Source organism: Lygodium microphyllum, chromosome 8 (assembly GCF_053477565.2).
Source record: "Lygodium microphyllum isolate KBCC chromosome 8, Lygodium_microphyllum_v1.1.10, whole genome shotgun sequence".
NCBI lineage: Eukaryota > Viridiplantae > Streptophyta > Polypodiopsida > Schizaeales > Lygodiaceae > Lygodium > Lygodium microphyllum.
Genome location: NC_141142.1, coordinates 51,699,699 through 51,771,787, shown reverse-complemented (window position 1 = coordinate 51,771,787; position 72,089 = coordinate 51,699,699). Strand labels below are relative to the sequence as shown.

Here is a 72,089-nt window from a genome sequence, read left to right as displayed (position 1 = left end):
CAACCGTCACAGTGATGGATTCTTGTAGAGGCTGCATAGAACTGTATAGATCTTTCTTGTTGGTCATGTGACGGGAGGCTCCACTATCCAACACCCAAGAGTCAGTGGTAGATTCTTCTTGCGCCGAGGAGCACACTTCCTCAATGGTCGCCATGAATAATTCCAACTCTGCTTCAGTCGTATTGGCTGTCTCTTTCCCTTTACTTTTAAGGGTACCATTCTTTTCATTTGCCTTCTTGACACGACAATCTGCAATTGCATGTCCTTTCTTCTTACAATAGAAGCACTCTCCTTGAAACTTCTTCTTGCCGCCCTTCTTCTTTTTGTCACCATCATTTTTGGTGGAGGAAACACCTTTGCCTTTTGCAGTGGCAAAGAATGCAGCATCTCCATTGTTGCTTCCTTCTCGGGCTTTCAGCCTCAACTCCTCCTCCATTAATAATGCACAAAACTCCTCAAAAGTCAAAGCTTGAGGTCTCACCTGAGTATTAAGGGCAGTTACTAGTCCATCAAACTTTTGTGGACAAATCCGAAGACACCTCCGAGCTAGCTCTTCGCTAGTCTTTTGTATCCCAGCACCAGCCATCTGGTCGCGCAGATTCTTAATCCGAGTGATGAATGCTTCAACCGTGTCTCCTTCAGCAAACTTCTCCGCTGCTAGTTGATTCTCTAAGTTTTGAATCCTTGTTTGGTTTCATGTTTCATACTGACTCCTTAGTACATTCCAAGCATCTGATGCTTTGGTTGTATGCTGAATCAGAGTCAAAACACTGTCAGAACAGCTTGTAACTAAGGCACACAATGCATCTGCATTCCTTCGTTTCCAAGCTCGTAGAAGATCTGCATTCGGAGGAATCATCACACTAGGATTTGATGGGTCGGGGGTAGGCTGTGGTTCTGCGTCAGTCTCCAGAAGCTCATAAGAATCAAGGATAGTTGTAATTTTGAACTTCCACAAGGTGTAGTTTGTACCATCTAACTTGCCTTCACTGAAGGTTGGTGGACGAATCCTCAGTGTTTGAATAGCCGGTACCGCAGCACCACCTCCTGCACTGCTTCCTGATGCGCCAGAACTGCTTCCCGGAGTCGACATAGTTTCTCTTTGCTGTTGAAGCCTTTGCCTCTTGCACGCTCTCTGATCTCTAGAGCCCCTTGGGCTCTGATACCATGTAAAATATTACACGGCGCATCGAACAGAATCTGAGAAAGAGATAGAGAGTACACAATAGATAAGAGGAGAATCAGTAAATTCTTTAACCCCAAACAACTGATACAAAGATGGCTCTGTCCACCCGCACGCTTCCACTATGTTGAGTGTTGAAATGACTTGTTTTTTGACTGATTTTTGTTTTTTTTGAGAGCTGAATGGTTGATTTTATGAGATGATTGATTGATTTGGAAGTGGTTTGAGAGTGTTTTGGATGATATTGATTGTGTTTTGGAAGTTCATGATGTTTGTTGGTGGTTCTGTGATGTTTTGATAGGTTCTGAATGGTTCTGTATACCTTCTGTTTTGCTTTGTTTTGGTCTGTTTTGTTCTGATTGTCTTCTGTAAAGAGGGATGGAGTATTGATTGATGAAGAATGAGATATTGTGAAAGCTTATTGAATGGTTTGTGAGAGTTTGGAATGGTTTGAGAGTGAGTTATGTGGTTTTGATAACCTTCTGTAACCTTCTGTAGGTCTTCTGTAGAGCTTCTGCTTCTGTTCTGTTTCTGTTCTGTTCTGTACTGTAGCTGTTCTGGTACTGTTCTGTAGACTGTTCTGTATGCTTCTGTAAGTGTTCTGTGGAATGTATGTGTGACTTTGGGAAAGTTTTCTAGCCTTGGAAAGAGGTGAATACAAGTGCAAAAGAGCTGAAAGAAGTGGAAGAAGTAGCTGCTGAAGACTCAAGTGAAGACTAGAGTGAGGTGACAATAGAGAGCTATGAAAGGACACTGTAGTGGCTCTGGTGACTCTTCATATCAGACATACCTCTTGGGAGGGGTATCCACGACCTAAGAAGGATTATTGAGAATGATTTTGAGAGATTGTAGTGAGGACATGATGTATTATTGATAGAGTGAGAGAGAGAGAGTCAGAGATAGCCAATTCTACTCAAACAGAGTGATTGTATATGAGAGATTGAGAGAGAAGACTATGAAGATATTGAAGATGAATACTATGTGATGTATTTCCATTCAAAGATGGTGTATTTCTTTGCTTTCTTTGTTCTATTGATGGATTTTGTGAAGATGTTGAAGAATATGGTTGATTCTATTAAAAACCGTGGGAGATTTACATGATGCTGCATGAAGATTTGTTGTGCCTGGTGTTCTTTTCTTCATTGTGATCATATGAAACATGATAAACAAGCTTGTTGATGTTAGAAGATAGATTTTCTTGCAAGAGAATTCCCTTTTCCTTGGTGTTCCTCTCGGGGCTCCATGTTTTTGGTGTGCAGCCGGGGAATCTTGCCATCAAACAAGCACCAGAAGAGGCTGAAAATGAAGGAAATGCATTGCATTGCCAAGAAGAGAAGAATTCAATGGATGTTTGTAAAGTTCCTTCTTTCACTGAAGAGTTGGAATTTCTCATAATCAAAGCCACTTTCCACAAGAAGTTCATCCCACAATGGCGGAAACACATCACCATCATGATGCATGCTCTATGTGGTGGACAGTTTCCTCTTCCTGTTGAAGCAGCAGCAACTTGCATCTTGGTGGCCAACTGTTTGGGAATAAACTGAAGAGTAGAAACAGAGAGAATGACCATCCATGGAAGATTTGGCATTCATTGAAAAGTTTCCAGACAACATCAAGTGGGAGATTGTGAAGAAGCTTCAGGAGTCTTGGTCTGTAGAGGTTCACAAAGACAAGAAGGAAAAGAGTTGGAATTTGTTCGTGGACGCTCAACAGCAAGATACATGGGATGCTTGGTGTACTGATAATCTTCTGTTTGTTCAATTAGCAACCCACTGGAAGTTGGTAGATAGAGTGTTTTTCACAACATACACTATTGAAACCATCAGAAGCTGGCATTACTATGATGATGGCACCACCACAATGCTCAGACGTATGCATTTTGACACCTTCCGAACCGAATACCTTCCTTTGTGCAGTGGTATGAAAGCAGAATTCAGGGACGTTGAAAAGAAAGAAGTAGAAGAAATATTGGCAAGAGAGTCCTCCAGAGACTGAAGCCTTCTGTTAACCCTCTGCGGAGCACTAATAATATAGTGGAGCCACACCCCTGATGAATGACGCAATAAAGAGGCAAGCGTTAGAACGAGTCCAGAGGTACGTGAGAAGAGAGAAAGTAAAACTCAAGGCTGAGAACGAGCTAGCAGCAGAAGCCGCCTTTGATGCCCTTGCGGAACTCTTTACAGAAGTCCCAATGGCACATCAAGCCCTTCCTCCTCCTACTGGAGGTCCACTTCCAAGCCAGATCCGTCCTGGAAATATTGATGACAGGCCAGCGAATGTAGTCCCATTGCCAGTTTTTAAGGGAGAGTACAATGAAGACCCCGATCTTCATGTAGCAGAATTTATGGTAGCATGTGTGGCTAACAATGCCAGAACCCCTGAGCATTGGTTAGCAATATTCCCCGCCACTTTCAAGGGCGCGGCGTTTCAGTGGTATGAGAGATAAGCAGCAGGAACTTTTGGCACATGGGACGACCTGAAGTTGGCCTTCCTCACTAAATTCAGGCGTGAAGGTTTTGAAGAGCGGATGCGAGAGGAATTTATGAACATAAGTCAATCCTCTAGAGAAAGAGTGGAAGCTTATGTCTCAAGAATGGAATCTATCCTGAAGAGATGGACTAACCATAATCTAGATGATGGCATTCATAAGGGGGTGTTTCTCAGAGGATTACAACCAGAAGTCCATAAGTTTGTGGAGCTACAAAGACCAGCCACCCTACAAGCTGCAACAGAAGGTGCAAGACTGTATGATGAAGTGGAAGCTAGACTAGCAATGAATACAGGAAGAGGAGTCCTACCCCCTCTGATGCCAGGAATGATGTACCCACAAAATGCAGTTCCAGGGACTGTTTCCTATCCCTACCAACAGATGCCCCCAGTATCACAGTACAGTGCACCAAATCCACAGTGGCCACAATCCATGCCTCAAATGGTGGTTCAACCACAACAACAATGGTCCCAACCAATTTCCTCAATGCCAAATCAGCAGCAACAGTGGAACCCTACCAACTGGAGTCAACAGCCAACAGTTCAAACAGGAGCTCTGAATCAGAACCAGAACAGAGACCCCTCTGTACCAGCCCAACCAGTTTATGCAGTGATTACAGAAACTCCTCAAAACCCTCCTGCCAGTACGTCCGGAGGAGAAAGCTTGAAGGATTATTTATCCAACTCAGTTGCAAACATAAAAAAGGAGTTGATGGATGTGATTACAGAACAACTACAGACGTTGAAAGTGAACACAGCGAGCATATCCAACGTTGCAGAAGCAGGAAGAGATGTGATGCGGTCAAACACTTGGTGTGGTAAGTGTCATCAAGCAGGCCATTTAGCCACTGAATGTACACGAAAACCAACCATCCCTGGAGCCTTCTATTCCTACTGTTTGCGGAAGAACCATACAGAGGACATTTGCTCTCTGAAGGAGATGCATGATAGGAGAAGAAAGGAAGAGGACGCAAGATTTAACTTGCTAGAATCCAAAATGACAACACAAGATATTGGACCCAAGCCTAGAGAGTTTGGTCCTAATTTCGGACCCAGAAGATTTCCCTCCCAAAGTTACAGAGGAAGACAGTCTGGCGGTGGTCAGAGATCAGAAGTGGAGTGTTACAGATGCGGAGAAAAGGGACACATCTCACCAAATTGTCCAAATCCTCGAAGGTCAGTGGATTACAAGCCCTTATGCAATCGATGTAAAGGAGAAGGCCACACTGCAAAAGACTGTCCAAGCCCAGCCCTAGTGAAAAACAGTGCTACTGATAGTCCAGCCAAGGCCCAAGAGCCTACCTCCAATTTGGTGGAATTGGAAGTTGCTGCCATCACGCGTGCAAAGCAGAAGGAACCACCTATCCAGAAAGAAAATAATTCTCCTGCCAGAACAGTGAAGTTCAGTCTTCCACCAGAAGAACAGAACAGAACAGAGCCTAACAGTGCTGTACAGAGCACTACAGTGCCACAGAGAGTTACAGAGACAGTTACAGAGACATGACCAGAGGTCCAGGAGACAGAAGAGGAGGAAGTGCCACGAGTGGCAGAAGAAGTTCGTGTAATTCCACTGTTGGAAGAAAGAGGGAAAATGAAAATAGGTGTTGCCCCATTCCCTAACCGGTTAGAGAAGCCAGTGGATCCTATTAAGGAATACGATCTAGTCAGAGATCTAGATACCTTTAAACCAAACCTCACATTCCGACAATTATTGATGTTGTCTCCCAGTTGCCGGAAAAGGTTCAAAAGTATACTGACAAGAAGAAGTGGTTTAAAGATTGCTCCCTCAACAGCAACAAAATCCAACAAGGCTCCAGAGCCTGTAAAAGAAGTAGATGTGGCTAACGCTTTCCTAGATCCAGGTACTCCAGAGACTGGCATATGGATAGAAGGTTGCTTCATCGCAAATGCACTGATTGATGGTGGTTCATCAGTGAACATTATGACGGATGTGACAATGAAGGATCTAGGCCTACAAGGTGTGCAACCCACCCAATGGCTCATCAGACTGGCGGATCAGAGTAGAATCAAGCCTTTGGGCATTCTCCCATATGTGAAGACTACAGTGGCTGGAAAAGATTATTGGCTAACCTATCTGGTGGTGAAGCCAAACTCTTATGGTACATCCTATCCTCTGTTACTGGGCAGACCATGGCTTTTTGAAACCCGAGCAAGGACGGATTGGTTCAAAGGGACATTGACCTTGGGTAGAGGACCCAACAAAGTGGTGCTGAAACTGTATGGTTCTCAAAAAGGACATGGATCCACCTCCTTGGAATTATCTTCTGACTCCCCTAATGAGGTTACGGATGGAACATCAGCAGACGAAGATGCTGTCAAGCAGGTCCTTCCCAAGAAAACAGTGGCACATTCCTTAACAGTGGATACTCTAAGCCGACTTCCAAAAGATGCAAAGCCGTTATCAATGGGTGAATACTTCTTGCCTGAACCAGGAATGACTTCTGAAATCACTTCTGACAGTGAGATCGAAGCATGGATGTACTGCTCTCCCTGTTACATGGCCATAGCAGAAACAGAGACAGAGACAGGAGAGGAAACAGAGAATCTATTCTTCTGTTACAGAGCTCCTACAAAAGCAGAAGCAGAAGCAGGCGTAGAGACACAAGCGAAGACAGAGACAGAAGCAGAAGCAGAAGCAGAGACAGAGACAAAAGAGGATGGATATGATATGGACGAAGAAGGTTATGAAAGTGAAACAGAAGAATCTATCCCACTTGAAGAGGATACATTTGAAGAAGAAGTTTCAGAAGCACCAGAAGCCGATGAGCTCATGCTATGGAACAGAATGGTGATGGTACCATGTGGTCTAGTAAATGGATCTTCTCATATGCAAAACCTTTATAAGAAATGGATTAAGAAGAACAAGCCGTCTTTCAACAGTGGCTCCTGCCATCCTCACCCATCCTTGCCAAAGAAAGATGATGATGATGCACCGTGCCAACAAGCACCGGTCCGACAAACCCAACCGGCATCAGAGGGTCCCTGTTATGTGACGTTCCTGGATGTATCATCAGAAGATGAGTCGTCAAGCCAAGAGGTAATTACTCTTGAAACCAAACCCGAAACAGCTCTTATCCCATTTCAACGTCTTAAAGAGCAACCTAAGTCTCCACCAAAAGAAGAAATTGGTTCTAGTGGGACATCAGAAGAGGATATCACTCCCTTGAAGGAGTCGGATCTGTATCCAGAAGCGGTCCACGGGACCTTCATCCGTGAAGTAGAAGGTGAACGGCAGTTAACCTTTGTGGATGCAGAAGGCACTGAACGCCACTTGAAGGTGGGTAGCAGTCTCCCAGAAGAGGAGTTGTCAACCTTGTACAACTTGTTGAAAGAAAATTTGGACGTGTTTGCGTGGTCCTACAAAGACCTAAAGGGGATTGATCCCACAATATGTCAACATCATATTGACTTGGAGCCTGATGCCAAGCCAGTACGGCAACGACAGAGACGAATGAACCCGAATTATTCCACATTGGTGAAAGCGGAGCTGCTGAAGCTTCTGGAAGCCGAGTTCATCTATCCAGTGGCAAATAGTGAATGGGTTTCACCCATCGTGGTTGTACCCAAGAAAAATGGCAAATTGCGAATATGTGTGGATTTCCGAAAGCTTAATTCCAAAACAAAGAAAGATCACTTTCCTATCCCTTTCACAGATCAACTGTTGGACACAGTGGCAGGACATGAACTTTATTCTCTTTTGGATGGATTTAGCGGATACAACCAAGTCTAAATCGCAGAAGAAGACCAATCCAAAACAACCTTCACCACAGAATGGGGGACCTACGCTTACCGAGTGATGCCATTTGGGCTCTGCAATGCCCCTGCTACTTTCCAACGAGTCATGATGGCCGCATTTCAAAATCATCTGCACGACTTTATTGAGGTATATTTGGATGACTTCTGTGTCTATAGTTTCATCAGTGAACACTGGGGACATTTGGAGCAATGCTTTGATCAGTGCCGGGAGTATGGGATTTCCCTCAACCCCGACAAATGCATCTTTGGGGTCTCTTCTGGAGTTTTATTGGGCCACATTGTCTCTGCACAAGGGATATCAACAGACCCTGCAAAGATTGAAAAGATCGCAGCTCTGGCAGCACCCACCAACCTCAAACAGTTGAGGGGATTCCTAGGCCATGTGGGTTACTACAGAAGGTTTATAGCCCATTTTGCGACAAAGACAACTTCCTTGCACAAGCTTCTGAGGAAAGATGCAGAGTTTACTTGGACGAAAGAATGTGACAAAGCCTTCCACACTCTGAAGTAGTGTCTGATAGAGGCACCCATTCTGCAACCTCCTGATTGGACAAAAGAGTTCCATGTACACACTGATGCATCAATTGAAGGTTTAGGTGCTATCCTCTGCCAGAAGGGCTCCTCGAAGCTGGATCAACCGATCTATTATGCAAGCCGAAAAGTCACTGATAGAGAACGGAACTATACAGTGACAGAGCTGGAGTGCTTGGCAATGGTGTTTGCCCTAGAGAAGTTTCGCCATTACCTCCTATCTACCCACTTTAAATTTTATGTGGATCATGAGGCCCTGTCCTTCCTGATGAACAAAGCGGATGTGAAAGGATGAATGATGAGATGGCTCCTTTTATTCCAAGAGTTCGACTTTGAGGTGATTACTAAGCCTGGTCGTTCCCATGTTCTGGCTGATCATCTGTCGCATATCCCACAAACTGCAGACGAGGAGCAAGATGATCCAGACCTCCCTGATGCTTCCCTATTCTTGGTAGAAACTGTAACTCCCTGGTATGCAGACATTGCCAATCTGCTAGCAACCCAACAGTATCCTCCTGGCATTTCTAGTCGGGAAAGGAAGAAGCTTATGCTTGAATCAGCCCCCTACACCCTGCTAGGCGGTGCACTGTATAAGAAAGGCAAAGATGAAGTGCTCAGAAGATGTGTTGCAAAAAATGAGATTGGGATTGTTCTGAAGGCTTGCCATGACGAGCCATGTGGAGGTCACTTTGCAGGAGAAGCTACAGCCAGGAAGGCTCTGCTAGCAGGATATTGGTGGCCTACCATTCATAAGGATGCCTATGATTACTGTAAAAGATGTGATGCTTGTCAAAGAATGGGGAAACCCACGAAGACAAGTGCCATGCCACTGCAACCTATCCTTCCTCTGAAGCCGTTTGAGAAGTGGGGCATTGACTTCGTCGGTCCCATCGATCCTCCTACTAGAAGGAAACAGAACAGATACATCCTCGTATGTACGGATTATGTCACAAAGTGGTGTGAAGCTAAAGCCCTAAAGCGGGACGATGGTAACAGCATGGCCCTATTCATGTACGAGAATATCATCACCCATTTTGGCAGTCCCTTAGAGCTGGTAAGTGATAGAGGCACTCATTTCCTCAACAAAGTCATGGAAGAGTTGACAGAGTTGTATAAGATCCGCCATCGCAAGTCCACTCCTTATTACCCCAGAGCCAACGGCCAAGTCGAAGTCACCAATCGCATCCTCTGCTCGATTCTGACAAGAACAATTGCCGCACATCGTCGTGATTGGGACGATCGACTTACAGAGGCCCTCTGGGCATACCGAACCTCCCATAAAGCCGCAACAGGACAGACACCCTTCCAGCTGGTGTATGGTACAGAAGCTGTTTTTCCTGTTGAATTGGAACTACCCTCTTTGAGAGTGGCTATCAAAGAGCGTTTGGGGGAGGATGATTCACTGCAATGCCGATTCACTGCAACGCCGTCTCCTGCACCTGGAATGTTTGGATGAAATTCGTAGGATGGCTCTACAGTGCATGAAAGCCACGCAAGCCCGACGTAAGGCTTACCATGACAGTTTCATCAAGCACAAGGAGTTCACAGAAGGTGATTTGGTCCTAGCCTATGATTCACGCTTTGGCAAGTTGTCTGGCAAGCTCCAACAGCGGTGGATGGGCCCCTATAAGGTACTTGCCGTCAACCCTAATGGTTCTGTCCAAGTGCAGACCGTTGATGCCTCTGATGATCCCTTTCTGATCAATGGATATCGCCTGAAGAAGTACTTCCCTCCTTGGGGATCTTGACAATTACGGACACTTGATCTTTTTCCTCGTTGGCGCGGCACTGTACTTGTTATGATGCTATTTTTGATAGCCATTCTTCAGTCAGTCCTGATGAAGTGGACGCAACCCTTTGTCCCCTCAAAACCCCCTTTCAGCCTTGATCTCTTATCCTCTATTTTCCACCAGCATCAGTGGCGAGGTTGGTTCTGACACATGGTTTTTCTACCATTCCCTTGCTCAATTTGCAGAGAGAAAAAAAAAACCAAACATATCGGTCATGGGAGAAAAGGACTTAGGTCCTTGTCATGCCGACCTATTCTTCGAGAAAAGGTGGAAACACCCTCGGGAATAGGGGAAAACAAGAAAAAGAAAAAGAAAAAAAAAAAACAAATCTGCTATGAGAGAAAAGGAAGAAATTCCCTGTCATAATAGGCCTCATTCCAAGAAAAGGTGGTAAACACCCTTGGACGGGAAGCTGGCTGTGGAAAAGGTGGTAACACCCAGCAGTCCAGAAAGTGGATTCATTAATTGATATTCCCTAGGATCCAATTCCGAAGCTACCTCCCTTGATACGTTGTGTCCTGGGTCTCTCTGTAAAGTGACTACCTGTCCTCTAGCAGACGACATGTTCCTATCCAATACAACGTTCGATTTGATGGCTACCTCCCTGGGTACTCCTCTTCAACAACTGACGATGCGATCTTCATCGACAACCCCTTGAGTGACGTGAGCTTTCATCCTAACCGGATGGGGAAGTGCGTATGGGTTGTCCTCTGTATCTATCAACAGAGAGTGAGACAAAGGGTGGGTCGAGAGACCAGTCTTTTCCCTTCAAATCAAATGAGAAGTGAGAAGTGTGAATGAAGTGTTGCACGCACGAGATGGGCCTCTCAATGCACAAAGCACAATTTGTTTCCGTGCACTGCACCATAAGGCTCCCTGGCCTTCCTTCTTGCACCGTATGCCGGTACAGGGCGGGATGCACAGTTGCAACATCAAATGCGCACAAGGCATACAATCTTTGCACAAGTGACTGTGAGGATTACATCAATGGGTTTCAGGAAAAGGCTGCCCTCCTGTATCTATCAACAGAGAGTGAGACAGAGGGTGGGCTGAGTGTGACTGGAGTTTCTTCAATCAATTACCGAGAGGTGAGATTGAGGGACGTTACGACACTTGGAGTTAGGTATGTTCCCGTTTCCCTATGCACCCACGGGATGGGTCTTTGCCGTCATCACAAGACACTTCACCCTGTTCTGTACACTGCACCATAAGGCTCCCTTGCCTTCCTCCTTACACTTATGCCAGACGGGTTGGACGCACTAATGCACCATCAACTGTGCACCCTGGCATACTCCTTCTGCGCCATTCCCCCCTTGTATTCCGGTGAACGGTTTGTCTAATATTAATTTCCGATCCCATTTTCGGGTTTGTTTTTTGGGTTTTTCCCATGTGAGCACGTCTTATCTCCGTCGAAATTATGTTTTAAGGTGATAGGATTGTCGGGCATATCTTTCTGCACAGTTTTCCTTTTTTCTGCACCTCGTTCCGATGCACGGATCTTTCGATATTAATTTTTAATTGCATTTTTTGGTTCGTTTTTTGGGTTTTTTGCACGTGACCGCCCTTTACCCCCCCCCCCCCCCCCCCGGAACCTCCGTCATATATTTTTCTTGTTTTCCCCCTGCCGTTCTGCCCACTTTTTGTTTTTACACTATGTTGTTTTGACGTCCGGATTGGGAGTTATTAATTTTTCTTTATTTGTACGTGTATTCGCACGCTCGTTTTGCGCGTGAACACGCCCTTTTTCGATTTTACGCGTCTCCACGCGCCCCGGTCGTGTCCGCATGACCCGTCCCGTCATCCCAGCGCCATTTCAATCCCGTCACGGCAAATTTTTTTACCCCGCCCCGCGCACGTGTGCGGGACGGGGGTATGCGCCCTTGGGCCCTGCCTAACCCCCTTGGCCCTCCCTCTACCCCTCCTTGGCCCTGCCCACCCCCTTTGGGCCCTGATCACCTACCCTGCCCACCCCTTCCCCCCAACTGCCCGACCCCTTCCCTCCAACCCCCTCCCTCTCCCTCTTCTCCCTGCGTACTCCTCCTACCCTCCTCTTCCATCTCCTCCTACCCTCCTCCTCCATCTCCCTCCTCCATTCCCTCCTTCCTCTTCTCCTTCCCTCCCCCCTCCTCCTTTCTCCTCCTTCCCCCCTTCTCCTCATTCCCCTCTCTCTTCCTCTTCGCCCTCCTGCCCGCTGCCGCCTGCACAGGCGGCCGAAGCCGCAGGCGCTGCCCCAGATCGCCGCAGGCGCCGCCCCAGGAGTCGCCGCCACGCCGCCTGGATCGCGAGCCGCCGCGCCGGACTGCCGCCCTCCCGCCTCCAGTCGACGCCCGCGCCCGCCCTCCAGCCTCTGGTCGCCGCCAACGCCACCTCCTCCTCCTCTAACCGCCACCTCCTCCTCCACCTCCACCTCCCCGCCAGGTTGCCACTAACCTACCTGAAGTTAACACTAACCTAAGCTTAGTTAATCACTAACCTAAGTTAAGTTAACACTACCCTAGGTTAGGTTAACGATTAACTTCACATTAGTTAACCTCTAACTAACCCTAGTTCACTAGGATAACCTAACCCTAACTGGACCACTAACCCTAGTTACCACCCCACTAACCCTAAACTAACCCTCATGTAGTTAGTCTAACCCCCCCCTTAGGTTAGTCCCTATAGACCTAACTTAGTCTACTAACCTAACTTAGCCTACCCCAAACTAACGTGACTTGCCTTGCCTTAGTCTACCTACCTGACTTTGACTAACCTAGACTAACCTAATCAACCCTGACTAATCTGACTTGATTTACTGTGACTAACATGACTTACCTTGACTAACCAGACTTAACTGACTTATTCCTGCCTGACTTATCTGATTAACATGATTTATGTGATTTAATTTATTTTTAAATTAATTTTTCCATTAAAAAAATTCTGAAATTTTTCTAAAACTTCCTTTTGCTTTTTGCCAATTTTTGGGAGTTTGTCCACTGGCGATTACCTACCCTACAATTTCTGAAAATTACATATTTCCTAATTAATCCCCTAAATTGCCTATAAATGTAGAAAATTCATTTAAAAATCGTAAAAATTCAAAAAAAATTCTTAAAAAATTCTCAAAAGTTTCCCTCACCTCCCTTGATCATTTTCCCTCTATTCAACCATAAATAATCACAACTTTAAAAAAAATAAAAATAAACATAAAAATAAAAATCAAAATAAAAAACCAACAAAACCCAAATTAACCCATTCGCTAAGGTGTTGTCTTTGTTGTTTTATCAGTGATATTTACTTTTCCTTTACTGGATTCACTTCTTTTGGGAGACTCTTCCGTGCGCATTCATGCATTACATACACACCCCTTCCAGGTATTTATTTTATGTGCTTTATTTATTTTCATTTCCCCCTTACTCACAAATTAATTATTAAAATGAACGCTTTAATTCACCCACAGTTCCACGCACATTCGCGCTCAACATACACATTCTTTTTAATTAAAATAAACCAGCCGTTCACTTAGCACGCGCTACGTGCGCTACAGAGGCACTTTTAAATTTTAATTAAAATAAACCAGCCGTCACATGAGCACGCGCTGGCAAAAAAACGCTCCACATCACCTTAATTTGTAATCAATGAATTGCATTTAGAGACCCCGTCGGGTATCGCAGTCCGGGAATCGAATAACTGCACCGCTTCACCTAATAATTGGTAATTTAATTTATCAAAAGGAACCACCGTTTTCTTGCTAAGGTTTATCACCTAATAATAATTCACCCATTTTTAATAATTGATTAAAATCAACCCTTCATTAAATTCTTTCCCCTTCAATGCACTTAATTCCCCTTTTTAATGAACCGTTTCGTGGGATGGGTATGCGCGGTCATTAGAGTTATTTTCTTGGTCCAGTCTTGGTTTATCACCGATGTAGTCTTGATATGTGTCGGATGTGATATTGTTTTGGTTTCCTGTTTTTGTTCCGGTTAAGGGTACGGTATGCAGTTTTTTTTTTTCTTTTGTTGCCTGATACGGGGTTATGGGTGTTTGTCTGATGCATCGCATGAAGCTTTCAGTCGCATTTGTCTCAAGGTCATGTCGAATTTTTTCTAGGATGTGGTTTGCTTGGGGTTAGTTGGTTGTGTCACGTTTTATTGGTTATTCTCTTATCCTTGGTTTTTGTCTGTTGCTTTGCAGGCATTCTCCTTGATTGTCTGTGTTTGTGGTGTGTGTGTAACCATCTGAATGGCGCCTTCTCATGCTCCTCCCCCTATCCAGTACGTCCCATTAATTAGTAGGGATTACTCTTCCCTACTTACTTTTGAGCCTCTCACGAAGGCGGGACTTGCTGCTTTTGTGGCCACTCCTTTTCCATTGCTTCCAGAGGATCCGTCGTTATGTGATGAGTTTCTGGCCTCTTACAGCAAGAAGACAGGATTAGTCCAGGGCATGTCTATGACTTTGACATCTCGAGGCCTAGGGAAGGCTCTGTCTCTACCCTTCAAAGGTGAACCTTTTGTGACCACTCGTCAGCTTTTCTCTAATGAAGAGATTCTAAAGCTGTTGCAGAAGCAAACAAGGGAAATCCTCGATGTTAAGAAGGTGATAAACTCTTTAGGAGTTTCCTTTTTTATGATCACTGATCCCGTATGGAAGACGATCTGTCAGTTCCTTCAGGACAGGTTTATGCCTGCCAAAACGCCATCCCACTATTTGTCCAAAGAGCTTTTTACAGCTTCTAGGATGGTGCTGAAAGGAGTTGCTATTGATTGGAGCACTTACCTCCTCACTAAAATGGATCAGCATTTTGTTAAAGTCACCAGGGGTAATGTTACCAATGTTACGTATGGATCATATTTGTCTGCCTTCTTGACCTATTCAGGTTTATAGAAGACTGTGCCTCCACCTCCTCCATCAGATCCAGTACCTCCTCCTCCACCTTCAGAAGAGTCAGAACCCATTGACATAGAGGATGATGATTCTCCGCCTCCCCTGGTCATACAGCGCAAACGCTTGAAGAGGGTAGCGGATAAAGCTCCTTCTGTACTTCCTTCAGTGCCCATTCCTGCTACCTCTGGCAGTGAACTCCCTGGGTATCTCACTTGTACTAACCTGTTCAGAGCACATCGAGGAGGATCATTGGAGATCTCAGTTCCTTCCCTGAATAGTCTCGTCTCAGGAGATGCCATTCCTTTCCTCTGCAAGGATATTCAAAGTTCCATTGAGTTGTCAATGACAGCCTGTGTTCAACAGCTGTACGCATCTTTCTATAAAGAACTCATGCAGTCTACGGACCAGTTGCATAAGGCAACATCTGAGTTAGCTTCTGCTAAGGATACCCTAGCATATTTATTTAAGCAAATGGAACAGCAAACCCAACTGGTTGCCACCCAAAGCGATGAGATTTCTTCTTTGAAGACCCAGTTATTCGAAGCTCAATCCCAGGTTACTAGCCTTTCAGAAGAGAACGAGAGGATATCCAGAGAAGCACAGGAATTCCAAGCTATCTTAGATGACAAACTTTCAGCTTTACAGATTGCTAATGACACAGTGGCATCCCAAGCCTCCCAAATCCAGTAGTTGCAAGATCAGCTTGCAAAGTCCCGCTCTGTTCCTCCCAGCCCTAATGTTCCATTGATTCCTTCTCTTTCACAGCAGGACTTGGCTGCTCTTCAAAGACAGGCTACTTTGTGCCCTCTATTCCAAGATAAAGTGGAAAGGTTGTAGTCCAGAATGGATTTGTTATGGTCTACCTTTGAGCAGTTTCAAGAATATGTCTTACCAGACCATTCTTTCTTTGTCCACTACCACTTACAGAAGTTGGTCTTCTACATGAAGCTTTCCACGATGGATTTACCTTTTCCAGAGGATGGCTGGAGTGGGGCTTGGTCTACTGAGTTGTTGACAGAGGTAGTCAGAATGGTCTTTGAAGATTCTGTCACACCAGATACTATGTTGATGTCCTACATGTATCTACGAGGAGATTTGTTAATTCCAGATGAGGTAGATATGGCATGGTATGTGGGGGATGTGGTCTTACAGGCTGTTTTATATGTCAATCATTTGGAGTTGCGCATAGCTAACATGTTCCAGAGTTATTCCTCCAAAGTAGCTGATTGTCATGATAATTCGTGGCATCCCATGATTGATTCGATGGTCCTCAATCAAAGACAAAACACAGCTCCTACCTTTGCCCAGAGTACTAATCAATTGAGGATGGATCTCTTAACCTTTCTTTCCAAACATAATCCATTTGATGCTACCTTCTTTGATGCCTATCATCGACGATCTCTCTTAGGACCTTCTGTTCCTACCCTCCTCTATTACCAACGAATGGCTCACCGCTATGCTATATATCTTTCCCTTTGTCAATCTAATTCCACAATAATTTTACCCCTTCTTTTCCAACCTTCATCTTTCCCTTAAATTCCTATTTTCACTTATTCTTCCTTTATTGAGGATAGGGTATTTTCCCCTTCTCCGCCCTGTTCTTCTCCCTCCATTAATGTACCCTCCACATTTCCTATTTATCAGTTAACACCGTTCCTTAGTGATTCCTTACAAATTTCTGCCACTCCTTCTTTAACATTTTCTTCCTTTTATGATTTTTCCTATCCTTCCCTTCATCCACTTTCCCTTATTCCACTACCCTCTCCTAACACTTCCATATCTCAACCACCTCAGTTGGTTAGTGACTGTGACGGGTTTGATAATCAGATTTCCAGAAGAAGGGGATGGAGTTCAGACGATTGCCTTACAAGACCGCATATTAATTGGCTAGTAATTCCAGGAGAATAGACAGCTTCTAGTCAAGCTTATCAGAACTATGTTCATTTTGCTCAGCAGTATTCACAATCTGCAGATCCCTCAGTGCGATTAACTGCTCACTTTGCTTGGTACCTGGCGTATATGCATAGACACTCTCATACTGATTCCAAGCCTATTCCAAAGTTATGCATGAATGTCAATGTTAGCATTGATTCCCAACAGCTGGACATATTGTATTTTCATGCCCTCTGTTTGCCTAGCAGATACTTGGTCCTGTTGGAAAGGATGTGCTGTCTCCAATTTTTTCAAAATCCTCCCAAAAACTTTGTAGATGAATCCTTATCTATGGATCGATTCCGACAACATCAATCTTTTAAGAGGGAACATCTTCATTGATACCTTTCCAATGTATGGTGGAAGCTTTTAATGAAAAACTCTCTTTTTGAGGAGTCATTCAGATGGTTGTGTTGTGTATTAGTGTTTGTGTTGTGAGTTCATTTATGTAATACGAACGTGGTGGTTTCCTATTGGATTTCGTGTACGAGCTACGTTTTGGAGATTTGTGGTGTTGGGGTCGTGGTTGGAGAATTGAAGCAGATGCAGATGAAGAAGAAGCAAACTCTTATATCCTTTACAAATTTGTTGTGATTTTTAGTTTGATAAGGGGTGTTAATGTATAAAGGGTTTTCCTTTCTTTGTATTTTTATATCAGAAACAGGTTATAAGTTGAGGTCGTGGTGGATGGATTCTTTGTGAAAAGCTATTGAAGATCAAAGTTGAGATTTTAAATGAACTTGTATTCCCTTTTCGCGAGGACACTTCCTTATTAAGTGTGGGGATATATTGAGTGTTGAAATGACTTGTTTTTTGGCTGATTTTTGTTGTTTTTGAGAGCTGAATGGTTGATTTTATGAGATGATTGATTGATTTGGAAGTGGTTTGAGAGTGTTTTGGATTATATTGATTGTGTTTTGGAAGTTCATGATGTTTGTTGGTGGTTCTGTGATGTTTTGATAGGTTCTGAATGGTTCTGTATACCTTCTGTTTTGCTCTGTTTTGCTCTGTTTTGTTCTGATTGTCTTCTGTAAAGAGGGATGGAGTATTAATTGATGAAGAATGAGATATTGTGAAAGCTTATTGAATGGTTTGTGAGAGTTTGGAATGGTTTGAGAGTGAGTTATGTGGTTTTGATAACCTTCTGTAGGTCTTCTGTAGAGCTTCTACTTCTGTTCTGTTTCTGTTCTGTTCTGTACTGTAGCTGTTCTGGTATTGTTCTGTAGACTGTTCTGTATGCTTCTGTAAGTGTTCTGTGGAATGTATGTGTGACTTTGGGAAAGTTTTCTAGCCTTGGAAAGAGGTGAATACAAGTGCAAAAGAGCTGAAAGAAGTGGAAGAAGTAGCTGCTGAAGACTCAAGTGAAGACTAGAGTGAGGTGACAGTAGAGAGCTATGAAAGGACAGTGTAGTGGCTCTGGTGACTCTTCATATCAGACATACCTCTTGGGAGGGATATCCACGACCTAAGAAGGATTATTGAGAATGATTTTGAGAGATTGTAGTGAGGACATGATGTATTATTGATAGAGTGAGAGAGAGAGAGTCAGAGATAGCCAATTCTACTCAAACAGAGTGATTGTATATGAGAGATTGAGAGAGAAGACTATGAAGATATTGAAGATGAATAATATGTGATGTATTTCCATTCAAAGATGGTGTATTTCTTTGCTTTCTTTGTTCTATTGATGGATTTTGTGAAGATGTTGAAGAATATGGTTGATTCTATTAAAAACCGTGGGAGATTTACATGATGCTGCATGAAGATTTGTTGTGCCTGGTGTTCTTTTCTTCATTGTGATCATATGAAACATGATAAACAAGCTTGTTGATGTTACAAGATAGATTTTCTTGCAAGAGAATTCCCTTTTCCTTGGTGTTCCTCTCGGGGCTCCACACTGTGTGAAGCTTAGATGGCGATCTAGACAGAAGATAGGTGAAGAGCTTAAGGCTAGCTGGAACAACAACTCTGACTGGGTGAAAGATGAGTGTAAGATGGCTGCGAAAGGGTTTAGCTTTTATAGCCCACGAAGGTCGTTAGGTCGGCCTACTGACCGACTTACCATATGAGCCTCCACTAGTCGGCCAGGGAATATTCTAGGGAATATTCTCTTTACCATCGGGCCGGGGATGCTGCCCCCAGACCCCCGCCAGGGGGGCCGCTGGCCCCCCTGGGACCCCCCAGCCAGGGGCCGCTTCCGCGGCCCCCGGACCCCACAATAGGGGCCCCTTTTAACTCCCTTACACCGCAACTCGATGCAATGCGCCTCGAGTTGCTACCAGCTTAACCACTCTGTCTAACCCAAAGATTAGACCCACAATGGTCACCTTTTTGCCATCCGGTCACATAGACCTCATCTAATATACAAGTCAGGACTCCACCAATGTCCGGGTTCACACTTGGCTTCTCCTCATAATGGGGGCCTTACAACTTTGAGTACCATGGATCATTGGTAGCACCTAATGAGGGTGGGGCATTGATCATATCTAACACATACAAGATAATTGTTCTTATTAAGCTTTTCACTGAAAATACAATTGAAGTTGTCAGACATTTTGACAAAACAAACAACCTTGCAAAAACTGTAATCTGCAAGCAAGGTAATACCAAGTGCACTGCAACTAAACATGTAGCCTTTTGCACTAACTACACAATAATAACCACAATCTACAATCTATATGTAGATGCCTTTTGTGTCTACTATCCAACAAACACTTGAAACCTTATAGATTCAAAAACGGTAACCTCTACACTTGTAAACAAGTGATACAACTGAAACTATAGTATATCCAAAAACTGTTATTGAAAATTGTTATCAAGTTAGAATGGAGGCTAAAATGACCTCATATGCCATGCACTTTTCTATTGTGTTGAAAGTAAGAAAATTTTGTTTTATTTGATTCCTTAGAAAATAACTTTGGGTACACCATTTTCATTGATTCTAGTCATCCATGTAGTCTAATCAAACTGCTTGCAAAATGTCTGATAAGAAAAAAATGTCATTTTCTCCATCATTACACATGCATCATTTTATCTAGACTTGTGACATGAACATTTCTAATAGGCATTCACTTGAGAATTGGTGATGGGATTCCATTAATATTCTCTATGTTTAAGACATCATATCCCCAAATCCAAGGTTTGTCGTGACTAGCAAAAACCTTTGGTATTTAGAAGAAGAAACATCGAGAAACTCACCTTTTTTTTTCTTAAATATGTAGAAAATTCAAAAAGATGAATAATTATAAGGGCAATTTCTATTGAGGCACAATTTCTAAATCAAGAGTATTGGAACTATTGGAGAGCATAACTAGAGCTTGATTTAGTAAGCATATGATTGCTAGATCACAACCACTTGAACTTTGTACATCAAGATGAGGCTACATTGGATACTAAATAGCTTTCTAAGCATGCTTTATGCTAAGAAGAACTTTAGTTATTTCATTTTAAGAGATCGTCTACTCCTCCAAGACTCTCCTTTAGCAAACCTAGAAAGTGTTTCCTATTAGCTCATGATGCATTGTTTCCAACTCAAACATAAAGGCCCACTTTAGTCCATGTCTAGGATTAGTGATGACATTATCATTCAAGAATCCAATCTCGCTAATCAATGGTCCCAATTCCGATATTTTCCTATTCTTTTTATCTTAAGGGCTCTCTCCCTAGTGCAAGCAACTTTTGCCTTTGGCATCCATTGATATTTCAAGGTCCTAGGTCCCATACTATGAAACAATTAACTTGCACCTCACATGTGCACATCACATTAGCGTATAAAATGAGCCATAAAAGAAAGGAGTCTTTTGTAGAGATGGAATGGTATAGCCCTCATGATTGGAAACAATGCCTTTCCATGTTACAAATTGGGTAGGTGGGTGAAATGCCACATGTTTCCTTCTTGTTTGTATTTTGTAGAATATATTGTGCTCCTAAATTCATTAATCTATTTGTTTGCTTGGCTAGCTATTGATGCTATATTTCTAAACCTTCATTGTAGTTGAGTGTTTATCTTCCTTGTGATGCAAAGAATATTGTCAACAATGTGTTGGAGTCATTGGAATAGGATCCACAATGTGATAGCCATCAAATGGCTCATTATATCCAAGGTGTGTTATAAGTTGTAGCTCTATCCCCACTATTGAAGATTGTTGTAGGCCTTGCACAATTTTGAGCTAGGAATCTATCCTCTATTCTTAGGAATCATGCATATTTTTCTACTTTTGACTTTTTCCATTCCCTATATTTATTTATTCTTCATTGCTAAGATTCATTTGTTATATGCATGAGACAAATGTGAACATTATTGATGCTAGGATCCACCCATCATGTGAATGGGGCATCTCAACATTTTCATACATGTACAAATAGCACAAAGTTAGACAACAATGTGAGAATAATATTAATGTGACCCCGCATTTATACACATTCATGTACATGGAAGGTGGTTAACCAACAAGAGAGAAAAGTGCATGTAGACAATCACTTCAATGAAAAGGGGTTGCTTATCTTTGATGTTCAAATATGTATGTAATAACACAAATATATTTGCATTCTTTGAAAGTCAGTATGTCTACTTTGCATGACATTAAGACCAAGAGAGCCTATCCAAAAACTTCTACAAATACCTTCTAGAATATGTCTCATAAGGGCCTTCGTAAGATATCATATATATAACTTGCATGTGGCAATCTAACCTTGGAAACCCCACACAAGGCCTCAAAAAATACATATTTACAAGGCTAATGAGTGAAGAATACCCTTTAAGGTTATAGGTTCAAGGTAAGTACCTATAAATATATACTAGTTTGTGTACTTCTCACTTGTTTGCTTTGCAAAAGCCTTCTTATTCTTGAAAACAAGATTGAATAAAGCTTGTGGCATCTCTTGGAGCTTGTGCAAGAGAGAGGGAGTGAACAAGGGATTGTGAGAGATTATCAAGTCAAGTGTGTGATTTCTAATCTTCAATTTTCCTATCTTCGCTGGAGTTTGAAGCATGCAAGAACTTGGTCACTATCTGATCGTTATGAAACAATGGATTCCAAGCTTGAGTGACTTATCAAGAAGATTTCCAACTAAGGGTAAAAGAGCAAGCTAGGAAGATCAAGAAAATGTATAAAAATAATGCCTCAAACTAAAACATAAGAATTATGGAAATAGCTTAATGTCTAATATCTACATAAGCTACCATTATCAAGAAATAAATCAAGAGCTATTGTCAACAAACAATTTAGTGGTTATAGAGTGGACATTGTCTCTATGGGGTATCCTAAATTGTGCTTTTAAGCCCTTAAATGAATATTACTAGCCACATTTCATGGATTTAAAAAAGCCACACAAATTTTGTGTAGCTCAATTTGAGAAACCAACCATATTTTATGGCCATTGGAAGGTTTGCAAGTGTTGAGAAATGGCATCTTAAATCAGTTCAAAATGTTCTGACATAAACTTTGGTAGCCCCGTTTGGGAGATTTATATGTGGCTAAAGATGGGAGATTGTGATAGTTCTACCATTTTTCTTCCATTTGCATTCAACCATCTTAAGCATAAGAGATATTGAATGAAAAAATAGCTTCAAATGATGTAAGAAGATTAGGGTGGTGTATTATCAAAGATCTTGATGCATAGACCTCTCCAATCCAAGCTTGTTTAAAGAGAGCATCATGGGTCTAATGTCAAAGCAAGATCCCACTAGAAGAAGAAATAGCCAACCAACCATCACTCAAACTCCTTATTATGAAAACTGGGCAAGACAAAACCAATCACTCAAAGATATAGTTTGATTGATTAATTGTTCCTACTTTTGCAAGTATTCCATCTTACTCAACTTTCTTTTAAAAGCTGAGTACAACTCCCAACATTAGAGAGTGGCAACTACATAAATCAATCTTTTTTTTTTCTCTACCATACCCATTCATGGTATATAAGAGATACGCAAGGACATACTCTCTATGATCTCTATTACAAAGGTTCCATTGAAGTATATTTGATTGCATTTAGAGAACTATTCCTTTAGAGTTTGCACTCTTGGTATCTTTACGAGCATTATTGCAAGCATTGGCAAATGATATCACACATTTCTTTGAAGGTAGACTCCCATCATGTTCATTATTTTTAATATGTCTAATGAGCTAGTTGCATTCAATCCATAAGTCTTTCTAATTGGCATGCTATGGCTTAAATAAACATGAATGAGATGTCTTATGATAATAACAATATCACATTGTTGAAATACTATGATTTTAATTCTCTCCCTTGTAGAGATTCACATATTAGCGTTAACTCATCCTATTTTACATCATTGAATGCATTTGTATGTATTGTATAAGAAGTGAGAGCAAGTGACCTAAAGGTGCAAGTCGCCGAATATTGATTATTATGGCAATCAACTAAATATTATTGGGATATGCCAAACATCCTTAAAATAAGTTGTTCAATTTAAACACCAAATGTCTCCTAACATATGACATAAGAATAAGTCTATGGCAAGAGCATGACTGAGATGGCTTACTACATGAAATCATGTATACTCCTTCATAAGTTCAACACTCGACTCATTAAGTAGGTGGCCAAATCGCTAGAGAGGAAGAGGCCAAGCCGTTGGCACCCTCTTACAATGATGGACTTCGCTTACAAAATTATTGCCAAGTTGCTAGCCCTAAGAGTTAAGTTTTTGCTATTGAGCTATGATTTTGATTTTGCCATATTGAATATGGATTTTGATAAGTTTACAATCATATCAACTAGTCATTTATATTATATCCACTCATTGCTTTGGGCTTTGGGTTAATACTCAAGAAAATTATGGGAGCTCTATTCTCTACCCGTTTGCGTTGAGGTCTGTAAGGCAAGGGTACCCCCTATCCCCCCTCATATTTACTATAATTAGTAAATAGTTACTAATATTCTAATAAAGAGGGTGAATAAAAAAGTTCAAAGGAGAAGTAATCAAAGGCCTTCCAATTGTGAATGGGCAACAATTGGTAGCACAATTTTTTGTGATAACAATGCAAGTATTGTATGAGCCAAGAAGCAATCTATGGAAGCCGTACTCCGAGCCTACTCAGAAATTGTAGATCTCTCAACCTCAAGATTAACGAGCCTAAGACTGAATTTATCTTCCTTGGCTAGGGTGACCCCCATAGTGTATGACAGAATTTTGGGTTCCAACTTATACATCATAGTTGTGTTCTTTGCTATCAAGGCTACCCTCTGGGTGATTGAAACTGGATAAGTGGAAGGCCTTCCTGCCACCCTATGTGGAAGGCTCCTTATACTAAGAAGTATTCTCTTAGTTTCAAGTATTTAAGGACTTCTTTTGGAGATTTAATGAGAAATGAATACATCACTCTATACCCTAAAAGGACCTTGGCAAAACAACTAGGAGGATGTATTATACAACCCACTTCCTACTTACATACTCCAAGGGAATTGAGAGCTATCATACAAGAATTACAATGGATTGGTTCTAATGGCAACAATCCCTCCCATGCAACTATGCATTTGAGTGTCCCCGTATGCTTGTAACTCCCTTTTTGCTTGCTCTTCACACATCTAAGTTGTCAAAGAATACACATGCCAAAGGATCATACAAATGGATGCATGGGATGTACAAAGCCAAGACTTTATCAACATTAATCAAGTTCACACATGTTTATCTTTCTGGGAAAGACAATACTTGGATGCAATTAAGATTTTTGTTACCGAGCGTGTGTGTGTGTGTGTGTGTGCGCATGCACACGCGTGTGCGTGCACGTGCACACATGAAAAAGTGAGATTGGGTCTCGAACAAAATGCCGACTAATAAACCTCGACAACCTTGGGAGACCGCAAAGAAGTAAAAATTGGAAGCAAAGCATCTATGCAACTTTGAAGAGAAGACACGCAAATTATTTTACAAGAAGTTGATCTCACATCACCACCTTAAGTGTGGCATAAAGGGAGAATCAACATATGTTTTGGGGGTGCCTGAAGTCCCAACCAATGTAAAAGCAAGTTAAAATGTGGCTTGTGAGAGCTAGTCTAAATAGTTCCCTAACTACAAAAGTTGCCCAATTTGGAGACTATATTACCTTTGATGAGAATACCATAGAAGTAATCCATTTGCTAAGGGCACTAGTGATCAAGGTTAGTTACAATCACAAGAACACAATGGTATTTCATAGTTCAATTGACATATAAGTTGAAAAGTGATGCATTAGCTCTACTCAAGAAAATGGGAGTCCAAGTGCATGTATGTAAAGTTTTGTATTACAAGCTACTTGTAGCTTAGTTTTGGCTTATGCCTAAAGCATCAATGTAAGGTGCAATTTTTCTTTACTTAATATAATACATTGGCATTTTCAATTAAAAAAAACTAAAGCATCGATCTAATTCCTTTACTTAATGTAATACAACCGCATTGCCCAAAAGGTACATATAACAAGATGAGAGTAGATGTTTAAGAATTTTGAATGATATCTTCATCCAAACTTTCATTTTTCCATCTTGCACGAACTCCTCTCTAAAGCTACATGGATGCACACAATTGCCTTTAAATGAAAACACCCTCCTCAGCCTCTCTAGAGAGCAAGAGATTAGACTTTTGTGTACATTGCTAAACATGTCCACACTTCATTCAATAATTATCTGTCATTTATCAATAACAAATAATGAGTATCAAGAAAAGTTACAATGCTCTCACCCAATTTTCGTCCTTGATGCGGTGTAATTGAGAAAAGTATAAAGCTTTGCATCATGATGCACATATGGAGAAAATGGCAGATAAAAGATTAATAAATCACAAAAGACAATTAAAGGTGTCAACTTTCATGAACATTTCCTTCAATAAAGGTGCAAGGATTTCAGATGACAAAAAGATTCACAGAACATTTGGTCAGGATATTATTATTATTAATGCACTGAGCATTTGGTCATGATAATATGATTATTAATGCACAGCAAAGCACGTTCCAAAACCCACATCACAGGCACAATCCATGTTAATTTCTTAGATCACAAAGTACAACGGTACAAACATCATTCCCTTGGACCAGAGGTCGCTTGCCTTTTCTTGCTAGAACCACCATGGCATCTGAAGTATCACTGGACTTGACAGGCAGACTTTCAGGTATAACGAGACCTTCAAATCATATATCAGACTCCCAAGCCAGAAATGGCAACACTAGTCCCTCTCTCAAACAGCTACATTGGCAATATCAGATGCCCAACTTAAGAAACGAGAACACTTGCACCACCAAGATATAGAACTATGAGAAGGTCTCACTGACTTCAAAAACAGTGAGCTACTTCATCCTAAATCCCTAGTAACTGCCGACTTTCGACAATGCAGCTGATTGGACTAGCAAGCCGTGATTTACAAGCTTATTGTTTACTGGAGGACCAAGTTTAACTACCCCGATACCTTTACAAGCCCAGATTAGTACAAACTGATTGAGGGAGACAAAACTGCTATCGCTCACCACTAATTCTGAACTTTGGCCTCCCTTTCTCTTCTGATCCTGAGAAATGTAAGTGTGTTGCTTCATGCTGTGAATCTTCACTGTAAATAAGAGAACAGAAATTTGCAGTAGGTAAATCTTCAAAAAAAAATTAAACTCAACTCGCAAACTCCAACAAACATGTCATTATTGAAAGAGAAAAAGGGTCGCAGTAGAAAGTAAAGTGTCACCCTTCTGCTGATGTCAACTGCTTTATCTCCTTCACTGCTCTGCTGGCAGCATATAACATCATTTTCTTAACCTGTAAACAAGGAAAAAAAACACTAGTTAGATCCAACTATTCAAATGTATGAATGTCCCTTCCGTGTTACCTCTTTCTGGCAACATGAGAGATTTATAATAGGCCATTTCTACATTAAATTTTTTGCATAAAGATCTGTGGATCGTAATGTACAAAGATCTGTTGCACAAAGTCTAATTTGACTTCAAACCATCTACCAAAGGGCCTAGCATACCAATAATTATGGTATATCACTCAACTCAAAACACAGATTCATTACGTAGCTAATCTCTATATGCTACAAGAATCATCAATACTAAACAAATAGCCAACTTTATATATTATTAGAACCATGTGTACTAAATCCCAGTGGGCAACACTCAAAAAATCACATAAACAGAGTCCAAGACAACTAAGCTAGGGTGCATAACTTGAACTTGCTGCTGCACCCTTGAGTGCCATCCACACTATTCGTGGTCAACATGTCACATCCCTCAACATCTAGATGATTGAAAGTTGTAGGCCACCTTTCATAAAAACACTGTTAAACAGTAGAATTTCTAAAGAAGCACTGTTTCCACATGATGTTACACTTTTTATGTGCCAAATGTGCAAGGCCAAATGTGTGAATGTATATTGTAAACATTAAAGAGACAAGCTCGTGCTTGCTTATCTAATGGACAGTCCCTATATATAAGGGTTTTATCACCCTTAAATCTCATATTTTATTCGAAATATAGAGAAAAGAAAGACTGGAGTCACCATGGATAAGGTACAAACGAGTTGAACGAAATTCCTTGCTTACCTGATTCTTGAATAGAAATAGTTACATGTCAATAAAACATGTTGCCTTACATTGTTAGACATGAATAAAACTCCTATGAACGTTCAAACAATTTGTTAGTAGTGGCAGATACTACTACTGGTATTAAGTTGAAACAAATACTTAACTTTGTTATTCGGAAACAAGGTTTGCACTTAAATGATCATAAATTAGCATATCTACTCACCAACATGTTACACAATCATGCACTGGGGAAAAAAAACCAACCTCAAGCTTGTCCTCCTTAGCACGATGATCCTTTGGAAGTAAACGGAACTCCTCTGTCAAGCGAACACACTCTTGAAGATTTTCAGGTGATACAAAGTCCATGGCCACCTTGATACAGGACTGGACCACCAACAACATTTATGAGCATGAGGGCAATGTTTTTACTTAAATTACAAAGATGAAAGTCTAAAGAGTACAACTTATCAAGAAAGACTAGGTGACAGGACTACGAGCACAAGCAACAGAAAAACTGCCTTCATTGACATGACGGCCAGCTAAGTAATAACAGATGGAGAAATATATCTCTGCATACTACAACATAAACCCCAGGACAAAAGACTGCAAACATACTTAAGAAGTGTGGATAATCTTATGCACTTCTTTGTACTGTAAGAGGCTTCAATGCTAGCTAGTACCTTTAAATTCCTGACTTGATGAGGACAGCCTGCGGGGATAAACACAGCTTCTCCAGTGCGCTGCTCGAACGTCCATGCTTCAACACCTACACAATTTTTTTTCACATGTGGCCAGTCAAAAGCTTGGAAAACTTTCTTGAGGTATCAAAATTAAAGCCAAAGCTACCATTTTTTAAATAGTAAAATCAGCTCACCAAACTCTTCTTTTAGTTTCTTTTTGTCCTCCTCTGTAAGGTAAAAAGTCTGATCATGAATGGGATGAGTGACCTGTGCAGAAATGAAGATTATAGATGAATATTAAGAAACATGGACACACAGACTGCACATGTCCACAAAAGTAACATTCCTACCTCCTGTATGTACTCCTCCTCAAGATGCCTAAACTCATGTGAATGTTTTCTCAAATAAGCCTGCAATTTTGACACATCTTGTCGACGAAAGATATCCCAAAGTGCCCCTCCAAAAGCCTCGTCTATCTTGCTATCACTTTGCTCATCATTTCTGTTCTCAGTGTCAGCCACATCATTTGGCACATTTTCATCCAACACCATAGTCTTAGAGCTCACATGCAGCTCTTTTGGCTTGCGAGTCTTGTCTGCAGATAAACTCTCAGCTTCAGTACCTAAGTCATTTTGATCCTCCAAACCCAGTCTGTGATCTCCTTGCTCATCCAAGATAGATACTTTATGAGGATTAGAGTCAGCAATTGCATTTTTTGATCCAATGGATTCTTTAATGGTGTCCTTCCTTGCCATATCTGGATGAACAGCACTGTCCACCTTGATGCTGCTTACATCAGTTGCAGGCACTTGGAAACTCTGCAAAACATCAAACTCGACCTTCAACTTAACTCCCATTCACATGTCCAGTTTTTATGTGAAAATGGTGTCAACGTCAAGCATAATTCACATGTTGGATATCTCTAAGGACTTTTTTACTTCAAATATGTAAGAGGCTGTCTATCATTGCAGCTCATATCATTTCAATTCTTCAAGTTAGATCACTTCCGCTTCTGTATGGCCTTGGCAATACAATCAAGAAAACCATCTAGTGGATTTAGTGGAAGACCGTCATTACACCCTATAATTTCATGCAAGTCACATGTAACTGGATGTAAGGGCTTCGAAAAAAGTTGCAGCTACACAAAAATTGTATGCACAGAATCACTGATATATACATAGACTATATAAATAAATGATCCAACCAAGAAAAAAAGTGAAAGTCGCCTGGGGTATGCCTTATAAAATGGTAAGTTTTAAGAACAATAAACTGATTTACATTACCATTGAACACACAGACAGATGATACAGATGACCCCTTACCTTTCACACACAACCATAGAGCTTTGGTGCTCAACCTTTACTTGTGAGATTAATTTTTTAAGTCCTCCTTTTAAAGTTCTCCACCTTTTTCAGTGTTATCCTCAACTTTGAGGCAAAAGCACAAGCAAGATGATATTACATTTGAAAAGAAAATACAGATGTAGAATCCTGAGATTAGAGCCTCCCATGTGTAATCACCATTATACATATGGATACTTGCCGCTACAAGACCTAGACAATAGCACTTTTTAATCTAGTTCATGTTTTAATCCTATCATGTGAATGATAATCGAGAATCATGTGATGTCAGTAGCAGATAGGCACTTCAACTTCCATGCATGCCAAGCCACTACTGCTTGAAAACCTAGTGATACATTTTGAAATCTGCCTACTTGAAAGCTTTAGTAAAAGAGATCTTACTATACATGCTTGTAGCACTACCAGCAAAGTTATTGGCCCTCTTACCCTATCAATAGCATTGTGTGCATGCTTGTAAATACATGATTATGGTGCGTAGTTGCTCCATTCTCAAGGCTAATCATCAAAGTGCATACATTTCTTGACTTAGAAGAAGATTTATGACACATAGATAACATGGGCAAACTCTTTTCTAAAGAATGTGATAGCAGCTCTGTCGAGAAGACAATACTATCAATAAGGACAAGTACAATTTTTACTTGGTACTTTGCTTAGATATGCCAATTTTTCTGCATGGAGATTTGATACACCATTTCACTATAAATGATGAGTTTTTAAAATGGCATTGGTAATTGAGTAGTTCAAGAGATATCATATTTGATTATGTGAGGATAAAACATGTGAGACTTTGGCAGACAGATACCCATCAGATAGTCTTAACATATGGTCAAAATATTCTTTCCATGGATACCTAGATTTTGCTCAGATGGCAATAATCTCAAAAGCAACTACATCTCAAAGATAAATCCATGGCAATGCTTTCCAAAAGTTTATCTGAGATAGGTAAAGCTTGTAGCAATCTTAGTGCCTTTAGGTTACAAGTCCATTGAATAAAAGTTGTACTGATGTGCATTGGCACAAGAGAGAATTAATCCTCTTGGAAACCCCTAGGACAAGGTATCAGAACTAACTTAAGTAAAACTAATGGGGAGGAAACAAAAGCATAGAAATGGCTAGGAAAGTCACAAGAAGTGGACTATTCTTAGGAGTGCAATAAATAATACAAGGTGAGGAAACTCAAGCATAGAAATGGCTAAGAAAGTCATGGGAAGTGGACTATGTTTAGGAGTGCAATTAAAGATGGCCCAAGTAATGCGCTTAATCTTTCCCAAACTATCTTAATGCATATCTTCACACTATGTTCCACATCACGTCCCAAAGTTGACCAGTAAAAGGAAATCTTTACTGCTTTGAATATGATATTTCTGCCTCAATTTTCTATATATGACGATGAATCACTTTTATTGTACTTCAGGAATCAGTATACTCTTAACATTTGCAGGTCTTGTTGGAAAGAGGGCACCAATGCCCTTGCCTACTTAGCCAGTGACTTGCTGTTGTCTTGTATTGTATCGTCCATAGTTTTTCCATACGTGAATCAAACATCAAAGGCAAACGTGTATGAAACTATGAAACAAGTATGATTCAGACCCTAGACCTGAATCATACGTGACCCTAATTTTTTAACATATTCTTAACAAAATATGAGAAAAATACACAACTTTAAGACATGAAAAACATGATAAACATTCAAAATAAAAGACAATGCACAACTCGAACTTTGAAGACTGAGACTCCAGAGTTTGAGTCAATATAGAAGGATTCATGATTCATCATTCAACTTTCAAGGAATTGACATGATACATTTGTCATCAAGATTCAAGCCAAGTTGCCCAATGCCAACTGCATAGTAAGTAGACTAAAAACTGAAAGGGAACAACCAAAAGCAAAACTGAAAACTGCATAATAGAGTCACATCATATATCATGATTCATGATTCATCTGTCATCAACTAATCTACTCATCATCTTCATCATTCTCAAGAGTACAGTCCTCCTCCTCCTCCTCCTCCTCCTCATCATCATCATCCTCATCATCATCATCCTCCTCCTCCCTCTGATGTGGACCAAGAGAACTCAAGCCAGGAGCATCACTAGTGCTTGCCTCCCTCTCTGGCACTGGCAATGAGGCTATGATGTCCTCTTCCTCTCATATCTGCTACAATGCAAGCAATCTATCATCATCCTTCTCCTTGTTAAGCATGTCCAATGTAACCTCAATCTTTTCATAGCCTGATTCCTTAATTTTATTGATAAGACAAAGGTTTGTATGAATATATACAAGCTGCTCAGTACATTTTGGAAGCAATTTAATCCTTCTCTTTGTTTGAATCAATGAAAATGTGCTCCAATTTCTCTCACAAGGAGAGGCACAAGATCCTTGTGAGAGTATTCCTAAAGCCAATTGCTGCAATCTAGGTACACATGGGCCAAATGTCTCCCATCATTTCACACCCTGATGCATTCTTTTCTCATCTCTTGCAAGTGGCCGAGAAAATGCACCTGATTCCGACTTGTACATGTCAAGCTTATCACATAGAACACCCTGCATATCCACATCATATTTTGTGTACCTCTCTATCACTGTCATCCATCCTTCATGCACCTCTTTATCGCTATCAGGATTCTTGGCTCTCCAAACAGGATGCAAAACAAAGGCTGCAGCATGTAAGGGTGAGTGCATCATATCGCTATCAGGATTCTTCATGCACCTCTTTATCGCTATCAGGATTCTTGGCTCTCCAAACAGGATGCAAAACAAAGGCTGCAGCATGTAAGGGTGAGTGCATCATATCCCATCTGTCAACACAAAGGCCTTTGATTTCTTGCACCCTAGACTCGGTCACTCCTTCCAAGGAATCATTTTTTCTATCATCCGATCTGTCATCTCATACAAAAGCCCCATCGTGGCCCCTTCTCTATCAGCAAGACAGAGGATTTTAAGAATGGGTGCACAAATCTTAACGATCATCTTGGCATCATTCCAAAAACATGCACCCAAAACAATCTCAGCTACTTCCATTCCCTTTACTGTACGTGAAGCTTTCTTCCTTACCCAAGCATCACTAACAACCATACGCCGTAAACCATTGTAGCATCTCTCATCTAACAAGTTCACTAACATGATAAACATGTAAGCAAACCGTGTGGTCGATAGCTTCAATAGTTCTTTTTGACTGAATTGGCGATACAATGCCAATATTGTATGCTTGCGTGTAACAAATGTGACAATTTTATTTGCTTTAGCCAACACAGGGGCAATCTAAGTAAGCTTCCTAATATCTTCTAACAGAAGATCCAAGCAATGGCATATACATCTAGTAAAAAAAATATTAGGCCACTCCTGCTCAATCAAATCACCTGCTCTCACGCAGTTAGCTGCATTGTCCATACATACTTGCACCACATAATCTGGGCCAATATCAAGGATCGCGTCTTTCAAGATGCCAAAGATAAACTCCCCAGACTTGTATTCACCACTAGTATCAACAGCTTTTAAAAACACTGAACCATAAATAGATGTAGCCATAACATTTATAATAGGCCTACGCCTTGCATCTAACCATCCATCACAAACAATGCTGCATCCATATCTCTTCCACTTCTCCCTAATGTCAAGCAATTCACGGTCAATGCATTTAACCTCCTCCACAAGGTCCTTCGTGCGTAGACTGTTATACGAAGGTGGTTTGTAGCTCTGACCCACTTGCCCAACTACCTTAAGCATACCAAGAAAATATGGGCTCTTTGCTTTCTAAAATGGAATATCCTCTGCATAGAAGAAGCGATGAACAGCAATATCTGCCTCCTTTCTTGCTTGCAAATCCCATGCTTTTGTTAAAGCACCCTGTGATTTGGCCACTTTCTTTTTTTTGCTCACATGCTCTTGAGAGCTTGATTGTCCAGGCTGCCCAACAATAACACTTACATCTACATTGCCAGAGCCACGCCCACTGACATGAGGAGCATCTTCCAAATCAGATACAATTGCATCAATGTTTGTTGTGGATCCTTGCCCTCCAACGCCCACATGCAATCTATGACATATATCCTTTGCATTTTGTGGTGCAGCAGTGCATTTTTCCACACCAAGCCCTGACAATCCCAAAATATATGCCCTTATGCGTAGTGGGCCACCATCCCAAGTGTGTCCACAATATTTGCATTTACATGTATTCTGCCATTTTCCAACTGTTTTGACAACAGTAACATGATCCCATTCAACTTTCCGCTTTCTTCCCCTCTTTAAAAGTTAAAATCTGATACAAATTTAATGAAGACACCAGTGATAAGTCATGACATAATAGTAATTTTGCTGTGACCCACTGACCATTCACCAATCTGAATTCTGCAATGCCCTGGAGTCTGCACTATGCAGTCTTTGAACTTGAAGTTTAAACTTTGAAGGCTGGAGCGTGAAGGCTGAGAGAGAGAGAGCTTTCAACTCAGAGCCTCGGAGGCTCAAATAACCTCACACTGCACAGAACTTACAAACTGAGAGAGAGGCCTGTAATCTTCTCTTGAATCTTCAGACTTCAATGTTCCAACTTCCAAGTTCCAACTGGCCAATGGCAACAACTTCAGTCTTCAAACTTCATATTCCAAAGGTTCAAAGTTCAAACTTCAAACTTCAGACTCCAGAGTTCAAACTTCAGAGTCCAAAGTCCAAACTTCAGGCTTCAGCTTTTAAATTTCAGAACTTAATTTTCAGCCACTGTGCAGTGACCAGTCACTGCAATGTGCACTGTGCACTGTAGTCCCAGGCTCCAGCCTCCAGGTCTGTTACCTCCAATCTCAATATTCAGTCTTCAGGTCTGTAGACTGTGAAGTTGTGAACAGTGAAGAGTCTGGACTCTGAAGACTCACTGCAGTCTGCACTGCTCAGTGCTCATAGGCTGAAGCCTGAGAGAGAGAGAGAGAGAGAGAGAGAGAGAGATCTTACCTGATGATCAAAAAGTTTGGGGCACCAGTATTTCCAAGTAGAGAGCTGTGTTTCCCACAGTTTGTGGAGTTCCTCAGGCTGAGTTCAGTTGTTTTCAGTCACGATTCCTCAGGAGTGTGTGTTTCAGACTGCCTGGATCCAGGGAAAGAGTCGGCAAATAAAGGCGACCACATTCTGTATGCTTTTTGTAAAGTCGTCAACATTTTTTAATTAAAAAAAGCATCAAGTCTAATATGGGGTTTTTAGACGTTTACGGACGTTTGAAATTCATTTCAGACGTGTCTGAAAACAACTATGGTCTCGTCTCGGTATATGGATTCCATTTCCCAAGCATTCTTCTTCTAAGCTCTTTTGCAATATTCATTCTTTTGTTGCAATCTCTTTCTTCTCTTGTGTTGTGCACATAGTTGTTTTCTAACGTCTGTAAACGTCTAAAAAATAGACGTCTGAAAACCCCATATCAGACTTGACGTTTTTTTTAATTAAAAAATATTAACGACTTTACACAAAAACATACAGAATGTGGTCACCTTTATCTGCCGACTCTTTCCCTGGATCCAAGCAGTCTAAAACACACTCCTGAGGAATCGTGACTGAAAACGACTGAACTCAGCCTGAGGAACTCCACAAACTGTGGGAAACACAGCTCTCTACTTGGAAATACTGCTACCCCAAACTTCTTGATCATCAGGTAAGATCTCTCTCTCTCTCTCTCTCTCTCTCTCTCTCTCTCTCTCTCTTTCTCTCTCTCTCTCTCAGGCTTCAACCTGTGAGCATTGAGCAGTGCGGACTGCAGTGAGTCTTCAGAATCCAAACTCTTCACTGTTCACAACTTCACAGTCTACAGACCTAAAGGCTGAATATTGAGATTCGAGGTAACAGACCTGGAGACTAGAGCCTGGGACTACAGTGCACAGTGCACAGTGCAGTGACTGGTCACTGCACAATGGCTGAAAATTAAGTTCTGAAATTTGAAAGCTGAAGCCCGAAGTCTGGACTCTGGACTCTGAAGTTTGAACTTTGGAGTCTAAAGTCTGAAGTTTGAACTTTGAACCTTTGGAATATGAAGTTTGAAGACTGAAGTTGTTGCCACTAGCTAGTTGGAACTTGGAAGTTGGAACATTGAAGTCTGAAGATTCAAGAGAAGATTACACGCCTCTCTCTCAGTTTGTAAGTTCTGTGCAGTGTGAGGTTATCTGAGTCTCTGAGGCTCTGAGCTGAGAGCTCTCTCTCTCTCTCTCTCTCTCTCTCTCTCTCTCTCTCTCTCTCTCTCTCTCTCTCTCTCTCTCTCTCTCTCTCTCTCTCTCTCTCTCTCTCTCTCTCTCTCTCTCTCAGCCTTCAGGCTTTAGCCTTCAAAGTTTAAACTTCAAGTTCAAAGACTGCATAGTGCAAACTCCAGAATCCAGACTCCAGAGCACTACAGAATTCAGATTGGTCGACTGATCAATGGGTCACAACAAAATTACTATTATGTCATGACTTATCACTCGTGTCTTCATTAAATTTGTATCAGATTTTAACTTTTGAAGATGGGAAGAAAGCGGAAAGCTGAATGGGATCATGTTACTGTTGTCAAAACAGTTGGAAAAGGGCAGAATACATGTAAATGCAAATATTGTGGACACACATGGGATGGTGGCCCACTACGCATAAGAGCACATATTTTGGGATTGTCAGTGCTTGGTGTGCAAAAATGCACTGCTGCACCACAAAGTGCAAAGGATATATGTCGTCGATTGCATGTGGGTGTTGGAGGGCAAGGGTCCACAACAAACATTGATGCAATTGTATCTCATTTGGAAGATGCTCCTCATGTCAGTGGGCATGGCTCTGGCAATGTAGATCTAAGTGTTATTGTTGGGCAGCCTGGACAATCAAGCTCTCAAGAGCATGTGAGCAAAAAAAAGAAAGTGGCCAAATCACAGGGTGCTTTAGCAAAAGCATGGGATTTGCAAGCAAGAAAGGAGGCAGATATTGATGTTCGTCGCTTCTTCTATGCAGAGGATATTCCATTTTGGAAAGCAAAGAGCACATATTTTCTTGGCATGGTAAAGACAATTGGGCAAGTGGATCAAAGCTACAAACCACCTTTGTATAACAGTGTACGCACGAAGGACCTTGTGGAAGAGGCTAAATGCATTGACCGTGAATTGCTTGACATTAGGGAGAAGTGGAAGAGATATGGATGCAGCATTGTCTGTGATGGATTGTCAGATGCAAGGCGTAGGCCTATTATAAATGTTATGGCTACATCTATTTATGGTTCAGTGTTTTTAAAAGCTGTTGATACTAGTGGTGAATACAAGTCTGGGGAATTTATCTTTGGCATCTTGAAAGATGTGATCCTTGATATTGGCCCAGATTATGTGGTGCAAGTATGCATGGACAATGCAGCTAACTGCATGAGAGCAGGTGATTTGATTGAGCAGGAGTAGCCTAACATTTTTTTTACTAGATGTACATGCAATTGCTTGGATCTTCTGTTAGAAGATATTGGGAAGCTTGCTTGGATTGCCCTTGTGTTGGCTAAAGCAAATAAAGTTGTCACATTTGTTACATGCAAGCATACAATATTGGCATTGTATCGCCAATTCAGTCAAAAAGAACTATTGAAGCCATCGACCACACGGTTTGCTTACATGTTTATCATGTTAGTGAACTTGTTAGATGAGAGATGCTACAATGGTGTACGGCGTATGGTTGTTAGTGATGCCTGGGTAAGGAAGAAAGCTTCACGTACAGTAAAGGGAATAGAAGTAGCTGAGATTGTTTTGGGTGCATGTTTTTGGAATGATGCCAAAATGATCGTTAAGATTTGTGCACCCATTCTTAAAATTCTCTGTCTTGTTGATAGAGAAGGGGCCACGATGGGGCTTTTGTATGAGATGACAGATCGGATGATAGAGAAAATGGATTCCTTGGAAGGAGTGACTGAGTCTAGGATGCAAGAAATCAAAGGTCTTTGTATTGACAGATGGGATATGATGCACTCACCCTTACATGCTGCAACCTTTGTTTTGCATCCTGTTTGGAGAGCCAAGAATCCTAATAGCGATTCAGTCAAAAAGAACTATTGAAGCCATCGACCACACGGTTTGCTTACATGTTTATCATGTTAGTGAACTTGTTAGATGAGAGATGCTACAATGGTTTACAGCGTATGGTTGTTAGTGATGCCTGGGAAAGGAAGAAAGCTTCACGTACAGTAAAGGGAATGGTAGCTGAGATTGTTTTGGGTGCATGTTTTTGGAATGATGCCAAGATGATCGTTAAGATTTGTGCACCCATTCTTAAAATCCTTTGTCTTGCTGATAGAGAAGGGGCCACGATGGGGCTTTTGTATGAGATGACACATCGGATGATAGAGAAAATGGATTCCTTGGAAGGAGTGACTGAGTCTAGGGTGCAAGAAATCAAAGGTCTTTGTGTTGACAGATGGGATATGATGCACTCACCCTTACATGCTGCAGCCTTTGTTTTGCATCCTGTTTGGAGAGCCAAGAATCCTAATAGCAATAAGGAGATGCATGAAGGATGGATGACAGTGATAGAGAGGTACACAAAATATGATGTGGATATGCAGGATGTTCGATGTGATGAGCTTGACATGTACAAGTCGGAATCAAGTGCATTTTCTCGGCCACTTGCAAGAGATGAGAAAAGAATGCATCAAGGTGTGAAATGGTGGAAGACATTTGGCCCATGCGTATCTAGATTGCAGCAATTGGCTTTAAGAATACTCTCACAAGGATCTTGTGCCTCTCCGTGTGAGAGAAATTGGAGCACATTTTCACTGATTCAAACAAAGAGAAGGAATAAATTGCTTCCAAAATGTACTGAGCAGCTTGTATATATTCATACAAACCTTCGTCTTATCAATAAAATTAAGGAATCGGGCTATGAAAAGATTGAGGTTACATTGGACATGCTTAACAAGGAGAAGAATGATGATAGATTGCTTGCATTGCATTGCAGCAAATACGAGATGAAGAGGACATCATAGCCTCATTGCCAGTGCCACAGAGGGAGGCAAGCACTAGTGATGCTCCTGGCTCTAGTTCTCTTGGTCCTCATCAGAGGGAGGAGGATGATGATGATGACGATGATGATGATGATGATGATGATGATGATGATGATGAGCAGCAGGAGGAGAAGGAGGAGGAGGACTGCACTCTTGAGAATGAAGAAGATGATGAGTAGATTAGTTGATGACAGATGAATCATGAATCATGATATATGATGTGACTCTATTATGCAGTTTTCAGTTTTGCTTTTGGTTGTTCCCTTTCAGTTTTTAGTCTACTATGCAGTTGGCATTGGGCAACTTGGCTTGAATCTGGATGAGACAGATGTATCATGTATCATGTCATTTCTTTGAAAGTTAAATGATGAATCATGAATCCTTCTATATTGACTCAAACTCTCGAGTCTCAGTCTTTTAAGTTCAAGAATTGTGCATTGTTCTTTTATTTTGAATGTTTATCATATCTTAAAGTTGTGTATTTTTCTCATATTTTGTTAAGAATATGTTAAAAAATTAGGGTCACGTATGATTCAGGTCTAGGGTCTGAATCATACTCATTTCATACTTTCATACGCGTTTGCGTTTGACATTTGATTCACGTATGGAAAAACTATGGTTGTGCAGTCCATTACAGCACATCCTCACATTTCCATCACTGCACCGACTTCTGACATGGTATCACATGTTCATGTTCAAGATCTTGGCATTGTTTTCTGATGCTCCCAGCTTGCCCTCACATTATTCCATTGCTGATCCACCTTCTCAAGTCTGCTGCTGCCAAGCGACCTGTTCTTGACCAAAATCAGCATGTTTCCAAGCATTTTGACATCTGCATTTTCACAACAGCAGCCTGTGTTTTGATTTTCTTTTGTAGGCTGGGTGACTGTGTTTCCAAGCCTTTCCCACTATCCACTAGCTATAATATTTGAGATTGATCCTTTTCCCGCTGTGTTTGATCAGGATTTCCGCTTTCGCAGCGGTCATTTTGTGATCAGATGTCCTCTTCACTATGTTTGAACTCCTAACCATGCAATTCGTGCTGTGTTTCAGCTGAACTCTCTCTCTCTCTCTCTCTCTCTTTTCGTAAAAGGTAATTGTATTAATTACGAAAAAAAGGTACAAGTTTACTTGATTACAAGATACACAATGACGCTAAGCCATCATGTGTAAAGGCCCAGTACCAAACTACAAAAGAGTTACAAAAGTCATGGCAAAGACGCAAAGGAAATTGCCATATGCCAGCGCTCTCTCTCTCTCTCTCTCTCTCTCTCTCTCTCTCTCTCTCTCTCTCTCTCCCCCTTTTCTTTATCTTCACTTCTTATCCTCTCCAATGGAACTTCCATGTTGTTCCACTAATGATGAACTCCACAGTCCTAATTGTCTCGCGTGAAGTGCCATTACGAAAGCTTGGCTTGTGCAGCAGCGCCTGTGGTACAAAGTTTAAGAATTATTCCGCCTCGATTCCTCTTCCAAATGATTGGGATCGCGACAACTACGAGGAAGCAATTCAATTTCCCTTTCAAAGGCTCATCTACTAGGACCATCATCTATAAGCTCCCTCCAAGATGGATAGCCAATGCTCTACGGGCCTAGACATCATTGAGATCATTGAGCTTTACACATATGTTCTCTATGTTGCTTGGGCATGAGGCATTCATGAGGTTACAAGGGAGGCTTCCATCTTAGTATAGTGGCCATGTGGAGACTTTTGCAACTTTCCAAGGGTATGACAAGAGAAAGAAGCCGAAGGCCCAATGTTATCACGGTGGTAATAAGAAACATTTACATAAGGATTGCAAGGAACTAGCAGCATCGTGAAAGGAGGAGAAAAAGGAGGAGGAAGATACCAACTCTTCTCACAAGTCATCATCCTTCTTCAACTTTGACTCCAACTTTGATTCAAATCCTCTAGCCAATGCAAAACCCATGACATGGTGACATGGAAAGGGTCTCTTCAAAAAGGGGAAAGGGCATGTTTGTCCCTCCCTCTGTTGCTTTCCAGTGCTCGTGCCATGATTATCCCTCACAACTCTCCAATGCCAAAGAGGAAGTATGAAAAAGTGGAGAGGTGGGGCAATCTGGCCTCATCTATGCAAGTATATAGGTGCAAAGGACCCAAAGAGGTGCTTCCCTTTTGTATTGACCAAAGTCTAACATATTTGATTGACATCCAAGTTCATGGTGAGTTGTTACTTAAAAGAGCGGGATTTTCCCTTAGTCTGATCACATGAGGGCACACTTTGGCGGTTTGAGGAATCCTTGGTCATGTATGCTCAAAGGCATTACTAATAGGATGGTCACATGTTTTACTGGAGATACATTATTAACAAACATAGAGAGCAGCTATAACTCCTTTATATTTTCACGAGTTGGTCCAATGGACATTAACATTAGGTTCTCTCCAAGGCACTTTGGTGGTGGCTTAATCAACCCCCATTACTTGGGTACCCATGGTCCTATTCTAATGGTCATTGGTGTATGTACTATGATAACTCATTATCATTATATATTGTGTTGTACCAAATCACCCATGATTGAATGAGGATATTAGCACATTAGTTCGTTCATGTGTGACTGTGTGCATGAGCAATAGGTTGGGCACATTATTTTTGAGTATTGATCAACTGGCACCTAGTTTATTGTGGCTAACTAGGCATTTATTGTTGGCCAACCTTATTATTTATTCTTTTTTTAGCTTGCCTACTTTTTCAGCCTGATGGCCTATTTATTGGCCATTGCTCCATCCTCTTGATACTTGCAAGTCTTGTTGGAGAGAGGGAGCCAATGCCAAAGCATACTCAGTTGGTGACTATTGTTGCCTTGTAGTATCTTTTCTCTTGGTATATAGATTTCACTTGCCAAGCATTCTTTGTTTGCGTCCTTTTGCAGCGCTCATTCTTTTCTTTGTAGTCTCTTTATTCTGTCACGTTGTGCAATCTATCACAGCATATTCTCACACTTCCACCATTGCACCCACTTTTGGTAAAGAGATCCTTGAATCTTGATCACCACTAAGTTGTCCTATCTAAGACAGCTCTTCACTCAAACTCCACCTATCTTGAACAATCTTTACCTCAATCAAGCCACAAACACTCTAGCTCACCTCAATCTTGCATGCACTCTAGCACACACTAGCTATATGCTACTCAACTCGACACAAACAAAAGGAGAAGATTATGCAATTGCTAATCCTCGATCCTCCATGATGATCATGGTAATTCCCAACAATAGCCATCAATCCATTCTTATCAATAAAGATGAGATGTGCAACCAACCCAAAAACGGCTCAGCACTCTTCCAATCATCAAACGATGGCTTAATGCATCCAATACTCTATTCTCCTTCCCGCGCACATACCAAATCTCGGAACTAAATTGAGACAAGAATTGCCACCGACACAACCATCGAGGAGTCACATCCTACTATGAGTGAGTAGTTTGTTGATACAAAAATTTTGTCCAATCAAACAGTGTTTCCACTTCTCTAAGGCATGTGCAATGGCCAACAGTTCTTTGTCTTAGGTGGAATAATTTTACTTAGATGCCTTGAGTTTTTGACCTTCATAGCAAAATTCAACATCATCGACATACGATTTGAAGAGTAGATAGCATTCACCTCCTTGTAAGCATGACCCATCTCCCATACCTAGGTCCATTGGAGCTCATGTCTTTGTGCATCTATAAGAGGCAACATCACTAGCATAGCATTAGCTTGTCACTTTTAGTCTTGTTAGTCTATCAACTCCTGATTAAGAGCTCCCGTCACAATCTGACAGAGACATGGGAGCTCTGGCATTTTAGTAAGCATTTCTCCTATTTTAGGCCCAGTTCTTATGCTTGTTAGTTGGATTTTATCTCTTGTGAGTCTCACACTGTCAAGATTGCCATGACATTATTTATGGCTTTTTTTTTCTCATCAATCGAACTACATTTATTGCAGCCCTATTTTTTGTTTATAGCACGTCGGCCATTTTGAAATTTGGCCCCTATTTGCTGGTTGGCCAGCTTTGGGGGTTTCCAACTATTTATAGCTGCCCCCTACCACACTCTAGCCATCATCTTTTGTTTTGCAGGTTGCTCCTCCGATTGCAGGCACACTCCTCCGTGGCCAATGCTGCTGCTATACTATCATCATTTCAAGCCAGATGCCCTCACTAACACCTTGAGCTGCGTGTAGGGACTGCTCAGTCCATCTTTTGTATTCAGCATTTATTTGTCAGAGTGCAGCGGTGCGGAAGCGTAGGACTGAGAGAGAGAGAACGCAGAGAGAGAAGGGAGAGAAAGAGACAGTGGGCGATGAAGATCTGCTGTATATAGAATGCTGAATACAAAGATATACACGGGCACAATGCGCTGGACTGCGTGTCTCCACCTCGACGATGCGACCTGCTGTCCACCTCGAAGTCTGCTGCAGTCTGCACTGTCTGCTGTCTGAAATCTGTGAACAGAGACAGAAATCTGCATGGCACCGGTCTGTAATCTGCGACAGAGAAGAGTGACCAGACTGCTGGAAAAATCGACTATAAATAGTCGAAAAACTGCCTGAACTGGGGCGCCAGAAAATACCCTGTCGGCTGCATTAAATGCAGCCGACTGACTGTACAGGTCGGACTGCCACGTGGCAGTCCGACTGCTGCACAGCGATCTGATCTCTAACACCCCCTCTCAGAGCCTGGGCAGGGCAGAAGCCTGAGGGATCTGGAATGTTGCCGAAGTAGAGCCTGAGGAAGCGCCTTCGTAAACAAATCCGCAAGATTGTCCTCCGTCTTGCAATACTCCACAGTGATGGTCTCATCCAGAAGCTTTTCTCGGATGAAGTGGTACTGGATCTCAATGTGCTTCGTCCGGGCATGAAAAACAGGGTTCCTTGCCAAGGCAATGCAACTCTCATTGTCACATCGCAGCAATGTAGGACGAGTCTGGGGGCACCCAAGCTCCTCCAACAATCTCCGAAGCCACACAACCTCGCATGTGGTGGAAGACGCGGCCCGATACTCCGCCTCAGTAGACGAAAGGGCTACCATGGGTTGCTTCTTGCTACTCCATGAAATAACACCTGCACCCAAAGTAAAGCAGTAACCTGTTGTAGACCGTCTGTGGTCCACGTCACCGGCCCAATCCGAGTCGCTCCAACCTGCAAGTACAAGATCTGACCCATCTGTCCCTGCGGGGTAATGAATCCCCAAATCAGACGTCCCCCTTAGATACCGAAGTATCCTCTGAGCAGCCTGCCAATGCACCGTCTTAGGTTCACTCATGAACCCTGCCAAGAGCCCAACAGCAAAACATAGATCAACCCTGGTGTTGAGAAGCCAAATCAAGGACCCTATCAACTGTCGATAGCGGGACGCATCCGCCAAAGGAGAAGCTGAATGGGAAGTGGCCTTCCAGTTCGGATCCATAGGGGTAGAGAGGGCCCGACAATTTTCCATCTCAAAAGACACCAAGAGCTCCTGAACATATCTCTGTTGGGAGAGAAAAATCCCCCTCTGAGACTGATAAATCTCATGGCCAAAAAAGAAATGGAGTAGCCCCAAATCCGTCATCTCGAACGTCCGATGTAAAGCTGACTTTGTCTCCTGGACCTGCTGTGCATCATCACCTGTGACAATCAAATCATCAACATATAATACAAACAGCACACAACCATCCTCGGAAGTGTGAACATACAGCTGCGGATCGGCCTTGGACCGCCGATATCCCAACTGAGACTGGAGGAACGAATCAATCTTCTCGTTCCAAGCTCGCGGGGCCTGCTTGAGGCCATACAGGGCCTTCTTCAACCTGTAGACTTTCCCATCTGAAGAACCAAAGCCAAGAGGCTGCTCAAGGTAGATCTCCTCCTTCAAATCACCATTCAGGAAGGCCGACTTCACATCCAATTGATAAACAGGCCATCTCCTATGGCCAGCCAAAGCAAGAACAGCTCTAATGGTTGCCATACGAGCTGTGGGGGCAAAGGTGTCATGACAGTCAATCCCTGGGCGCTGGGCAAAACCCTTAGCAACAAGGCGAGCCTTGTGCTTATCCAAAGTACCATCACTGAGATATTTGGTCTTGAAGACCCACTTGACTCCAATCACCTTCTTCTTCGGGGGGCGTGGCACAAGTGACCAAGTGCCATTCCTCTCAATAGCCTCCAACTCAGCTTCCATAGCTTTCTTCCATGGGGCGGACTGTAAAACCTCCTTCACAGAGGTGGGCTCTCGGTCCTGCATAACACGGGACATCAAACAATAATTGGAGCAAACAAGCTCCGAAGAATACGCTTGGTGCCTCCGTGACCGCCGCGGACCATCCTGCGGTCCCCACTCCTCAGGAACCCCCTCGATCCCTGAATCACGGAGTGTGTCACGGGCCCAGCAAGGAGGAGGCCGAACCTCCCCTCGGCGTTCTCCATAAGCAGAAGACTCTCGAATGTCCACCGGGGGTAACTCCTCAGAAGGGTCCGGTGGAACAGTAGACTCTGTGTCAGAAACAGAATCATAATCAAAAGGCACGGGCTTCAGTGGAACTGTAGAAGGAGCCCAACTCTCCCCTGGATCTCCAAGAACGGGATGCTCCTCACCCGTTGAAGTAGCCGGAACCTCTACAAACCGCACATCACAGCTAGTATATACATCCCGCTTGACGGGATCATACAGTCGGTAGCCTTGGGACTGGGAGCTGTAGCCAACAAATACCTGTTTTCGGGAAGCCGCTTCAAATTTATCACGGTGAGCCTTGGGAATGTGAACATAGGCATCACACCCAAAGACTCAAAAGTAAGAAACATCTGGCTTCGTCCCAAAATAAGCCTCAAATGGAGTCATCCCTTCCACGGCCGAAGTAGGGGATCGATTAAGAATGTGGACTGCAGTAGCCACAGCCTCGGCCCACAGAACCTAAGGGGTCTGTCGGTGCTCCATCATGGTGCGCACCATCTCGATCACACTGCGGTTCTTCCGTTCTAGAATACCATTTTCTTGAGGAGTATTGGTATTGGCAAACTCTTGGTGAATTCCTCTATCTGCACAAAACCGAGCAAATTCATTAGACACAAATTCACCTCCCTTGTCGGATCGCAAGGTCTTCAACTTCCGGCCTGATCGGTTCTCCTCAAAGAGAAGCCTATGAACTGAAAGGAGCAAATCTTATGAACTGAAAAGAGATGGTACCCTAATCCTCGTACATGCAAAACCTCTGAGGTATGGGTGCCACCTCGTCCATCCGGAATAAGCTGCATCTTACCCCGACCTGCAATAGAAACTGAAGAGCTGTCTCAAATGAGAACCTGCCCACGCGAAGGTCGCAGCTGGGCAACACCATCTGATGAAGGAGTCATGTGCCGTGAGGCACCACTATCAACAATCCACTCTCGAGCTTGGGGAGCCGTCATCGCAGCATCAGAAGCATTTGGTGAAGCGTCCTCAATGACAACTAGATGTAGAAATGCAGCTGATGAGGGTACAGCCACCGCTCCAGAATCCTTGGTATCCTTCTTCTTGGTGTCCTTCGTGTCTTTGTCAGGGCAATCCTTCTTCCAATGGCCAGTCTTTCCACAAATATGACATGTGGAGTCTTTGTCCTTGTCCTTCTTGGACTTGTTATCCCCCTTCTTCTTCTTTTGGTCCTTCCCCTTCTTCTGAGAGGCTTGACCTATCAACGCCTCCGTCTTGGAAGCATTCTGTCCCTTTAACTGTTCCTCTTGGTCCAAGACCATAGGAACCAACTCTTCCCAGCGAAGAGTAGACTCTCGCCCCGAAGCAATAAGGGCAGAGTAAAATGTACCGAATCGTGGCGGCAACTGGGACAATAGTGTAATCGCCATGTCTTCGGAGGAAATCGGCTTCCCCGCATTCTGAACCTGCATCTGTAGCTGCCTTAGCTTGTTAATGTGTTCCCTTAGCGAAGAAGACTTATTTACGGACAAGGTCCGCATCTGTACCTCCAAAGAAACCCTCTTCATCAGGGTCATCCGATTGTACATTTGATCAAGCTCCAGCCATATCTCATGAGCCACCGTCAAGTACTCGATGTGAGCGATCACGGCTGTAGTGCATGATAGAAAGAGAAAGGATCGAATCCTGGCATTCAGTTTGTCCCAATGAGACTGGGCCCTGGCCAACTCCGTACGAGCATCGGAAGAGAGTTTGGACTCATCTCTTACCGAAGGCCGGTCAATATCCTCCTGTACCAACTCTGCCAGATCATAGGACTCCAGGATGGCCAACATCATAACGCGCCAAATGCGGTAGTTGTCGCCGTCGAGCTTCTGATCTGTAGGAAGAGCCGGTAAGACAGGCACCTTCCGGTCCATTATCGCCTGGAATTCCAAGTCCATCTCTGTAGACATCTTCACCTGCAATGCCTTCTCAAACGCAAAAGCAGCCCCCTCTGACTGGGTAAACTCAGCCTGCTAAGGCTCTTCTGCGTCCCAAAGCTTCTTCACCCGCCGGAGGCAATGAAAAAGCAAAACCTGCACTTTTAGGTGGAAAACTTAAACTTCCTCCATGTCAAACAGCAGTAAACAGCAGCAAATCCACCACCTGTACTCCTTTCCTGTGCGCCCACACTCGTTTCAGCCTTGTTCCAAGGCGCAGCCCTCCTGTCTGCCCTTAAACGCAAAAAACGCAAATTTGTGTCACGATGGAAACTCCACTTCAGGTTGATTCTGCGCTCAGTCAGCCCTCAAACACTGCTCTGATACCATGTCAGAGTGCAGCGGTGCGGAAGCGTAGGACTGAGAGAGAGAGAACGCAGAGAGAGAAGGGAGAGAAAGAGACAGTGGACGATGAAGATCTGCTGAATACAAAGATATACACGGGCGCAGTGCACTGGACTGCGTGTCTCCACCTCGACGATGCGACCTACTGTCCACCTCGAAGTCTGCTACAGTCTGCACTGTCTGCTGTCTGAAATCTGTGAACAGAGACAGAAATCTGCACGGCACCGGTCTGTAATCTGCGACAGAGAAGAGTGACCAGACTGCTGGAAAAATCGACTATAAATAGTCGAAAAACTGCCTGAACTGGGGCGCCAGAAAATACCCCGTCGGCTGCATTAAATGCAGCCGACTGACTGTACAGGTCGGACTGCCACGTGGCAGTCCGACTGTGCAGTCCGACTGCTGCACAGCGATCTGATCTCTAACATTATTTCAGTACGCGCAGATATTTTTCTTCCTTTATCTTCCTACTCTCTTCTTTCTCTGTGTTCAAGTTCATTCTTCTGTTACGCACTCTCACATGGTATCATCACCTAACAAGAGATCACAGAGGAGCTTTTCATCGCGAAGACCATCTTGAACTGTCCAACAACTGTCACCAGATTTGCATTTGCTGCAAATGCAGCCTTCTAGGCACTAGGTGACTGCACTCCACTGCTTCCTAAGCAACAGCCTTTCTAGCCATGCGATTGCCTTTGGCTACAAAACGTAGATTTTCCTGTCTTTCTAATGTCCATTTGTTGTTGGCAACAATCTCTGGTTGTAGGCAACAGCTTTTTGGGTACAAGCGACAGCTTCCGGGTGCAAGTGACAAGATCAAGTTGCAACCAACAACTAATTCCTCTTGTTTTCATGTTGTTTGATCGTCAACTGCGATTTTGGGGAGATTGCAAGTTCTTGAAGATATCTCAATACCAGTTTTTCGACTATATTGACTCAAAGGATGAGATCTCTCATCATTCTTCTGAGCGACGACGAGATTATCAGAGGTCTGAGTCCCATGTGTGGACTCCCCGTTCAGAGCGCCCCTCTCTTCTTCCCTCCCTCCATGTTTCTCATAAGCCACAGTCTACCACCCTGAAAATGCCTTACATGGCACCCAATATATAGGTGCTCATACTTCCTTCTTTGCCCAAAGAAGATAAGCTGGATGGTTCCAACTATTCTCTATAGTTATGCAAGGTGGAGTGTATTCTCAATTCCTTCAACATTTGGGAGTTTATTTCTCCCCTTGTTCCCTAGCTCATGGAAGACCCCGCACATGGGTCGTCGATGGTTCATGTAGCCCTTTGGGATCAACTTAACTATAGAGTCTAATCCTTTCTCTTTATGAGTTTATAGGATTCTATCTTGGTTAATGTTCACAAATTGAAGATTACAACGAAGGTGTGGAAGAAGCTTGCCTCTCCTTACCATTAGAAGACGATAACCCATAGGAACTCCTTGGAGAAGAAGCTTCAAATGCTCAATGTTAATGACTCTCCTCCATGGAGGATCACATCAACAAACTTGAGGATATACGAGACAAGCTTGCAACCCTCGAGAGAATGATATCTTTGAAGGATATGGCTATGATTCTACCGACTAACTACCATCTCCTCAATACGATATCTTCTATACTAGCCTTCTGACTTCAAGGACCCGAGATACTCTTCTTTGGGAGGAGCTTTCATCGCTTGTCTTGGAACATGATGAGCGTCTAAAAGAGGTGGGAACTAGTGATGCGGCACCACGAAGGCTTGTACTGTAGGTACTGGAGTTTGGGGGCGAGTAGAAGAAGTGAAAGGCACAGGCTAAGAAACAAGAGGACAAGAAGGGTGACTCCAAGGATGAGAAGAAGAAAAAGCCCAAGTACTAATGTTGTGGGAAAGACACTCATCCTAAGGAGAAGTGTTGGCAAAAGTACCCCCATTTAAAGCCTAAAGGGAGGTCCAAGGATTCAAAGGCTACCCCCACTCCCACTGAATCCATCTTTGCACACTTGTTTGAGGTGGAGATACGACTCTTGCTTCTTCTGAGGAGAAACCTTAGCTCATGGATAGTGGGGCATCTTCCCACATGACTTACTCACAATATTGGCTTCAAGATATGCGGTCCAAAGGGGATTCCGTCACCATTGGTGACAATTCTTCAGTCCCTATGCATAGACTAACTTGGGACAAGTTTCCAAGAGGGTGGAGTCTTCATACTTACAATCCTTGTTGCACAATCTTCACACGAGCTTGAACTGCTTTGGCATGCTCATTATGGACATTTGAATCTTGATGCCATTTGACAGGCTTATGGCCCTATTTGTTGGAGTACAAGAGCAAGGCGTACTCTTGTTTCTATGAATGAAAGATATCTGCAGAGAAGCAAACCTCCTTCAAAGTTCATGGTATTCAAGCTAATCAAGGCAAATAGTTTTTTTCTAACCTCTTTTCTAAGTTTTAGAGGGATCAAGGTATTATATTCATATCCAAACACACCATTTGAAAATGGTTTGGTAGAGCATGCCAATCTGACCATGCTTGAGATAGCCCGATCGATGTTGGAGCACAGGGGTCTTTCCCATTCCTTATGGAGTGAGGTTGTAGATACTACGGTTCATATCCACAATAGATCATCTACTTCAGCAGCCTTTCTTTGGGAAGAAGCCTTCTGTTTCCCACTTTTGCATCTTTGAATATGAGAAATATATAAATGTGGACAAGAAGAAACGACGGAGCAAACTTGATTCTAAGTCAAAGAAGCTTATCTTTGTTGCTTATAGTATCATCACAAAGGGCTATCAACTCAACAACTCGAAAGATTGAGGTGAGCAAGGATGTGATCTTTGATGAGGCTTTAGCCTCCGAGGAGCCTATCGATGGTTCTTCTATTATATGTCATTCTTCATCTTCAACTTACCCCCCCACACACACAATCAGCCCCTACCCTTCCTTGCAGGTTACCCCTTGGTACCCCTTCTTCGTCTGCAACTCCTCCCCCTCCTTCTCCCACACTCTCTCCCCTTCCACCCTTTTTGGCTCCTTCATCGACTACTTCATTATCGAGTATTCCTACCCCTTCCCATCTCCTCAGGTTTCCTCAAGGGGGGATTGAGCCATCAAAGGGGGAGCTCTCTTCATCGAGTGAGAAGGATCCTGAAACCAGCCTTCCTTTTCGAATAGGGTGGTAAATCCTTGATTACAACTTAATTACAGCAGCAAACAATAAATGCAAATCTGAAAATACAAATTTACCTACTGATCTTGGACAATGGACACCCGATTGGCCCCAAAATTGGTGCCCTTTTCGGTATTTCTCTAGCTTTATTGAAGAAAAAGTCGACTTACAATGGGAGAATCCCTTTCGGTATTTCAACTTCCCTTGCTGTCCAAAGTGACCAACGAGTCTTCAATCTATTTCTCCCCTTGATTCCGGCACTCAATTGGCCTTCAACCACTTCATAGACAATGGAAATGCCCCAAATTCAATGGCTGGCTAGTCCTCCACCTGAATTCGGCTGAAATTCACCTTCAACCTTGTTGAATCCAAGTCTTGGAGCTTCCAATTACTGGCACGCTTCCCAAGGCTACTGCTAAACCCTAATCTCTGCTGTAAATTAGGGTTTACAGCAGAGAAATTTGCAATTTCTCAGCCTCCAAGGGTCCAAATGCTGAGATCTTCGAAGCAAGGCTGTGAAATGGTTGGAGATGAGAGGGAAACCTGTAGAGAGAGAAAATTCAGAGTTTTGTCGCGAAGAATGACTGAAAATCAATCAAGTGCAACTATTGCCCTGCCACAACAGCATATAGATGCAAAGAACTGAAGAAAATCAGTCATTTACTGAAGAAAATCAGTCTTTTACTGCTGCTGCCCTGCCTCAACCGCCTGAAGATGTTGTCTCCTGCTGTTGATTGGTCTTCTTTTGCCCCTTGTTGCCTCAAAAGTCCTCCAATGGCTGCAAATCAGACCAGCAACCTCTCCTCCCTCTCTCTTGCAGGCTGAATTTATAGAAATGCCTCTCTCCAGCCTCTAAAGACGTTTTTCAATCTTGTTAGGCATTTTTCGCAAGTGGCAATCTTCCCAAATGGTTTTTTCAATATTTTTTATAATTAAATATTAATTTTCAGCCTTAAAATACTGAAATTTAATCTAATAATTATTTCGTGCCTTGAAAAATAATCTGACTGGCCAATAATTAAATTGACTGGGCAACTTCCATTCCCGAGTGTCTCTGCGTCATCTTTGACCATCAGATTGGCGTTAGGTACCATTAAACACCACTTCTCTAGTGTCACCAACTGACACTTATGACCAAATGGATGACCTAGGCCAACAACTAGCACCAGATACCACCAAGTACCTGTGCGGCATAAATTATAGCAACTTTTGCCTTTGACATCCCGTGATTTCTTCGGATCCCAAGCTCATAAATTTACTTTAACCCCAGTTGCACCTCACATGTGCATCATTTACTTAATCATATGATTAAAAATTAGTCCACATGTTAAGTGAGGTTTCAAAAATACATGTCCTCGTGACACATCCACCTTCTCTTAGAGAGAGGGAGTCCCTTCCACAGACATATGCTTTAGAAGTAGTGGAGGCTTCTGAGAGCTCCTGCAAGATTCAAGGATTTCACAATTCCTTGAGACGCCTCTTGGCCCACGCAAGTCAACCAGGTTACAAGCCTGGCGGGATATTTTACTCAACATAAACTATGCTTTTGTGTCTCAGATTCTTCAAGACCATGAGCCTACTACAGTTGATGAGGCTCTTGCACAAGATGTTTGGCACAGTGCTATGCAAGCTAAGCTCGATTCTATCAAGCGGAACCTAACTTGGGAGTTGGTTCCCCTTCCAAAGAAGCAAAAGGTGATTGGTGTGAAGTGGGTCTTCAAGACCAAGTATCTTGCGTATGAAACCTTGGACAAGCACAAGGCATGGCTTGTTGCCAAGGGATTTTCTCATAGGGCAAGTTTAGATTACTTTGAGACTTTCGTACCAACAACTTGGATGTCCACTATTCAAGCTATTTTGGCTTTAGGCGCCCATCATATTAGCCTGTTTATTAGATGGATGTGAAGTCAGCCTCTCTAACTAGCGTCTTGGAAGAGGAGATCTATGTCTCCCAACCTCCTAGTTTTCTTGTGCAGGGAAAGGAGAACCATGTTTACAAGTTGCAAAAGGTCCTTTATGGCCTAAAGCAAGCTCCTCGAGCTTGGTATCAAAAAATTGATCAATTTTTCTTGGATAGTGGCTTCCATCGATCGAATCATGACCCAACCTTCATTATAAGGTTATGGAGAACATGTGCATCTTGGTCATCTTGTATGTTGATGACCTCATCATTATAGGAAGCGTGACATAGGAGATAGGTCGTACCTGAGAGAGATTGGACTGAGAGTTTAACATGACAAATCTTGGGATCCTACACTTCTTCATTGAATTGAATATCTATCACATGGCACGAGGCATTGTTATCTCCCAGTACAAGTACATCTCCGAGCTTCTTTCAAAGTTTCACATGGCCAAGTGTTGTTCTATTTCATGCCCCATAGACCCAAAGTACATTTTAGCAATAGGAGATTCACTTAGTGATGCTACCCATTACAAGTGCCTCGTCGGCTCTTTAATCTAGCTGATCCATATTGGTCAAAAATCTCTTTTGTGGTGGCTTTGTTGTCTTCTTTCATAAAAATTCCTACTCTGGCTCACTCGCGAACCACCTCGCACGTTCTGCACTACCTACAAGGGACTCAATCCTACAGGATCATGTATAAAGAGGGGACTACTCTTTCACGATGGAGTGACTCTAATTGGGCAAGTGATGTGGACTCATGGTGATTCACTACTAGTTATGCTTTTTCCTTAGATCGAGAGCTATCTTTTGGACCAATAAGAAGTAGCCTACTATGGTTGTTTCATCTACAAAGGCTAAGTATCGTGCCCTTTGTTCTATAGCTATGGAGGCAATTTGGCTCCGTCATTTGTTGGCAGAGATTGGCTTTCCACAGAAAGGACCTACGAAGCTACACATGAACAACTAGAGTGCCCTCACTCTGGCAAAGAGCCCCATGTTTCATGCACGCACAAAGCACATCAAGGTTTAGTACCACTATGTTCAAGGGCGGATCATGTATTCCAAGTTAGTGGTGGTCTATTGTCCTATTAAGGACAATGTAGTGAATCTCTTCACAAAGCCTTTATCCAAGGCTTCTATACTTCATCACATAAGAGTATTGGGTCTCCAGACACTCCCAAGATCTAAGAGGTTTTAGCTTGTCACTTTCAATGTTGTCAATTTGTCATCTCCTAGTTGTGAGCTCCTGTTAGAGTCTGCTAGAGACATGGGAGCTCTAGTATTTTAGTATGCATTTCTCCTATTTTAGGCCCAGTTCTTACACCTATCAGTCGAATTTCATCTCTTGTCAATCACACACTGTCCAAACTGCCATGGCATTATTTATGGTTTTTTTCAATGCATTTCTATTCTTTGTTTGCAACAAGTCAACCATATTTTGGCCCCTATTTGCTTTGTTGGTCAACTAGTTCTGAGGATTTCCAAATATTTATAGCTGCCCCCCTCCCACACTTTAGCCATCATCTTTATAGCAAGCTACTTCTCCAACTACAATCACACTCCTCCATCTCTTGTGTTGCTGCTGTCATCATCGTTTCAGGCTAGATCTGGTGCCCTCATTGATGCCTTGGGATGCATGTGGGGATCGATCAGTCCATCTGTTTGTATTCAGCATTTACTTCAATCAGCGCGGATTTCTTTCTTCCTTCATCTTCTTGTTGTCTTCTTTCTCTGTGTTCGAGTTCCTTCTTACATTATGCACTCTCACATAGTGTGCTCCACAAACCTACAATAGAACACTATCAATCACAAGAACATTGTCATCTTTGATGTATCCTTAGGGGTGCCAAAAGATGACTTAGGAAAAGACAGAAAACGATGAAGCCTGAAGAAGAATAGTTCTCCTATGTGAGCACGAGTCCGTTTCTCCTCCCAACCTCGCCTAGATAAGTGCTGGCTCCTCTCTCCCCGTTTCCTCTGCCAGCCGTCCACTTTTGGTGAGTCCTACTATTCTTGGACTCTCTTACTCTCTAGGCTCCCCTTAGCCCCGTTCGGGCACCCAAGAGCCCGGACGGTCATTCTCGTACATGTTCCCCTAGATTTACCTTAATGTCACATTAAATGTCACTTTAATGTCACATTCAATATTTGTGACCTTAACGTTACATTAAATGTCACTTTTAATGTCACATTAATGTCACAGGTGCCCTCATTGATACCTTGGGCTGCGTGTGGGGATAGATCAGTCCATCTGTTTGTATTCAGCATTTACTTCAGTCAGCGCGGATTTCTTTCTTCCTTCATATTCTTGTTGTCTTCTTTCTCTGTGTTCGAGTTCCTTCTTCCATTCTGCACTCTCACACATAGTGCTCCACAAACCTACAATAGAACACTATCAATCACAAGAACATTTGCATCTTTGATGTATCCTTAGGACAAGGCCACTCCATGATTGCCATGACCTTCTCAGGATCCATAGAAGTTACTCAAACAAGAATGATGTCTTCCCAACAAGAATAAGAGCACATCAAGTAGAATTCACACTTCTTCCTATTCAAGAAAAGCTAATTGTCCTGCAACAACTCCATGACCCTTTGCAACTAACCGTAGTGTTTCTCCCAAGACTTCATGCAAATCAAGATATTAACTAGGAAAACAATAATACAATTCTCAAGAAGAGGCTACAATAGCCAAAAGGAAACACCACAAACTCCAACAACCCAATGGAGTCCAAAACGCTGTCTTTGGAATATTTTGAGAAGCAATCCAAATCTAGTGATAACTAGACTTCAAATTCAGCTTGCTGAAAATTACCAAGTCTGCAAGCTAATCCAATAACTCATTTATCTGCAACAAGGGAAACTCGTTTTTTATGGTGAGCTTATTGAGTGCACTTTAACCCACACACACACACAAGATCCCATCCTTTTTGGCCAACAAGACCACAGCATCGAACGGGCTAAAGTTGGGGTTAGAGTTGACCCGAATCAATCTGCACTCCAAAAGGGCCAAAAGGGCCTCAATACATGCTCAAAGTTCCTCAAGCTCCTTCTTGCTCATTTAATAGAAAGCCTTGGATTGAGGTTCTATGCCTAGAACTCATGAAATTGATCATGACCAGGGTAACTCCTAAGGTAACTCATTCAATGAAACAATTTCTAACTAATGTGAAAGAAATACTGCAAGGAGCGCCAAAGTTTTTGGGGCCAATCACTATAGGCTCATCTCAATTTCTTAAGGGCAATCTAGCTAAAAGGCCAAAAGTCATCTTATTTTGCGCATTAATTGCTTGTTGTGATTGGGAAGGTTGACTTCAGTCACTCAAAGGACAAAGGTCTTAGACCCACACCTAAAATCAATTAGTCCATAGCTAAGGGTATCCTACCCACATCAAAATTAAATCCCATTCCAAACAAAACTTAGCCTCATTCAGCAATGGTAGTTCCACTCCACGGAGGCTGAGGGGGGTCTCCCCTAAGGAGGTGGTGCAGTTCCTCCACCCCGTGTTATCTATATTCATCAATGGCCGGCCCATCAGTGCAATGGATCTTGGATCTCCCCCTCAATCAATGCCCTACAACCAATTTGACTAGTTCAATCATTAGACTAGATGCCTAGGATTTCCAGGTTACTCTTAAGATCCTTAGGCTAATGAGACTACATTGTACGATCTTTAGGATAAGTAGGGCTCATCTTTTCTTAGGCAATCTAACTAGATCTTTAGACCACCTAGGCTAAATTCACTTTTTATTCGCCAAGAAATGAGACAAAAAGAAAGAAGAAAAAAAAAATTGTAGGCTTGAAGGAGAGTGGCAAAAAAGTGTTTATTCTTTTGTACTAAATCATACGAATACGTATCGTACAGTACGGATCAATTCATACTATGTACGGAGACAACCCTATCGTCCAATATACACTTATTCACTTACTTTTCATTTACTTCTCCTACACCTACACCTACTTACATCCATTTTTAGCTTTAGCAAAGTACCAAAAGCATCTCAATTTGAAACTACTACTATGCAATTCTAGTTTCTCTTCTAGTACTTAGCATATTGGATTATGTATTTCAACTAAAGACTGACATTGCAAAAATATACCAATCTTGATTGGACTGCAGGCATGATTTTTTAGTCCTTGCCTTGGTGATTATTGCCTCCACATCCTTGATTAGCATCTCTCTTCTGAGATCTTGTCTCAAGCATCATTCCACTTATTGTCACGACGACTATCTTTCTTCACCACCAACTAAGGTGTTTTTATAATTTGGCATTACTTAGGACTCCACTAGCTTGCTCATTTTCATCTCAAGTGGACCACTGACTTGGTGGTTCTACCTTTGCATTCTTGACTAGCACAAGAGTCATCTCCTAGGATCAAGTTTTGAGCACATCTATGACACTCGGTCAATATCACAGTCATCTCTTGAGATCAAGTACGGACACGTCCCAACTACCTACGTGGCCTCCCCCTCAAGCTCCACTAGCTAGGAGGTGTCACGCCTTCTTCGTCCACTAAGTCCTAGGGCCTGTCAAAAGATGGTGTACCAGCGAGACAGTAGGGTTTGCGAGGAGGAACATGGAATACAATAAAACACTGAGAAGAGAAGAAACTCTATTGAATGGAACGATTGTGATACAAGGGAACAAGGGTGCCATAGCACAAGGAAGATGATGAAGACAGCCACGAACCATGAACCACAATGTCCTCCTGAAGGGGTGTGAGGGCAATGGAGAGGTTGGAGAGAAGAGGTGACAGACTGAATGAATCAGCCATAAGAAATGAATGAGAGAGTAGCCTATAAATAGGCACAGTCAATCTAGGATGGCACCCCTTTTTGGGGTTACAAACCCTAAACGCAAACTACTAGTGAAGGGTGCAGGGTTTCTCAACACCCCCTCTTGGGCCCAAAAAGGGGAACAAGAGAAGAGTGAGGTAGAGATGTAATGCTACATACTAAAGAATGCTCATGCAGCAAGTGCCACTCAGACAATGTCGCTCATGGGGAAATTGTTCACTTGCCCAAGCACCCTAGTACAAAGATGATGAAAACATGCAATGCATAGGAGGAATGTCAGACTTTGTGTGGCGCCGAGAACCATAAGAATATGCCCGTACTCGATCTCAAGAGGTGGCTCCATGATGACCAAGGGACAAAGAAGACACATTTTCAGCCCCAACTTTTTCAACACCTTCCACCCATTCCTCCACAAGCTGATCTGCACTTCTTTCTGTACTTGAGGAATCATGTGAGGAAATGAATTGCATCTTTCTTCGGGAATAAGCAACCATCCCATGGATGGACCGTTTTCGAGTATCACTCCATCCATCTCCTATCAAAGAGACACCATTCTTCACCCAACTTTCTTGCACAGTTGCCAAAGCACATTCAATTGCATCCTTTTCCTTTTGCAACAAAGTGGTACGCAGTGTCTCGTATGATGGAGGCCTATAGGTTGGCCCATACTTAGCAATCTCTTGGACCATCTCAAGGAAGTAGGAAGATCTTATAACATTGAATGCAACATGATCATGGTAGAAAAACCTTGCCACAGCTGCATCCACCCTGCCCTTCGAGGATCCTAAGCTGTTCCCAAGGTTTGTTGCTTGTTGCATTTTCCATGATGGGATTGTAAGGATGCAAAAGTTCCAAGTCTCCCATGCATGGCTCCATCACCCATAACTATATCATCAGCTTGTCCATGAAAAAAAGTTGAATCAATTGCTTGCTTTTTCCTTGCACATGCTTTGTCTTCTTCACTTGGATACTTTGCCAAAAGCTACCTTCGCATTTCGGGTGTGGTATTTGGGCAGAAATTTATTTGGGCTCCGATGTCAACATGACATAAGTATTGCTTCAAACGATTGGATCCTCCTGTTTTCAATTGCTCACACCTTTTGCATTTCCATTTCTTTGCACCTCCCTTTGATGCATAATGGTCCACTTTCTCAACCTTGTCCCACCAACTAGGCTAAGATCAATTATTGCCCAAACGCTTTGATCCCGAGGAAGCCATGACTTCTACAAATTCAAGAATCAAAAGCATTAGTCAACCCTCCATGAGACTCGGCCTGTTTTAAGAGAGAGAAAGACTACTGTGAAAACAGAGAGAGAGAGAGAGCTGTAAAAACAAAGCTAAGATAGAAAGAGAGAGAGCTGTAATTATTCTAAAATGGGAGGGGGAGAGAGAGAGAGAGAGAGAGAGCGCTATAATTATTCTAAAATGAGAGAGAGAGAGAGGAGACTGCAATCCAACGGGCAGTTTTCTCTTACCTACAGGTTGAAACAAATGCACACGAGTCGCAGCACACAACGCCTTGCTCCCAACAGTCCGACAGTTTGCACACCAATCACCACAATCCGGACACCTTGTGGTCACTTTCGACAGTCGCAATAGTACCCGTCACTTTTTTAATGTTTCCCTTTGGGAAACGACAACACCCATGCTCCCTCAGTCGTTCCCCCTTCACAGGGGTTCCTACCAGCGTTCCCCACATTCCCTTGGCCGTTTCCCCTTCACAGGCGTTCCCACGCAGCGTTCCCCCGCTCCTTTGGCATTTTTTTGGTGTGGAACGCGTTCCCACATTCCAAAAGGGGTGGAACAGCATTCCCTTGCTACTATGGTGGGAGGGTAGTGGAAGGGTTGAAAATGAACTGGCAGTGGAAGGAGGATGCTACCGCAATAAGAGGTTGCAACCGGTAGAAAAACGCAGGTGAGGAAAGAGAGAGTCTAAAAACGCAGAAAAAACCAGCAATAGCAATCAACATGCTAAAATCAGCTCGAATAGAGTGTGGTAGATTGGAAACAGGCACCAGACTGTTATAGACAGCAATGGCCAGCTTGGACCGCGATATCCTCCGCCTTCGGGGTGTGGGCAGCAAGCTGAAATGCCTTAAATCTGCAAAAACGAGATTATTTACTGAATGGAGAGTGATCAGCAACAATCACTCTACTGTAAACAGCTGCAAACTGCGGGTGGAAGGCTGGAAACAGGCACCAGACTATAGATGACAGCAAGGGACAGCTGAGATTGCGATATCCTCCACGAAAGGGGTGTGGGTAGCAAGCTGAAAACACCTCAAACTTGCAAAAACGAGATTTTAATGCAACGGAAGAAGAAGAGAAGTGGATGCCAAACCCGCCACCGGTCTTTGCCATCTCGGGGGTGGAGGATCTTTGCCGTTGTTTGAGTAGATCCAGCTCTGATACCATGTCAAAAGATGACGTACCAACGAGACAATAGAGTTTGCGAGGAGGAACACGGAGTGAACTCAGTAAACACTGAGAATAGAAGAAAAGAGAGAAGAAACTCTGACGATTGGAATGATTGTGATACAAGGGAACAAGGGTGCCGAAGCACAAGGAAGATGATGAAGATAGCCACGAACCACGAACCACAATGTCCTCCTGAAGGGGTGTGAGGGTAGTGGAGAGACTGGAGAGAAGGGGTGACAGACTAAATGAATCAGCCGTAAGGAATGAATGAGAGAGTGGCCTATAAATAGGCACAGTCAATCTAGGATGGTGCTCCTTTTTGGAGCTGCAAATCCTAAATGCAAACCTAAACGCAAAACGCAAAAACACAAAAAGGCAAACAGCGAATGAAGGGTGAAGGGTTTCTCAACGGGGCCTAGGTTAATTTCCATGGTGAACTGCTATCTTGGTGATTCTTGACAAGCATTGGAGCCATCATCTCCATTGTTCGAAGTTTGAGCCTACCCAAGCCACTTGCTTAGCACAAAAGCCATCACCTAAGATCAAGCACAAGTATGTTCCAAGTACCCAGATGGTTGCTTCTCCTTCTAGCTTTTCCAACTAAGGAATATCATGTCTACCTTCTACATCAAGCTTTATCATTTTATCAAGTTCTCATCAACATGAAACCAACATCAACTCCTCCGCATTCAACATCGACATCCACGATTTAAGAGAGGGTTTCTTACTCCCATGGAACAAAGCACATTTCGACTTTGTCTTATTATCTTTAACATTTGCATCCCTTTCCTATTGTATGCCCCTTTGCATTGCATGCATCAAAGCATTCCATCTCACTTTCATAATTACATCATTCTTGTCAAAGAGCACCTCGATAGGTGAACCGTTCCTCCACGAGGGCACCGTCCAAGCATGCCCCTTATGCATTATTCCTTTAAAATCGCATAGTGTGTATACATTGAGCGCTTTGGAAGGGATGAAAACTTACAAAAGTAAGCATCCTTCCAAGGTGAAAACCCCTACATAGTGTAGCATTATTCCCTTTTACCTCATTAAACAGCATATCCAATGTCCATGCATACTCCATCACTCACCCAAGATCTTGAGCAACTACCACACTACATTTACCCTTTTACCTCTTCTATACCTCTACAACAACATCCTTGATTGTGATTGTATATTATAATGTATCCATCATACTTTGCATGGACCAAGAACTAGTTCAAAACAAACTCGCTCAAAAATGAAGTCCCATTCTCTAAGATGACTCAAAAGAAGATTTTCATCACCTTTGCAGTCATGGTAGGTCCTTGGGCATTCCAAAGAGAGATCAAACCTTATCCATTCCAAGCAAAGACCCTTGACCCAATGGCTCGGTCTCTGTGGTCATGATAGGTCCTTAGGTATTCCATAGAGACCCTTGGCCCAATGCCTTGGTCACTTTAGGATGGGTTCTTTTGTAAGAGGGGTTGTTGAGCAACAAATTTTGCCTCTTTATTATCTTATTTTTATGGCCTTTTTCGACTTCTAAAAACAACCTCAAAAAGGCATTTTAATCATTTTGTATGACACTCTAAACAATTGTATAGCACTCCAAACATTTTTCTGTTTCCAAGTCACTTATCATCATTGTGCCCAGTCATTCAAACTCTCCATCAGCATCCTTATCATCTCCCTCTGCTGCTAGTTGCTGCCACATTGATACCACAACTTGTTGCTATCAAAAAGTAAGTGGTCGCCAACTGCTCCAAGTGTTGCCCAGTTGCCAACCATCCACCCCTACTCTTTTGGCAGCCACCGGCCTGTTTGGTGGCCTTCTACTATCGTTGCCAACCTCCAGAGGTATCCAGCTTGTTGCTTTTTGGCAGTCAGCTCTCACATCATCTTGTCCTACTGTCATCATCAGCTCCAGCTCCTGTATATCACACTTTGTCGTCCTTTTCAGCCAATACATTAGTGTGTTCAGGTCCGGCTGCTACAATTTATTAACTGACATGATCCACACATCCAGAGGCTGTTGCCAGGCCAATTGCTCCAGGTGCTACCCAGCTGCCAGCCATCTGCCCCTGCCATTTGGGCTGCTGCCAGCCTGTTTGCTGGCCTTCCACTTCAGCCACCAGCCTCCAGAAGCATTCAGCCAGTCGCATTTTGGCTACCAGCTCCAACATCATCTTGTGTTGCTGTCATCATCAACTCCAGCTCCTGTTGACAGCTGGGTTTTCATCCTCATCAGCCACTGCATCTGCATTTTCAGCTTCGGCTGTTCCAAACTGTAGCTGATATCAATGACACACATCAAAGGCTGTCACCAGGCTGTAAACTGCAACATTTTGCAATTCCAGCCCCCAGATTGCTACATTTCGAAATCAGATCTGCTGTCCTTAACCCTGAACGTCAGATTTATTGCATGACTAGCCCTTGGCTGCTGCATTGCATCACCCTCAGCTTTAGTCTAATGCACCAACATACTTCTTGGTGATTTTGCTGCACTGTTCTCAACCGACAACTCTCTCCAGCACTCTCCCTCAATCCACTCCTAAAAGAGGTAATGATTGTTGGACAGCCTCTGTTACTTGAGCTCCCTACAGCTGTAATCGCACTCTCTCCACTTGTTTGTTTACTACTCATACATTCATTACTTTCTTCTTCCTTTCTTTCGCATTCTTGTTTGTGTTCACACTGTGTTTTCATCGTGTCACTCTTGAGTACTTTCTCTGTGCAAACCCTAGCATCGACAAGGTTTTTCAGACCAGCCCCAATTACTTACACACCTTGCATACCTACAACGCCATGAAATTTGCCGTGCATTCCACTCAAGATAATCCAATTACACGTGTTCCCATCCGTTTTATTCTATGTATTGAGCTGCATGGCTCTAATTGCATTCCTTGACATCCCAATCTGAATACCGCCACTATGATTCCTACAAGTCTATGCCAACATCTATCTTTTCTATGTGAGGATCTTCAACTCTTGACTTGTTTACTCACCCTAATCTTTTATTAAAGCAATAATATTGGTGTATACAAGAAGGTAAGGTTGTTCGACACTATCACTTCCAACCCATATGCAATTGTGTAGACCATGCACATCATATCCACAAAATCCTAGTTGCCAAAAACGTATTTCTAACGAGTAGGAAATCTCCAAAAGGTTTTCCCATTTCCTAAACCTATGAAATGTCAAAATTCAATTTTTTGCAAAATGTTGTCAGGTTGATCGAGATCAATCATGGTTGGTCAAAAAAACAATATGTGAGTCTTTTGGTAGTATCCCTAGCAATGAGGATAAGGCTGATTACATTGAATAAATAAGGAGATAGATGTGGATAAGGATATGAATGCTACAAAGGGTTGACTTGGTTAGGATTCATTATTTTCTAAACATGTTTGTTAGCAATTATTATGTGACGTGGATTCATTTTGATGTCATTATGCTTCCTCTATATTTGATGTTATACTTGAGGTCTTCTTTATGTTTTTTTATATTTAAGGTTACCATCAAGCATGCATAATGGATGGCAGAACACGATGCACATAAATTGTTTGTCGATTGAGTGTGGCATTATATTTTATATATAACGATGACTCATGTCCAATATACATTTTGCTATGCAACTTGAGACACACTTATAAATATATCAATTGTTTTCATCTTGAACAAACCTCGTTTCTTAAATTGTGCAAAACTTGTACCGAAACCTTTGAAACTAGTACCATATATTCCATTTTGAAAACCCCTTGCAACTATGCATGAACTATACCTAATTCCTACCCAAGTCAAACACTCAATCAGCCTTGGGTATTACTACATCGCACCCCTCCAAATTCTTCAAGCCATGACCAAAACCTAAGTTCTATGACAATTCTCGAAAATGCCCACTAACAAATATAAAAGAAAGAAGTAACAAAGCCAATGGAAAAGGAGGTAAACCTTTATAGGGCCCCGCAACTAATCTAACCATAAGCCAACCTATCCACAATGCCAGTTGTTCAAAGAGTGACTTAGTCTTCTAGTCATGCTTTCATCGATACCTAGATTTCAAGGTTTAAGGAGGAAGAAGTCATCATGGAGATCAAGACAATGGAAAGCATGATTGCTAAATCAATAATGAGATCTTCTACATGAAGAATGTAACTCTTTACCAGTTGATGTGAGAGAATGAACCAAATAAGGCACCCAAGTGACTTTGAAGAAGAGGAGAGGATTTACCTAGAAAGAGTGACTTAGTCTTCTAGTTATGTTTTCGTCGATACCTAGACTCCAAGGTTTAGGGAAGAAGCAGCCATCATGGAGATCAAAGATAATGGAAAACATGGTTGCTAAAGTCAAGAATGAGATCGTCTACACGAAGGATGTAGCTCTTTACCAGTTGATGTGAGAGGAGGATTCAGACAAGACACCCAAGTGACCTTGAAGAAGAAAGGATTTGCCTAGAAATTTGACATTTGTCTTCCGTTGACACAGAAATGGCCCCTTTCATTTCATCCAATTCATCCCTTGGAAGGAGATGGGTTAATCATAAAGAGCTTGCAAGTTAGTAAGTGAGAATCTTCCCATCCAATGTTGTGCAATTCACCATTAAGCTAGCCCCCCATGCAGCAAATAATTCACACAGAGAGCCTACAACTGTAGTAAGTATTTGATGGGCCTCTCTTAAGCTAGCTCTCCTTGCAGCAAATACGACACTAGCAACTCTTTGAGGACCTCTAGTGTGACAGCATTGACATGTTGAACCAATGTTTTGTCTCTCAACCAGTTTGACAATTTCAGAATGGCCATTATTTACAGTGACTTGGAACAGGTGAGGAGTCTGATGCCTACTCAGCAAACGTAGTGTTAACATCATCACTAGGTATATCTGTCGGAAGGAAAAGTACATGCCAATTCAACAAACCAACAAGAACACACAGCCAAAACAGAAGAGGTATTTAGTATGAGCAATTCATAAAGTCAAAGACATTTCTGTCCAAGTAAGCCAGGTAACATAAACTTCTTATAAAGTCATAAGCTATGTATACCATTTTACTGCATAAAGCTAGACTACTATATTGGAAACATAAAAAATAGAGTTTAAAAACTGTTAATACATGCACTCTCCACCTACACAGGCAGAACATAAAACATGCATGCCGAGAAATACACAATTGCGATAACGTTTATCATCTATTTACTAAAGTGTATGCAGTGTGGATTCATGAAACAGGACAAACAGACTTCAGCAGAAGATTGCATTTGAAAATAGAGCTTACACTGTCATGCAGAGAATCAAAAGCAGGCAGTGAAGAATCCGTTGCTTCTTGAAGCTCATTCTCTGACTGAACCACCATCTCAAATGCACGTGCTCCAGCACTATTCCTATGCCAATCCTGAGTCTCAGGGCATGCAGTGTCTTCTGATAAGAGCTCTGAAGCACTCATTTCTTTAAAAAGTTTTCGAAATTTGTCTAATCTCCTCTTCTGCCATGTTGGAAGCTTCACCTCTGTAGTATGTGTGAGCACATTCACCTAGACCACAAGTTAAAATGGAGGAGATTCATAGCATCAAACTGTGTCACAGCTGTATTACAAATCTTCACAGGCTCTAATTTGTGTTTGATAAAGCATGAGAAAGACAATATACCGCATCAGACATGTCACAATGCAACTTTGTCACAGAATCCCCCCTTCCAAGTTCCTCCCTCATACCATATGCAATGTATGTTTTAGGGCCAAGATCTGGTCGCATAACATACTCTGGAAGCTTAGACGCCAAATTCATAATCCCATGCTTGGGATGCGTGTATTCATGAAAAGGAAGGGCACTAATGAACTCAGCTCCATGCCGTGGAAGTCTTTCCTCAAAAAAATTTGCAGGAGGCCAGTCTTTCAATTTCAACATTTCAGGCCAACCATTTTTGTGCATACGCCCCTCTTGATACCCTTTGAAAAATTGATGGATATTGATTTCTACCTGAAGAAAGCACATCTTAGTACCAAAGATATAACTAGCACATTTCCTGGTATAAAAAATCAAACAGCTCTATTTACCTGACACCAATCAAGACAGTCCAAAGCCTTCACAGACTTAGTCTCTGCTAAAAATTTGTTTTTTGTTGTTTCCCTAAAAGCACGCCACATAACCATGGGTTCCCAACTTAGGCCCTTGGTTCCAGCAAGAACATTTCTAACAATAACTGGCTCACCTCGAAGCCAGTGTTTCTGGAAATGATGTAAGCCTTCTTCTTTTACAATTTGATCAGTTGGACAGTAAATGTAGTTGTCTTTGTTATCAGATCTATAAGCTGCCCTACGTAAGCATGTCTCAGAACAATCGGATGTTGAAGGCCAGTCTGTATTCAGTCTACTGGAGCAAACAGAGCAAGGAGAAGATGCATCTGCAACAGGCTGCTTGCCACTCATTCTGATTATCATGTTGACATCTGCCACAAGCTTAGCTATCCAATTGGACTTCAAAATCCTTTTAAGAACCATTGCACTGTATCCACAGCCACCTCGTTCACTGGGTGGACATGGTACACTTTTATCCTCATTCACCCGCCATTGTGGTAACTTGTAGCGAGTTCCACTACGTGCAATGGTCCTTTTGTGAGACTCCTGCTCTGCCGAGCCTGCTTGTTCACCTCCAGGTTGCCAACCTAGTCGAAGCTCCCGGCAGCACGTTAGGCACATGTCATAGTCACATTTTGGACAGCTCCTATAAAGGTCCACAATTGAGGTGTTGCAGTTGTCACTGGTACAAAGAATGGAAAATCAACCTTGGCTGAGGTGGATAATCACTGCCTCCAGGCAGAACAACTATTACAGACATCAGCACAAACCATTCTTGCCAAATTATTAACTAATGAGTTAAGCCAGGATATTAAAACTTACCAGTACAGACGCTCGTCTTTCATGAGCTTGGATCGTTCCACCTTAAGACCAGCTTCTCCTGAAGAAATAAATATTAGGCAACAGACCACATTACCAGGTCTAAAAATTTAACTGTAAACTTGATACACCAGACTTTTCAAGCTATGATGTAGAGTCGAGACCAACCTCTCAACTTATTTTCCAACTCCACTTCTCTGCATTGTTCTTGATGCAGCTGTTGTAGAAGAGGTTGGATAAAGGATAGCATGTATTGAAGAAACTTTATTCTGTCAGCTTCACTTATAGACGGCTGCGGCTACAGTAATAAAGACAGGATTAGCTGCAAATAACCATTACTTGCCATGCGTGCTTGGACAATGTACTGAGTTCACTCACTTCTGAACATTTACCATTTCAGTAGGCAGAGTTTTCTGACCCTCCATGCGTAAACAAGCTTTGCAATTGCAGTTGCCTCGACAGTAAGGGCAGGATATTCTGAAATCTTCTTCACTCATCCCAGGGTACCTGCAAAAGCATAGCCATTTCCTGAGAATAGTAATCCCAACAGGAATTCTTTAGAGAAAGTTTGTTAAATGTCCCACCATCTCACAATGCACTGCAAGCAATAACGTTTCTTCCCATGGCATTGTTGACAGCGAACAACATCTCCCTTGTCATTTCGTTGACATTGATGACACATATTGCTCTGCAGCTCTTTCTCTGGCTCTGTTAATGAATCTGCTGGTTGCACCGCCTCATCCTGCAGAAGATGAGACTTCGGATTGTGAAAACATTAGCAATAAAGTATTTAGCTACATCTGCGAGACAGCAAGCAACCATGGTGCTTCAGGATGGACGTACAAGTACAGTGAGATTTGAGAATACGCAGTCTGAATGCAATAAGAATTTGGCAAAAGAAAATCTCACCTTCCAATAATCCCTTCCTGGAGACCTGGGCGTTCTGAAGTGACTTTCAGACTTTTTGGCTGAACCATTTAACAACCTTGGTCGACTGTTCAATGGGTCCTTTATTGGCCTGTAGGCATTTGGTGACAAACCAACACCTTGTCCTTTGAAAACTTTAGCCTTTGGCTGCTCCATGTCCACAACTATATTTTTGGAGTACTCTCTGTTCTTCAAGTCAGGAGGCCTCATGACTTCCTGAGCTGGTTCCTTAGTCTTGATCTTCTTCTTTGGTGAAGCATTTGATGCAGCACCAGCTGCCCTCTTCTTTGCCTGATTATAGTGCTTCTCACACAACGTCTTATTCTCCATTGCCCGTGCATTGCATCTCCATTGCTTCCCATCAGATCGCTTGCACCGAAGCTCATCTGGTATCTCCTCTTCAACTTTGTTGCCGCCTCCCTTTCTGCCACGATTCATTGGACTAAAGCAACTTGAAGAAAACAACTATATTTGTGCCTATTTGTCACCCTAGCAACATGAGGCCATTGCTGCAGAAATCTGAAACCATAGATCAACGAGGTTTGCACCAAGGTGGATATCTGACGCCTTGAAAATAAGGAGGGGACAAAGGAGTATGAGGAATCTATTGCAAATAATTTGTCCGGGCTCACACGGGCCCCTTCAACGGCAATTGCTGGAGAGATTGCTAATAAGCCAGGTCTGAAGTCGAGAATTGCTGCCAAAATGGCTTGAAAGCCAAAACAACCCGTCAATCACCCTTGGTGATGCTTGCTAAAGGTGCACCGGCGCAAGCCATGGCCGGTCAGAAGCTGTCATCATGGCAAGTCGAAAGCTTCACAACCGAGGTCTGCTGTGTAGATATAGGTCGGCTCTGTGTATGCAGGTCTGCTTTCTGTGGCCGGGAACGGGAGAAGACCACATTAAAAAAAAGAACAAACAAACAAACAAAAAGAAAAGCAGGCTGCTTTGAAACTTAGGGATTCTGAGTGTCCTGTTTATACAACAACTGCGATTACCCGAGGGCAAAATCCTGCTGTATGTTGCAGCGGCCGGTGGGAGCCAAAAAAATAGGCTTTGCAGACTCCGGCGTGTGGGAGGAACCCTAGAAGGAAGGCGGATTGCGTCGGGGCGGTGTGGCGGATGAGAATCTGCGCCCTCTCTCTCTCTCTCTCTCGAGCTTTTTTGCTGACAGGAGCTTGCTATTCAAGATTTGGGGCTAAATTCGCCATGCCCCCTTCTCTCCTCTCTCTCACCCACAGAAACCAGAAAGACGAAAAAATAAAAACCAAGAAAACCTGTTTGTCCCTTCCAATGTTAATTATGTTGTTTCTGACCTGGCCGATGAGAGAGAGAGAGAGAGATGAGGGTGGGTGGTCTTCCCCCTTCGCTTTCATCGTTTTTGTGCACAGTTGCCCAAACCTTCCTCCCCTCTCTCCTCTCTCTGTCTCTCTGCCTGCTCCCCCAGGACTCCATTCACACCGGCCCCTCTGATTGAACCCGTTTCATTATCAACAATTTTACTTTTATCAGTATTTTTTTTAATAATGGGGTGCCTTTCAGCATATTTTATTAAGGTGTGGGATGTCAAAGTGGGGCATTTCATCGCCGAGGTTAGCGCATCACGGGGCCGCTCAAATCTGGGCATTGAACCTCAGACCTCTTGAAACGCATGTCCCCCACCCCAACCATTTGAGCTGTCACTTTTTGATACTTTAAGTATTTTTGTTGACTAATGCTCACAAAAAACCATCCTACACTGTATTTTTCTCGGTTGAAAATCAGTTATTTTTTGGATAGTGTTACAAAACTAGCTATTGCCATATTCTTTTCCCTCGAAATCTAGTCACAACTCAACCTCTTCCTTTCTTTGAGGGCTTTCGTACATCGACAAGGTCTTCTTCCCTATGCATTTAACACCAATGATTTTCAATCTTTGCACTGGTAAATTATGCCTTGTTTTACTAAGTATTCCTCATTTGGGTGTAGTTTGCGCAAGGGTGTGCAATTTCTAAAATCCCACTTAACTGCTTATTTGGAGCTCATGCAAAACCTCTATTTCCATTGGATGGGAACAAAAGTTTTTTCAACACTCTTAAGGATATGCTCTAGTAATGGTTAGGGGAATCTAGCTTGTGCTTGAGGTGAAATTTCCCTAAATAACTACACTTTGCGCAATTTTCCTTGTTTTTAAGGGCTTTGATTCTTTCCCTCATCGATCATCAAAATTAGCACCAAAGATTAAAGATGAGCCAATACAAGGCAATGCCCTAGTGCATGATGTGCCCTCTCAATGTATTAGTATAAAGATTGATGCCATCAATATTCTACATCATGGAGACTAGTTTTAAAGTGTATACTCAAGCAATCAGGCTAAGCCCCTCCATGATTCAAAGTGGATTGCATTTATAATTCATTCAAATCCAATAATGAGTCATTACTTGCTAGCAATTTTTGTTGATGATGATCATTGTTGTTGCTATTGCCATCATCATTGTTGTTGTTTCTATTATTATTGTCACTAGCGTTGACTAGTTTAAATTTTTTAATTAAATGCATGCATGTCATTACAAAACCACAACCCCAAGCACATCACTTGCACATGCACATATTCTCTCTCTCTCTCTCTCTCTCTCTCTCTCTCTCTCTCTCTCTCTCTCTCTCTCTCTCTCTCTCTCTCTCTCTCTCTCTCTCTCTCTCTACTAATGTGTGTCAATCTATTTGTCTCTTTTTTTTTTGCTAGAAGTGTGAAATTTTGTATTGAAAAAGTAAAAATAGAGGTTTATATAGCTATTTATAGGTAGACGAGAATGCTTCAAAACAAGGAAGCTGTTGAACTTTACATGCAATGGATGCCAAAACATTTCATAGCATCATTTCCTAAGCCTATAGCAACAACTAAAAATCTATTCCCCCTATGGGCTATGAGCTTCTTCTCTAATCATAATACTTGTCCACATTCATTTACAATATTGAAATCTTCCTATGTCCTACCATTTCTACTTGTGTCATTTTGAGATCCCCTCCTAGATTTAGTCACTAAGATTGGTTTTATGGGGCTCATGAGTTACATAGAGTGAAAGAGAATGCATCTTCATGTGAGGATTTAGAAAAGGTCAACGTGATTTTTAAAGGAATGGTTCTATTTGCAACATGAGAATTTGTTGACCCTTTGAAAAAAGGGCATGGACATGTAGCTAATTATCTTGTTAAGTATGTCTTTTTTTATTGGCTCTTCACTCTCCTAATGTAAAATGTCATACAAACCACCACAAAATGCATTGGACATGTCGTATGCTAGTTTGCATTAACATGTAGTGACCTTATTGTGTGCTAGTCTATAGGTTTTGTGAGATCTAAATGCCTCAATTCAACACAAACATCTCTACTAAATATTCATGTGTGTGTTGTGTGTGAGCAACCAAGACAACAACCTAACATTAGTCCTCAATGTGCGCACTTTAACGGTTGCATGTCCACCACCCTCATCCAGAGTGTAGACCTAGATAGATGACTTTGAGTTTGCTATGCAAATGGAAGTTGCCAAGCTTGTCCATGTCCAAAAAATGGTGTGTGTAGGTGGTCACTCCTCATAGCCCACCAACACATGAACACTTGTTTTGTAAGCTAGAACATATCATCTTACTTTAGAAGACTACAAAGTTAAGTAAATGGTTCACATGTCTTTTAAATAACCATACGTGTTTGTCTCAAGGCATAGATTTCCCTTCATTTATGACAATCTCTCTCAAATGGTCCTCCTAACTCTAGATATTCCCATTTCTTTGTTTCTTCATCATGTATATGTCCCAACACAATACTTTTATCCAAATGTTAACTTAGAAAGTAAGTGCTCTCCTCGATTTTCAAATTGAAAACATGAACATATACATATATATATATATATATATATATATATATAATGGGGTACCATTTGAATGTCAATTGATGGTACAATTGAATGTCATGAAGATTTGACCATGATTTACAAATTAAAGAGAAACAAAATGACTTTCATATTTGATAAGAATTGGAGCCTTGAGTTTCATTAATTTTCATATGCACATTAGTTTCGCAATATATTAGGTAAATGAATATATGTGTGAATGGATGGATGTGTGTGCATGTGAGGGGGATTCCATACCTAAGCTTATAACATGTGTAACCTTTCTTCACTATGGAAGGTTAGTGTTCCTTTCACTAGGCATTTCATGACATACTATAGCTATTGCGCTACAATTTCTCTCTCTCTCTCTCTCTCTCTCTCTCTCTCTCTCTCTCTCTCTCTCAAAATAGCTATGCTTTCCATAAAGGGTCACTTTTTCACTTTCCTACTTTTGAAAGAGGTTTGGAAAATGGTACAAGTTTGGGAGATTTTGGGTCCTAAGGTTCTCTTTACTACAAGCAAAATGTATATAATAGAGATTAGCATTCCGTGTGTGCTTTGTGCGCACGAAACACTAGGCCACTTCGCGGCAGCTTTGGTGCCTCGAAGCGACGAGCAAAGTCGCACGGCAATTTCACTCAACAATCCATTTCTCATCTTTCTCTCTGCTCTTTTTCCTCTTTGTTTCTACTTTTTTAATTTACTCTCTCTCTCTCTCTCTTCTCTGCCTTCTATTTTAGTTTATTTTTTCTTCTCTCCTAGTTCTCTCTCTCTCTCTCCTCTTTTATTCTCCCCCCTCTCTCCTCTCTTTTCCTTCTCTCTCTCTCCTCTTTTTTTCTTGTTTTTCTTCTCTCTCTTTATTCTCTTTTTAAAAATTTTAATCTCTCTCTCTCCTTATCTTCTCTTTGCGCTTTTCTTCTCTCTCTCTCTCTCTCTCTCTCTCTCTCTCTCTCTCTCTCTCTCTTTCTTCCCTCCCCCTCAGTCTCTCTTAAAGTATGTAAATTTTATATTTTCCCTATATATAATTATCTCTTTATGTTTATATTCTCTCTCTTCTCCTCTCTCTCTCTCTCTCTCCTCCCATTTCTCCTAATTTTCTTTTCTCCCTGTCTTTTTTAAAATTTATATTTTCTCTCTCTCTCTCTTCTTCCCTCTCTCCTTTTTCTCTCTCTCAAAAAATATTTAAATTAAAAAAAACTTTTCTCTTTTTTCTTTTTCCCCATCTCTCTTTCTCTTTTCCTCTTTCTTCTTCTTCTTCTTCTCCCTCTCTCTCTCTCTCTCCTCTTTTTTCCTTTTTTCTTCATCTCTCTATAAACTTTTTATTTTTTATTTGTAAAAATTTTATATTTTATCTCTCTATAATTCTCTCTCTGTGTTCAAGT

The 72,089-nt window shown here is 42.2% G+C and overlaps 1 protein-coding gene and 2 pseudogenes across 1 annotated transcript; 1 reads left to right on the top strand and 2 right to left on the bottom strand.

Annotated features, from left to right (window-relative positions):
- Nucleotides 1-25,492: 25,492 nt before the first annotated feature.
- On the bottom strand, nucleotides 25,493-68,240 carry LOC148032274 (lysine-specific demethylase JMJ27-like). Its single transcript, XM_087682917.1, has 15 exons — nucleotides 67,841-68,240; nucleotides 66,825-67,716; nucleotides 66,500-66,657; nucleotides 66,308-66,422; nucleotides 66,084-66,213; nucleotides 65,919-65,976; nucleotides 65,076-65,778; nucleotides 64,669-64,998; nucleotides 64,299-64,553; nucleotides 28,098-28,565; nucleotides 27,942-28,014; nucleotides 27,748-27,833; nucleotides 27,332-27,451; nucleotides 26,231-26,301; nucleotides 25,493-26,101 (listed from the first exon to the last, which is right to left on the bottom strand). Exons 2-15 carry the CDS (start codon nucleotides 67,278-67,280, stop codon nucleotides 26,011-26,013), a joined length of 3,114 nt encoding a protein of 1,037 aa, XP_087539043.1. The 5' UTR covers nucleotides 67,281-67,716; nucleotides 67,841-68,240; the 3' UTR covers nucleotides 25,493-26,010.
- On the bottom strand, nucleotides 28,572-33,356 carry LOC148032276 (uncharacterized; annotated as a pseudogene).
- LOC148032275 (uncharacterized) lies at nucleotides 35,579-38,249 on the top strand (annotated as a pseudogene).
- Nucleotides 68,241-72,089: the final 3,849 nt, after the last annotated feature.

What these genes read in the sequence shown, in the direction of transcription:
- LOC148032274 (XM_087682917.1), bottom strand. Translation starts at nt 67,280, where the DNA reads ATGAATCGTGGCAGAAAGGGAGGCGGCAACAAAGTTGAAGAGGAGATA. An exon ending in CAGGAAGGGATTATTGGAAG is followed by an intron (nt 66,658 to 66,824) that starts GTGAGATTTTCT and finishes CATCTTCTGCAG; the next exon opens with GATGAGGCGGTGCAACCAGC. An exon ending in AGGAGGAGTACATACAGGAG is followed by an intron (nt 28,015 to 28,097) that starts GTAGGAATGTTA and finishes ATTTCTGCACAG; the next exon opens with GTCACTCATCCCATTCATGA.